This window comes from Dasypus novemcinctus, chromosome 16 (genome assembly GCF_030445035.2).
Source record: "Dasypus novemcinctus isolate mDasNov1 chromosome 16, mDasNov1.1.hap2, whole genome shotgun sequence".
Taxonomy (NCBI): Eukaryota; Metazoa; Chordata; class Mammalia; order Cingulata; family Dasypodidae; genus Dasypus; species Dasypus novemcinctus.
The window spans coordinates 13,832,981-13,905,069 of NC_080688.1; the positions used below are offsets into that span (position 1 = coordinate 13,832,981).

The window sequence follows — 72,089 nt, forward strand, 5'->3', positions numbered from 1 at the left end:
AAACAAAATGTGGTATGTACATATTATGGAATACTATCCTGCCATAAAAAGAAATGAAATTGTGATGCAATTCACATTGCATCTTGAAGATATTATTTTAAGTGAAATAAACCAGACACAAAAGAATAAATATTGCCTTGTCTCGCTAACAGGAAATAAATATGAAGAATTACACATAGAGTTAAAACCCATAATATAATATTAGGAGATAAGAGGACAGCTGTGAAGGAGTACTGGGTAAATGAGATTGTGGCTGAAAAGGGGAGTTTAGGGAAGTAAATGTCAATTGAAAGAAAGCTAGAGAATAATCTAGGGCTTGAATAACACAATGAACTCCATTCAGAAATTCAAGGAAACCAGCACATTTCTAGCCAAAGTCATAAGGATCAAGTATCAGGGCAACAATGGAAGGCAAAATTCAGTGCTCACATAAGACATTCAAACTGAGCACCTGAGATACTTGCTTTCTTGAAAATCTATCAGTCATGAGGAAAAATCATTCTCGGATTGTTTTTTAAGGGCTGTGATCAGGCTTATAAAGAAGATGCAATATTTTCCTAACAGTCTTGTAACTGGATTTTTCCTCAAACTTTGATAAAGAACTCTGCAATCCACTTAGGCATATTTGCGTGTGGAAACACCACAGATGAGCCGAAGTACTAACTCTTGAATACCATCTTCTATTGTTGACAGAGATCATGGACTGTTTCAGACCCAAGGATGAGAATTTTGGTTAATGGTACAAATACAAGAATGTCCTTCTGTGAACTAGAACAGATGTATGTCACTATTGCAATGTGGTAAGAATGTGGAGAAGCATGAGAAAAATAAAATTAATTTAACTTATGGACCATAGTTAACAGCAGTACTTTAATATTATTGTGTCAATTCTAAAGATAAACTGTGTCAATAGTACTGCTGTATGGAAAAATATGTACATTATAAACCATTGTCAATGGTAATGGTCTCATGATATTATCACATAATTTGTAACAAATATTCAACAATAATGTGGTGTATTGTTGACATGTCATTGTATGGGATTTCTATGCATCTGCATGATTGTTTTGTAAGTTCAAAATGTCTGTAATAAAAATATCTTTATAAAAATGCAGAAAAATGTGAATAGCAGGAAACTTCCTCAACTTAATAAGGAGAATATATGACAATATTGCAGCTAAAATCCTAATTAATTAATTGTGAAAAGTCTGAAAGCTTTCCCTCTCTGAGATCAGAAAGAAAACAAGTATGCCCACTGTCATCACTCTTATTCAACACTGTGCTGGTTGGTAGTTCCTGCCAAAGCAATTAAGCCAGAAAAAGAAATAAAAGCATTCAAATTAGAAAGAAAGTAAAACTTTCCCTATTAACAAATGATATAATCTTACATACAGAAAACAGAAAAATACATAACACTCCTTGAATTAATAAATGGATTCAGCAATGTGACAGAGTAAAAGATCAACACACAAAATTTGGTAGTATTTCTCTACAAAAGCATTAAACAAGCAGAAGAGGAAATCAAGAAAGATATTTCATTCACAATAGCAAATTAAGGACTTCCAGGAAGATGACATCAGAGTAAGCAGGCAGTGCTCAAGTCTCTCCCCTCTACCCCAAATAAAAAAAAAAAACTGAGGAAGCACAAAAAGCTGTCTGAGGGAGCTGCTTTAGGGATCTGCAGAGTATGAGCACACTATGTATCATAAAAGAGGAAAAGGGGTGGAGATAAAGAGGCCAAATGAACACTGTGAGTTACTCACCTCTGTGGCTGGAAATGGACTCTTATACCCCATCCTCAAGGTGAATAACCTCAGTAAAACCCTGAGGTCTCTCCAGCTAGCTAAGAAGGGTAAATAATCCTACTCCCTGGGAGGAAGAGAAGTCAGGCAGAGGACAGAGAGTGTTTTCTGTTGAGTGAGTTTAAATATTGGTGGTACCAACCCCAGCAAGTGGAGGCTTAAATACATGAAAACATGGTGAAGCTGAAGGGCAAATAGGTGTGAGACCAACACTTAGCAAAGTCCGAGAGAAAGAGATGAAAGCATGAAGAGAGTTAGGGTGGGTGGAAGAGAGAGAAAATAAGATCCCAACCAAAACTTAAGTGACCTCAGTGAGAGGGGATGTGGGATCTTATCATGCAGACTGCCACACTTATAAATGCTGGGAGAGAAAAGAACTAGGCCAGTGAGGGGGAAGGTGGACAGACACCTATCAGATCAGGAGAAAAGGAAGTCCAGAGTGAAGGTCTGAAAATTGTTAGAAGTCCAATTCATGTGAGGGGGTAAAGAGTGTGGAAAGCCAAATGTGCTCTCATAAGCCTACATAACCTGTAGAGTGGGTATAACTCAGTGGAGGAACACCTGCCATACATACGCCAAGTCCCTGTTTCAATCCCTGGTACCTCCTAAGAGAAGAGACAAGGAGGGTGATCATGTGGGTTATCAGGCACAAATCTGGCACCTTGCAGCAGGGAACTTACAGACTGAGATTTTTTGTTTTATGTTTTTGATCTGTTATTTTATATTAATTATTTTTACTTTTTATTTTATTTTACTTTTATTCTTTATATTAATCTCTAAAACTCAGTGCCTTACCTAGGGAAGGCAGGCTGCAGGGTAACAGATTTATGAGTACTGGCAGCCTGAGACTGTTCCTAATATCAAAGAGGGAAGTCTGTTTTTCCTGGGTATTTTTGTTTTTGTTGTTTTTGGAGTTTTCAGTGTGTTTCCTTTTTATCTTTTCCTTTTTTTCACTCTGGGTTTTTTTCCCCCCATTTCTTCTCTTTATTTCATTTTTCTCTAACCAATGCTTTTCTTTCAATCCAGCTTCTCTTTTTTGGTCTTCTTTTTTTCATCTTGACAGATTTTTAAATTTTATTTTATTTATTCTTGTTTTATATTTTATTACACCTATTGTAGTCTTATTCCTTTGTAATTTTTAAAATAATTTTTCACTTTTATTATTTATTTTATGGCTCTAAAATACAAAAAGAACTAACAATATGAGCAAGCCCATTAAGACAAGTAGATGCCTAGACACAAGTAAAAAATTACAAGTCATAATAAAAAAAGGAAGACATGGCATAGTCCAGAGAACAGACAGAATGTGGATCAACTAATCAAAAATGTTCAAAAATATCATGAATCAACTTAATGAAGTGAAGGAAGGGATTAAGGACATTTAGAAGATACTGAGGGAATAAACAAAATAAATCATAAACATATATAAAAGATAAGAGATCATATGGTGCTGAATGGCACAATGCAAGAAATTAAAGAAATATGCATGAAGCAAATAACATATTTGAATAGGCAGAGGAAAGAATTAGTGATGTCAAATATAGTACATATGAAATTTCACAGTAGAACAAATAGAGAAAAAGAAATTACTCAGCAGGGAATATAATGACAACAAGGAAAGCACAAACATAGACATTATAGTCATTTCAGAGGGAAGAGAAAAGGGAAAATGACAGGAATGTTGTAGGAAATAATGGCTGTAAATTTCACAACTCTTTACATGGACATGAATGTAGATGTCCAGAATGTGCAGCACACTCAAAATGCTATAAATCCTCATAGGCGTACATTGAGACACATATTTGGCAAATTGTCAAACACTCAAGAATGAGAATATGAAAGCAGAAAAGAGATCCCACATATACAAGGGAAACTTGATAAGATTAAGTGCTAATTTCTCAGATGGAACCATGGAGTGGAAAAGCAATGGCATGACATGCTAAAAAAAAAAAAAAGACAGTCATGAATTCAGCATCCAGCAAACTGGCATTCCAAAAAAAAAGGGAAAGTTCAAAATATTAACAGATAAACATTAATTTAAAATTTGTCAACAAGAAATCTGTTCCAGAAATATTAAAGACAGTTTTACAAGTTGAAAGAAAAAAAGTCTTTAAATGCAAAACTATTGTAAGAGACAAAGAAGAACATTATATATTAATAAAAAGGATAAACTTTCAAGAAGAAAAAACTATCATAAACATTTATACAGCTAACCAGGATGTCCCAAAATACACAAGGCAACAATTGAAAATCTAAGTGGAAAAATAGATTCCTCTACAATTATACTGGAGGACTTTAATACATTATCACTATTATTGAGAACACCTAAAAAGAGGGTTGAAAAAGAAAGAGTGTCATTGAATAATATACTGGATGATCTAGACCTAATAGATATATACAGAACATTACACTCAAATAAAGCAGTATATATTATTCTAAAGTGCACAAGAAACATTCTCCAGGATAGATCATATGCTAGTTCCCAGAATACCTGTCAATGAATTGAGAAAGAGTGAAATTATGAAAAGGAATTTCTTTAACCGCAATAGAATGAAGCTGAAAATTAATAAATGGTAGAGTACCAGAATCAGCACAAAAATATGGAAGTTCAACAGCATATTTTTAGGCCACCAGTATATCAAGGAACAAAATGCACAAGAAATCAATAACTATCTTGGAACAAATGGAAATGAGAACACAACATATGAAATTTAATGGTATGCATCAAAAGCAGTGATGAAAGGGAAATTTATAGCCATAATTTCTATAGTAAAAAAAAGAAAGATCTGAAACTGAATAATTAACTGCACTCCTGGAATAACTATTAAAAGAGAAAAAAAATCCTGAAACAAACAGTGAGAAATAACACAGATTAAGGTAAAACTAAATGAAACTGAGAAAAAAAAATACACTAGAAAAATTAATAAAACCAAATGCTTGTTCTATGAGAAAATTAATGAAATTGACAAGCTCTTACATAGATTGAAAAATAAAAGCAGAGATAAGATGCAAATCCATAAAATAAAAGAAGAAGGATGAGATATTACCACTGATCCAACAGAAATAACAACTCTCATAAGAAGATACTTTGAAAAATTATATGGTAACAAGATGGAAAACTATGTTGAAATGAAGGATTTTCTAAAAACAGACAAGCAACTTACAATGATGAAAGAAGAAATCGATGAACTCAACAAACCAATTTCAATGAACAAGATTGAATTATGATATGTGACTTTTCTGTAACATAAAACTGAGGACAATTTGATAAAAAGTAAGACATGGCTGAAGAAACATAAGAAAATGTCAGTGATGAAAGTCAAATGACAAAAAATTAATATTTTTTCATTATTTATTATTCCAAATTGTTTTTAATTTTTAAAATTATATTTCTTATTTTTAAATTTATCATTATTATTTCATTTTCTTATTAATTGCATTTGGCTAATTTTTTACTTTATTTTTAAGAAGTTTTGAACACAGAAGGATTATAACTGTGGCAGGGGAGGATCATTGGTGTAGGTGTCAATGATAGGTGATGCATGGAAGAAAGCTAACCTGGGCATACATATACGGCATTAAATGTGATCAATAGTTCATGGGGCATTATCACAGGGACTGGAGATTCACACGATCACTGAATAGTATCAGATTCTCAGCCTGGAAATCTCTACCACATTCTCTAATGGAACAAGAATCCCCTGAGTACAAGGGCAATGATTAGTGAATGAGGACAGTCCATCAATTGACCCTTGATATTGATGACTTTGCTTATGAAACTTTACTCTTGAAATGTAAACTTAGCTGAGTATATAAGGTGCCTAAGAGTTGCCAACTGGAAGCCTCCTTGTGGTCAAATATGGCCTCTCTGTAACTGTACTCAGCATATGAATACGTTACTTTCCCTCTAGTGTGGGACATGACTCTTAGGGATGAGCCTCACTGGCACCAAGAGATTACTACCAAGAACTAATGAGCAATGCAACTGGAAAAACCCCTTGATCAAAAGTGGGGAAAGTAAAGACAAATGAGTTTATAGGGCTGAGATTTCAAATGAGTCAGGAGGTCATTGCTGAGGTTATACTTATATACACAGCTCAGCAAGATCTCATTGACTTCCAAAGTAGATATTAACTAAAATAGTAGGGCTCCTAAGGGCTCTGGAGACATACAGAAACTATAGTCTGGGCAGATAGGTCAGGAGTTTGGTACCTTGCCAGTGGACACTAATTTGTAAATTATGCTTCCTAAGGTGACAGATTTGGACCCATTTGTGGTTTCTCTACACATGGGTCTTCTGTTCTTATACTTGCACATCTAATTAGTACTGTATTTGATTGGTGTACATCCAAGAGACTTAAATCTTTGGGCTGGCAATGTGCCAGCCAGGCTCTGAAAGTCAATGGAGTAGCATCATCTAGTCTCCAGTTCATTGGTCTCACCCAAGACAATTAACAAAGTGGTAATGACAGACAATTGCCATGCAAAGGAACTGAGAGTGTGGACAACTGCAAACAAATGAGTCCCATGCCCCATGATATCTAAGATCCCTCTCAATTAAGGGTGGAGTAGACATCACCATCCCAGAATCCTCATGATTGGGGAAAGAACTATGAACTAAAGGAGACTTGCTAGTATTCTACTATAGATTTATTCTGATTCTAACAATGGAAGGAATTATATAACTGATGTAGAGGCAGTGGCAACTGGAGGTTCTGAGGGGAGGGAGAAGGAAAACAGCTGTAATACTGGGGCATTTTCTGGAGTTGAGTATAGTCCCAAAAGACATTGCAATCACAGATACAGACCTTTAGATATATTGCCATAACCTACAGAATTCAGTGGCAGAAAGTGTAAACTACAATGGAAATTTTAGTCAATGCTTATTGGCTATTCTCCAAAATGTGTTCATCAATTGCAATGAATGTACCATACTAATGAAATATATTGTTATTGTGGGAAAATGTAAGAGATCTGGAAAGCAGGGCATATGGGAATCCCACATGTAATTTTTTCTCTCTTTATTTTTTTAAAATGTTACATTACAAAAATATAAGAGGTCCCCATATACCCCCACTCCCCTCACCACACTTCTCCCACATCAACATCTTTCATCCTTGTGGCCATTCATTTCATTTGGTGAATATATTTTGGAGCACTGCTGCACCACATGGATAATGATTTACATTGTAGTTTACACTCTCCTCCAGTCCACCCAGTGGGCCATGGCAGGACATACAATGTCCAGCATCTATCCCTGCAGTATCACCCAGGACAACTCCAAGTCCTGAAAATGTCCTCACATCATATCTCTTCTTCCTTCTCCCTACCCTCAGTAGCTACCATGACCACTTTCTTCACATCAATGCTACAGTTTCTTCCATTATTAATCACAATAGTTCCACAGCAGAATATCAACAAGTCCACTCTAATCCATACTGTATGTCTCCCTCCTGTGAACCCTGGGATGGTTATGTCTACTCCACCTCTATATTGAGAGGGGGCTTAGATTCCACAGGGATGATGGATGCAATTCTCCTGCATGCAGTTGTAGGCACTCTCAGCTCCCTGGTGTGGTGGTTGACCTTCTGCACTTCCCTGTTAGCTGGCTGGGGTAAGTCCAATGAACAAGAGGGCAGGAGTTGCAAGTCTCCTGAGGCTCAAGGCCCAGCTGTCACATGGACCATCTAGAGATTGATGTCTCCTGATTCTACACCAACTCCAGCACCAAGAACATGTCCAGTAAATGTGACAGAAGAGGCATGTATAGAAAGGTTACATCTGATCCCAACTCCATCATACTCAGGAACACAAACTCCAAGGTAGGGCCAACTGATTTATGTAACTTAAAAATCTTTTTTTAAAATTAAGTGTAATATAGTGGCATTTTCAGGGCAATGGAATTGTTCTGAATGATGCTGCTATGATAAATATAGGCTATTACATATCTTGACATAATTTATAAGAATGTGTGGAAGAGAGCTTAAACTGTAATGTAAACTATAATCCACACTTAGTGGCAATGCTTCAATAGTGTCATCAATTTTAACAAATTAACCACAGTAATGAAGGACATTGCTATTATGGGAAAGTGTGGGAGTGGTAGGGATTGAGGCATATGGAAATCCCCTACACTTTTACATAACATTTATGGAATCTAAGTATCTTATACAAAATAAAAAATAGAATAAAAAATAAAGATGGAATTAGTTTTCAAAAAACCTTCCATCTAAGAAAAGTTTGGAACCAGATGGCTTCAAGTTTGAATTCTACCATTCTTCCCATTAAGAACTAACATCAACCCTGCTTAACTCTTTAAAAAATAAAAGAGGAGGGAAAATTACCTAACATATTCTATAATTCCAAAAGACCTTAATAGCAAAGCAACATAAATTCACCATAAGAAAACTACAGACCAATCTCTCTAATGAACTTTGTCTCTAAAATCATCAAAAAATATTTGCTAATCATACTCAACAGCAAATCAAAAGAATTATGCACAATCATGAAGTGGGATATTCACCTGGTATTCAAGGATGGTTCTAAATAAGTAAACCAATCATTGTAATACTCCTCTTTACCAGATCAAAAGAAAATATCACATGATCATCTTCATTGACTCAGAAAAATAATTTAGTAAAATGCAGCCTACTTTCTTGATAAAAACACTTCAAAATATATGAATAGAGGGAAGCAGGTGTGGTTCAAGTGATAAGCCCTCTGACTACCATATCAGAGGACCTGGGTTTGATCTCTGGGGCCTCCTGGTGAAAAAGAAGAAGAGAAAGCATGCCTGCATGGTGAGCCAATGCTGACATCACAAGATGAGTGCCTGCATAATGAGTCAAGTGCCCACATGGTGAGCTGAGTGCCTACACAGTGAGCTAATTGCCCATGTGGAGAACCATGTGCCCATGTGTGTGCTGGCATGGCAAGCCAATTGCCCATGCAGTGAGCTGAATGCCCACATGAATGACCATGTGGTGAAGTAGAGCCTGCATGGTGAGCCAAGTGCCCACACAAGTGCCCACATGGCAAGCTGAGTGCCTGCATGGTGAGCTAAGTGTCCATGTGATTGCACACATGGTGAATCAGTGCCATGAAGTGAGACAGGGCATGCATAGTGAGCTGAGTTCCCATGCTGCAAGTTGAGTGCCTGTGCAAAGAGCCAGTGTTCATGCAAGTGATTCACACAGCAAGATGATGATGCAGCAAAAGAGAGATGAAGGGGATAGTCAAGGTGAAGCACAGCAGAGACCAGGAACTGAGGTGGTGCAATTGACACGGAGTCTCTCTCAACATCAGAGGTCCTCAGGATCAAATCCCAGTGAATCCTAGAGGAGATAGATGAGAAAAGAAGACAAAAAGAGAAATAGATACAGAAGATCACACAATGAATGGACACAAACAGCAAAAGCAGCAGGGTGGAAGAAGGGAAGAAAAAAATATATGAGTAGAAGGAAACTTCCTCAATATGGTAAAAGGTATATGTGAAAATATCCTGTGGCTAACAAATTCACTGTTGAAATGCTAAAGGCATTCTATCTAAGATCTGGAACAGGACAAGGATGTCCACTGTCAAAACTCTTTTTTAAGATTGTTTAAAAAGTACTGGCTTGAGTATTTAGTCAAGAAAAAGAAATAAAAACATCAAAATTAGAAAGGATGAAGTAAAAACTTCATAATTTGCAGATGAAATGATACTTTATGTAGAAAGCTTTGAAAAATCTACAACAAAAGTTTAAGAGCTGATAAATGAGCTCTAAATCAGTAGAATTAAAGTACACAAATAATGAGCAATCTGAGGAGTGACACAAGGAAAAAATTCTAATAATAGCAACTAAAATAATCAAATATGTAGGAATAAATTTAACTAAAGATGTAAAGATTTGAACAAAAAACCATGCAGCATTGTTAAAGGAAATCAAGGAAAACCAAATAAATGGGTAAATATTAGATATTAAAGGATTGGAAGACAGAATATCATCAAGTTGTCTGTCCTACCCAAACAGATTTACAGATATAACACAATCCAAATAAAAATTACAATAATTTTTTACTGAATTGGGATAGTTAATTATGAAATTAAATTGGAAGTGCATGGGGCCCTGAATAGACAAAAACATAATGAGAAAGAAAAAAAAATGAGAGAAATCACATTCCAAATTTTAATGCATACAAATCTACAGTGGTCAAACCTGCATGATATTGGCACAAAGATAGATGTACTGACCAATGGAACTGAATATAGTTCTGATATTAACCTTCAACTATATGGTAAAATGTTCTTTAAACTGACAAGGTAACAAACCCACTCAATTGAGAAAGAATGTCCTCATCTACAAACTGAGCTGAGAAAACTTGATATCCACATTCAAATGAATGAGAAAGCATCACCATCTTATGCCTTACACAATAATTAACTCAAAATGGACCAAAGATCTAAATACAATGTTCAAGACAATAAAGGCCCTAGAAGATAAAGAATTGAAGCATCTATGAGATGTTGTAATCGCAAATAATTTCATAAACTTTACTCCCAAAGCTCAAGCAATGAAAGAAAAGAAATAGGTAAATGGAATCTCCTCAAAATTAAAAACAGGAGTGTGTCAAGGAAGTGAAATGCTGGAGTCTTGGTCGGTGACCCGAGGTATCGGGAATGAAAGACAAAGAAAGTTTGGGTTCAGGGGATCTGAGAGCATTGATCTCTCAAGCTCATCAGACAACTTTATTGAGTCGAGGGGCTAGTATATATACCCCTAACCTACGTGACATTCAGCACAAAATCAAGTTACCTATTACCCTTACCTCATACTATATTAACTAGTGATTGATGAAAACCCAACAAACTTTACTGGAACTATTATTATAAGAATCAGTAACCATAAATCCTGTTACCCAGGTTGTTCTGTTCTAGGTATTGTTTTGCCTGCAGGTGTGATGATGCAGCCAAGATTGTGCTCCGCACTGATAATCATAAGGGACAGCTTGACTCAATGGTCAAAGAAGTAACTTGCTTCCATGGAAACAACATGCCTTTGTTTCCCACATTTCCCCCTTTTTGTTTTAGTCAGGGTGACTGTGCCTGTCTTAGGTTGCCCCCCAGGGGGTCTTACCCGTCATTGACTAGCAGCCAAGCGCACTGACTTCGGGGTACTATTGTAGAGTTTTAGCAAGTACTATGTTGTTTGCTTGTCCCATTGTGTCCACACGGTGCAATCTCTGGTAAACACCTTTTCCCAGGCAAGCGACAACCATGAGCAACAGGATTAATACACATATCCCTATTCCTAAGGCAGATAAGAAATGTTGAGATTTCCACCAATCAACAGGATTAAACTTATTTAAATGTGAAATCAAATCATTAAAGATGTCCTTATCATTATCTACGTATATCTGATTATGAGACATTTCTAAAATCTTTTTCTGCAATTCCTCAATTTCTAATGACATATTTCCTTTGTGTCCTAACAAATGATTTCTGATCTTATTCCATTGAAACATAGACATGTTATAGTCCAAAGGAGTAATACAAAAATTACTTTCATTCCAATCACATTTCAATCCTCTTAATAAATTCAAATTATAAACTTGGTCTCCTAAGTGTAAAACAGCAGATTCCAAATCACTAACTCTGTTATTAAGTCCTTCATCAATGTGCTCTTGACTATGCCATAAGTCACTTGCATTCTTGTGCCAATCATGCATGTATTGCTGTGTCTGCACCGTCTCATGCAATGCAACAGCAGCAGTGGCAGCAGCAGTGATGACGCCAATGAAGCCAAGAATGCCAGCTATGAGAAGTCCCAAAATCTCTTAGATCGTTTCAACAGTCCTTGAGCCAGGTGGAAAAGAAGATGACTTTCAGGTGATGACAGCCACATCCGATTCATTTTCACCGGGATCCACACTCTTCATCTTTGGCAAGCCATGGTGATAATATCTCCATTCTGTAAAATATTCTCAGACAAGCAAGTATACAAAGCACCATCCTTATAAAATAAAGCATTTTCAGTAATGGTAGCCTTCCCTACCACAAACACATATGGATCTCTGACACATGGTTGAAAATGATGAATTTGATCTAATTGTAAATATTGTCCATCCATACTTTTATTACCCTTCCATTCAGAAGTAGATGCCACTCCTAAGAAGACTTACCATATTTGTTTTTGATCATGGACTCCAGTGCTATTGCACCATGGAAAAGGAACCCATTTCCCTATATTTTTCCAATCACTATTATTTTTGGTAAAAATTATTTTTTCATCCAAATCAAGGGAATCATGAAAGGGATACTGCATATTACTAATTTGTTGTCCCAAGCTATTTATACCATACCAAATAAATCTGCCCTTATATTTGTTGGGATTCCCATAGGGGCACTTTCCCAAACTATTCCATAGGAATCATTAAAAACAACAGATCCTCTTTCCATATGGCATTCATACCATCTTTGCATATCACCAGCATTCCTCTTAGGACAACTATAACTTGGATACTTATATTCTTGGTATTGATAGGATGGGAATAAAGTTACCAAAGATTTAGTATTATTATAGCTAAAATTGATCATAGTTCTATTTTTCACAGCCATACATGGTGGGCGATTACCAATGCAAAGAGGTCGGAAATCAAATGGAAGAAGGAGATTATAAATCTTTTGTCCTTCTTCTCGTGGCTTAAGTGGTAACCTATCATCCATGGGTCCAGGAAATATAATAGTTTTATTCAAATAGACAGGAAAAGAAGGATCTTTCCAGGTTAACACTTGAAGTAATGGGGGATTAGGGATATAAGCCCAATATGTGTAATTACCATTACCATTGCCGGTTTCACTCACTATCAGTAGGATCCACATGTGTAGAAGACTCCACTTCTTCAGTCCTAGGTTTAATCCTTTTTGCCAGAAGCCAGATTTCTTCTCCATTTTCTGAAATGATAGAGCATAGCCTCGCCCCCATACTTTAACCCTGCCTTTCTTCCATTCATTATTTAAAACATCTTTCCAAAATACTGGTTGATTCTCAGATTCTGCAATTTCAGTGGATTTTTGAGAATGTCCAAAATGACATTCAGCTGGTGTCATAGAATCATAAACGTTAAGAAAATTTAAGGTAAATAAAGCTTTAGCCAATTGATCTTTAGGTGGTATCATACCATCATCTCCCCCTTTTTGTTTTAAAAGCATAGTCTTGAGAGTATGATGGCATCTTTCAACAATAGCTTGACCTGTAGGATTATGGGGAATGCCGGTAACATGTTCAATAGCATATTTCCTACAAAAGGAAGCAAAGGATTTACTAATGTAAGAGGGTCCATTATCAGTTTTAATCTTTAGAGGGCATCCCATCACAGCAAAAGCAGACCAGAGATGTGAGCGAACATGATGAAACCATTCCCCACTTTGAGCAGTAGCCCAAATGAAATGAGAATAAGTGTCAATACAAACATGAACATATTGTAATTTACCAAAGGATGGAATGTGAGTAACATCCATCTGCCATAATTGATTAGGAGTCAGGCCTCTGGGATTAGTTCCAGCCTGAAAAGGCACTGCTGTCAGTGGTCCACAGGTCGGACAAGTACGAATAATTTCCTGCGCTTGTAGTCTAGTAAGCTTTTGATATTTATTTCACAGGCCTTTAGCATTAATGTGACTTAAAGCATGGTAATCGTGAGCACTTTGTAAACAACCCACTAATAAATCAGCTCAAGCATTACTTGCTGTCATAGGACCAGGCAAAGATGTATGAGAACGTATATGTGTAATGTAAATAGGATGCTGTCTTAATCTAATGAGATGTTGCAAATCAGCAAAAAGTTGAGATAATTCATCAGTAAAAAAGATATGAGCTGTTTCAATATTCTTAACAGTAAGACATACATACTCAGAATCAGAAACAACATTCAAAGGTTCCTTAAATATTGTTAACACCTTAATGATGGCAGCAAGTTCAGTACGCTGAGCAGATGTGAATGGAGTCTGCCAAGCCTGTTCTTTTCCTTTGGTAACAAATGCTTCTTTCCCGTTACTACTGCCATCAGTAAACACTGTACATGCATTTTCTAAAGGTAGAGATTTTATAATCTTAGGTAATATCCAAGTAGTTTTTTGTAAGAAAGTAAGTAATTTTGAAGTAGGAAGATGATTATCAATAACACCTTGAAAGTCACTGATAGCTACCTGTCATTGAGGGTTGGTTACATATAGATGATGAATTTCTTCCTGTGATAATTCACAAATAACGCGATCAGGGTCAGACCCTTTAAGTTGCATTAAGTGCACACGTCCTTTTGCTAATATATTGATGATTTTTTGTAAATAAGTTTGTAATCTCTTTTGTTTACTATTAGGTAGGAAAATCCACTCCAAAACTCCCTCCTGCCACAGTAAAGCTGTGGGAGATTGCAGTGGAAAATATAATTAAATCTATAATTTTTCCAGGGTCAATTTGTGTCACTGTCCTTATGAAATTCTTTCCTCTATTAAATTTAATTCTTGTTCTGCTTCCACAGATAGAGAACGTGCACTAGTAAGGTCTGAGCCCCCCTGCAGAGTCTGGAATAAATGAGTTAACATATAATTAGGAATTCCTAACATAGGTCTAATCCAATTAATGTCTCCTAAAAGTTTTTGAAAATCATTAAGAGTGTTTAATTTATCTCTATGAATTTGCACCTTTTGAGGTGTAATACACCCTTCAGACAATTTCATGCCTAAGTAAGAGAATGTAGCTTCTTTTTGAATTTTTTCAGGGACTATTTGTAACCCATATTCTGGTAAAATTTTTCCTGCCATAACAAATAATTGTTGTAATTTTTCATCAGAAGCATGAGCGAATAATATATCATCCATATAATGAATAATTATTGCTTCAGGAAATTGATCACATAACTTTTGAAGAGGTTGGTGTACAAATAATTGACACATGGTTGGACTATTCATCATACCCTGAGGTAAAACACACCATTGATATTTTTGCATATGTGCCTGCTTATTAAATGAAGGCACAGAGAAAGCAAACTTTACCTTATCAGCAGGATGTAAAGGAATAGTGAAAAAACAATCTTTCAAATCAATTATAATAAGAGACCAATCTTATGGAATCATTGATGGTTGTGGAACTCCCAGTTGTAGTGCTCCCATAGGACTCATGGCCTTATTTATAGCTCTTAAATCCGTCAGGAGTCTCCATTTTCCATATTTCTTTTTAATAACAAATACCAGAGAGTTCCAAGGGCTATTAGAAGGTTCTATATGCTTTTGCTCCAACTGTTCTTTAACCAAACTATGTAGGGCATTTAATTTTTCTACTGTTAGTGGCCATTGATCTAGCCATACTGGTGTTTCAGTAAGCCAAATAATTGGTATGGGATTGCCCTTTCTTTCAATGGCCCCTAAGATAAATTTGCTTGTTCAGGATCCGATGAACTGGAAGGAAATCCAATTCCCCTCCTATCTCCTTTACTTCTAGTATTATATTGCATATCCATATATAATGTTTTAGCCTGCTCTGATAAGGTAGGAATATGAATGAAAGCACCCCATTGACTTAACAAATCACGGCCCCACAAATTAATTCCCACATCAGCCACATAAGGTTGTAAAGTAGATTTTTGTCCATCAGGGCCTAAAACATCAAAAATATTAGTGCTTTGATAGACATCAGTCATTGTACCAACTCCAGTAAAAACTGTAGGTACTTTCTGCAAAGTCCAGGATTGAGGCCAATAACATTTAGCTATAATAGATACATCTGCTTCTGTATCTATTAAGCCAAGGAACACTTTTCCATTAATTGTAATTGTAGTTTCAGGTCTATCATCATTTACAAAAGTTTGCCAATACATATTTTTTCCAGTTGATCCGAATTCCCCCTTCCTTTTAAAAGGAAGAGTAGCTGGTTTATTATAGGGAAGCAGTAATAATTGAGCAATTCATTGTCCTTTTTGTATTTGAATAGAATTAACAGCTTGAACCATTATTTTTATTTCCTCTGTAAAATCACTATCTATAATTCCTACTTGCACCAACAATCCCTTCATAGTTAAACTACTTCTTCCAACTACAATGCCTACTGTATTGTTAGGTAAAAGCCCTTTTACTCCTGTAGAAATTGTTTGAATGCCTGCCTCTGAAGTTATCAATTTAGTCTCAGTAGATGGAAGATCAACAGCAGCACTACCTTGAGTAGCCGCTCTTAATTCTGAGACTGGGATGAATGATACTGACCGCTGCTGACAGGCAATTGGTCGGCCAGGCTCATATTTTTTGTCTGAGGGCCCTGAGCTAGGCCCGCAAAGCGGTTCCCCAATTTTAAGGGTGTGCCTTTCCAGTCTATTTTTGATCTACATTCATTAGCCCAGTGATATCCTTTATGGCACATTGGACAAATTTTTGATGGAGTACGAGGTCCTTTACCTGCTTGATTAACATAGGACCGACAATTCTTTTGAAAATGTCCAAATTTTCCACACTTAAAACAATTCCCTTTCTTTTTTGGGTTATTTCCTCCTCTCATAGCTGAAGCTAACACTGCCGTCTGGTGGGTGGTTGAACCAATGTCCTGACGAGCTTTTATATAATCAAGGACAGACCCACCTGCAGCCTTAATAGGCCGGATAGCTTTCTTACACTCATTGTTAGCTTGATCAAAAGTGAGGGTTAGCAGGATTAACTCTCTAGCTTCAGGAATTTCAATAGTCTTAGTAAGCATATCAGTCAGTCTGGCAAAAAATTCCACATAAGGTTCATTAACTCCTTGAATCACTTTAGCAAAAGACTGTGTAGGCTTTCCTGGAGCTGTAATCCTTCTCCATGCAGCCAAGCATGACTGCCTCACTTGATTAACAGCTTGATCATCATAATGAAGCTGCCTCTCAATACCTGTCCAAGCTCCAGAGCCTAGCAATTGTTCAGCAGTAATATTAACAGGTGGATTTTGAGCCCTATTTTGTCATTCTCTCATAGCAGCTTCATCTGTCCACCAAGTCTTAAATTGTAAGAACTCAGCAGCACTCAATACTGTTTTAGTCAGCATGTCCCAATCCCAAGGTATTAACCTGTAGGTATTTGCAAGTCCTTCCACCAGTCCAATAGTATAATGACTCTGAGTGCCATATTGAGTGCATGCCTGTTTGATGTCCTTCAATACTTTAAAAGAAAGAGGCTCATGATGAGCATAAACTCCCCCTTGTGGGTTTTGAGCATCAGGAGGAATTTGTTGAATAGTTACAGGAAAAGCTGCTACAGCTTGCATAGCCAGAGGCACACCTTGACTAGATCCCAATAAAAGACATCTCATTAATGGAGTAACAGGCACAGGATTTGGCTTAAAGCTGCTATGAACATAAGGCAGGTCCATAGAGAAAAGTCCACTAGGTACTTTTCCAGGTTCCAGAGGTGCAGAAGGAACCTCATGAGTCAAATTAGGATATATGTTTACTTTAGAAATATTTAGCTCCGACATGGATTTAGTTAAGAATGGATTTGTGTTTCTAATTTCAAATAACTCCTCTTCTTCCTGTTCCTCCTCTGAATTCCTATCTTTACCTGTATCATTCATAGCCATTTCCTCCCTTGAGAAAAGAACAATCTCTTCCTCTTCGTCAGATTGCAAAGGATCTAATGTAGCAGCAATATGCTGTCCTAAGGCCCAAACTGATACAGGTATATTCTTTCCTTTCTGATACGCTCTCCTCAATTCTTTCATTACTTGCCTCCACTGCTTAACATTCATCAAATTATTTCCTTGTGGTTGAAACCAATAACAATGCTTTTGAACCAAAGCAAACAATTCTAACAAATCTGCAATCTTATCTGTGATGCCTACACTGTGCAACAGTGTTTTCAAAACCTGTGAATATTCTTCCAAGCGTCCTGGTTGATTATCCATACCCTGATGCTAGTGGAAAGCAAAACTTAATAATATGAAGCAGCAATTTATCAGGGTTAATTAATTTCGACGCTCCTTACCTTAAAAAAGGCTTTTCAGCTTTCCGCGTTCCTGATCCAGAGGTGGAAGATCTTACGCTGCCGTGTCTTGATGAATCCTCTGCCTCGAGCCCCACGTCTGGGCACCACCTGCCGGAGTCTTGGTCCGTGACCCAAGGTATCAGGAATGAAAGACAAAGAAAGATTGGGTTCAGGGGATCTGAGAACATTGATCTCTCAAGCTCATCAGACAACTTTATTGAGTCGAGGGGCTAGTATATATACCCCTAACCTACGTGACATTCAGCACAAAATCAAGTTACCTATTACCCTTACCTCATACTATATTAACTAGTGATTGATGAAAACCCAACAAACTTTACTGGAACTATTATTATAAGAATCAGTAACCATAAATCCTGTTACCCAGGTTGTTCTGTTCTAGGTATTGTTTTGCCTGCAGGTGTGATGATGCAGCCAAGATTGTGCTCCGCACTGATAATCATAAGGGACAGCTTGACTCAATGGTCAAAGAAGTAACTTGCTTCCATGGAAACAACATGCCTTTGTTTCCCACATGAAAAAGCAGCCTACTTAATTTGGTAAAAAATTATCTTATAGGAACCTAATGTCACATATATAAATAAATCATATTTCTTGAAAATAAAAGACAAACAGCCCATTTTAAAAATGAATAAGAGATTTGAACAGACACTTTTCCAAAGAGGGAATATAAACAGCTATTGCTTAACATCACTAGTTTTATGGAAATGCAAATCCAAACTACAATGAGATATAAATCTTGCACCTATTATATTGGCAGTTGTTAAAACAGCAACAACAGAGAACTACAAAGTGTTGCAGAGGATGTGGAGGAAAGAGAACACTCATTCCCTGCTGATGGGAATGTAGAAGTGTCCTTCTATTGTGGAGGATGTTTTGGCAGTTCCTCAGGAAGCAAACTAAAGAACGGCCCTAAGGTCTAGGAATTCCACTGCTGTGTATATACCAAGCAGAATTGAAAGCTAGGGTACAAATGTATATATGCACACCAATATTCATAGAGAAATTATTCACTACTGACAAAAGCTGGAAGAACCCATGTGTCCATCAATAGATGAATGGATACACAAATTATCTTATCTACATGCAATGTAATATTACTCAACTGCAAGAAGGAATGAAGTATTGACACAAAGGACAACATGGATGAATCTTGAAGACCTTATGTTGAGTGAAGTAAGCCAGTTACTAAAGGATAAGTATTACATGACCTCACAGTTATGACCTAATGAATTAAGAAGACTCACATAGCTAGAGTCTGGAAGATAGGCTATCAGGAGATAGAAAGAGAGTAGTGTGCTGTGAGCCAATCTTCAGTATAGGCAAAACCTCTTATAAGGTGGATGGGAGAGGTTTGGCAGTGGATGGGTTCATAGTGAGGCAGGAATATGACTTGGGTTGATGGTGCTGCAATGTTAGAGTAAGCAGGCTCGGGATATGGGTTGGACTATTAATGGAACTGAGGGGGAGGCTGGGGGAAGGAAAGATGATTTGTAGGTCAGTGTTTTAAACTACAATTAAATGAGAATGTAAATGCCTTGAAAGAAAAGACATTGATTTTGACTGATAAATCCCTGATTCCTAAACTAGTTCCCGGGAGAGTTGGCTTCTAATGCTCAATAGATGGGTTCTTAATGAGGGGTCCATGACTTTGAATTGGACTTGAAAAAAAACTTATTCTTGTGGGGACATGTTGGGGCATGTATGATGTATTTATTAAGTGATACACAGTATAGTGTGGACTTAGTAAGGGGTCTTTGGTTTTCATCTGACTGGCAAAGGGGTCTGTGGAACAAAAAAATGTTAAGAACCCCTGGCTTAATGAATGGAAATTCAAGTTCTGCTGAGAAAGAAGTAGGGCTTCATATCTTTTGCTCTAATTAGTCAAATGGAGAGAATGTATCTCGCTAATCTGAACTATCCTTCCATATTTTCAATAAGAATGGTTAAAAACGTGATCAGTGGAATTGTTGCAATTTGAAATAGTCTGCAGTTGGAGGTTCACTATGTGTAAAATCTATAAATAAAGTTGGAATTATTTTTGGTTGATTGATTTAAATAACATCTCTTGCCAATCCAGAAAATCCTTTACATGAATGTAGAAAATAACAAACTAATGATATTACAAAGTCTGAGAGAAATCTCACTTTTTATTCTAACCAAATATGTTCTCATGACAAACAATAAGTTAACTTCTACTAAGAGGATGTGAAAACATGACTTGCTACAAATCTCTCATATTAAATTCATCTGCAAATTGTTGTGGCCATCTGCATTAGTTTATTGGTATTACTCAAAGGAAAATTAAAACTTTTCCAACATTTAGGACAAGTTAGTTACAACTTGGAGCCAGGTGATCTGTTAAAGTCCCACAGTGAGAAAAGATAAGGGGTGTTATTTCACTGATGTTTACATTTCAAAGTCTGCCTTTAAAGCACTTAAGAAAGAAATTCCTGGGTTTGAAAACTGGAAAGATGCTTATTTAGCCTAAAAATAAAAACTTACATAGATCTCAGTGATGCAGAAATGATTAACAAAACACTTTTTTTTCCTAAAGGAATTTATCTAATTAAAGAAATATATTAATCTTTTAGGACCAGGGAAAATTCAAAATTTAAAAAAGATTTGTGTTCACCCTTATATTACTCATAATGGGTATACTCACAGATGGTATTCAGTAATGTTGTAGAATATTTTTAAAATATGCTCTTACATTTGCTTTCTTAAGCAGAGAAATATAGCAGTAAGCCCCATTTTTTCTTTTTTAATTTTTCTTTCTTTTTTATAGGATACTTAGTTTAGATAAATGTTACATAAAAATGCAGGGAATTTCTATAAGCCCCACTCCCTACCCCTCACACATTTATCAACACGAACAATATCCTTGATTAGTATGGTATATTTGTTTCAATTGATGAACACATATTGGAACATTGCCACTATCTGTGGATTATAGTTTACATTATAGTTTAAACACTCTCCACACTTTTTTTTTTTTATCTCCCCTTGTGGCTTTTTGCATGCTGTCTGCTCTCTGTGTCCATTCACTGTGCATTTTTCTGTGTCTGCATTTATTTATTTTATTTCCCCTCCCCCTTGTGGCTTGCTTGCTGTCTGCTCTCTGTGTCCATTTTCTGCACGTTCTTCTGTGCTTTTGCTAGTCTCGCTTTTTATGTTGTGTCACCTTGCTGATTTGGCTCTCCAAGGTGCTTGCAGGCCAGGTGATGCTCCATGGTGCTTGCAGACAGGGCGGCACTCCACAGCATCTGCAGGGTGGGTGGCACCCTGGTGTGTCTACAGGCCGTGCACTGCTCCATGGTGCTTGTGGGCCAAGCAGCTCTTTGCAGTGTGTGGATGGGCCTGCCTTCACAAGGAGGCCCCAGGAAGTGAACCCAGGTAAACGGGAGCCCAACTGACTGAGCCACAGCCACTTCCCTCCCACACATTTTTGTAAGTTATAGCAAGATATAGAATGACCTGTATCCATCACTGCATTCATTATTCAAGACAACTCCAATGTGCCAAAAATACCATTGTATTACACTTTTTTATTATAGGTACTTAGGTTACATAAGTGTTACACAGGGAATTACCATATGCCCTGCTCCCCACACCTCCTACATTTTCCAACAATAACAATATCCTTCAATAGTAAGGTGCATTCATTGCAACTGATGAACACATTTTGGATCATTGCCTTAAGCATGAATTAAAGCTTACAGTGTATTGTATAATCTTTCCCACCTAATTCTGTAGATTATGGTAAGATATCAAAAGACCTGTGACTGTCATTTCAAAGTCATTCAGGACAATTTCAAATTCCTGAAAATGCTCCAGTATTTCACCTGTTTTTCCCTCTCCCTGCCCTCAGAAACCCCAATGGCCACTACATCCACATCAATGATATAATTTCATTGCTTCCACTGTTAGAATCACAGTAAGACTTTAGTAGAATACCAGTAAGTCTACTTTAGTCCATAGCTCATTCCCCAATCCTGAGGATTCTGGGGTGGTGATGTCCACTCTGCCTGTAATTGAGAGGGATACAATCCATTAAGTCCAATGGATGGGACTTTCTTGCTTGCAGTTGTACATGCTCTTTGTTCCTTGGCATGGTAGTTGTCCATCATCACCTCCTTATTATTTGTCCTGGGTGAGACTACCAAACTGGAGAATAGGTATTGCAACTCAGTTCAGATTTGTGACCCAGCCAGAGCACTCAGGAGCCAGGCTATTTGTGGTAGTATCTACCTTGGCAACCAGAGAGATTCTGCTGAGATATGCATAAGTATAAGCTCTGGAATGATCTCTGACTCATTTTGAAATCTCTTAGATATATGAAAGTCATGTGCCTTTACCTTTTCCTCCTTTTGATCAAGGTCTATTTCCATTGGTATTGCCAGTTGGTGCTTGGTAGCAGGCCCTCAGTGCCAGTGAGTCTCATCCCATGGGGTAATGTGCCTCTTGGGAAGAAGGTAACATATTTATATGCTGAGTTTAGCTTAGAGAGAGGCAACTTTTGAACAACAAGGAGGTTCCCAGGAAGCAACTCTTAGGCACCCTATATTACTTGGTTAAGTTTTCCTTTCAAGAGTAAAGTTTCAAAAGCCCAATCATCAATATTGAGGTCCCATCAATGGGCCATCCTCCTTCACTAGTCATTGTCCCTATACTTAGTGGATTCTTACTGTTCCATTAGAGAATGTGGCAGAAATCCTAAAGATGGAAATTTTATATTTCTTTTGTTATTGTGTGAATCACCACCCACCCTGACAATGTCCCATGAAAACTTGAACATATTTACACACCTTATATGTATGCCTATTGAGCTTACTCCCATGTATCCACTATCACTGACTCCCCTCATCAATGATCCTCCAATGAAAGAATTGTAACCCTTCTGTAATCCAAAACTTCTTCAAAAATGAAACCAAAGAGCAAAATACAATTAATAAGAAAATGAAATAATAATGTTAGCTTTAAAAATAAGAAATAAAACATTTTTATTTCCTTTAAATTTGGGATAATGCACACTAATGAAAAATTATTAATTTTTTTGACATTTTGCCTTTCATCACTGTAAGATCTGTTGTCCTATACATACATGACATTTTCTTATGTTTATTTTGCCAGTGTTCTGTTTTTCAATTTTGTTTTCTTTTTTTTTAAGATTTATTTTATTTATTTATTTCTCTCCCCTTTCTCCCCCACCCCGGTTGTCTGTTCTTGTGTCTATTTGCTGCGTCTTCTTTGTCCGCTTCTGTTGTTGTCAGTGGCACGGGAATCTGTGTTTCTTTTTGTTGCATCATCTTGTTGAGTCAGCTCTCCATGTGGGCGGCACCGTTCTTAGGCAGGCTGCACTTTCTTTCATGCTGGGTGGCTCTCCTTATGGGGTGCACTCCTTCGTGCGTGGGGCTCCCCTACGTGGGGGACACCCCTGCATGGCACAGCACTCCTTGCACTTCAGCAAGTGCATGACCCAGCTCCACACTGGTCAAGGAGGCCCAGGGTTTGAACCATGGACTTCCCATGTGGTAGACGGATGCCCTAACCACTGGGCCAAGTCTGCCACCTCAATTTTGTTTTCAAAGAAGTTTTTGGTTACAGAAAATTCACATACCAAATAGAGGGAACACCCTTATACCCAAATACCTCCCCCTTTCCCACACTCCCTATTAATAACATTTTACATGTTGATGATACAACAGATATATAAATATTGAAACATATCTGCTAACCATGATCAATGGTTTTCATTATAGTTTAGATTTTGGACCATACACTTTTGTAAATTTTTATGTAATTTAACATGGCCTCTATGCATCATAGTAAGATCATATAGAACATTCCCATTGCCCCAAAAATGCCCACTATATCGTCTATTCTATTACTCCCTCTCCTTGCTTTCTGGACCCACAGTAACCACCAGTCTTCACTCCTTGAAGGAACAGAATCATAGTTGCATGCAACAGTCTTTTCGGCTTGCCACACTGGTATGTTCTACCCTGTTAGGAACTGCCCATGTTCTTGAGAGACTCTCATCCCTCTGTTTGCAAACATAGACATCCACAGGATGGGAGTCCACCAACTTGCCACTCATTATGTTGTTCCCCACTCACTGAAATAACACACTATGGCAAAGTAAACATGCATATACTCCTTAGGAGCCTGCCCCAGGTGGGCCCTGACCTGAAAGCCATCTGTATACAACACCCCAAACCAGCAACACTCACTTACAGTATTGCCAAAAGAACATACACAACATTGTAGCTTCAAAGATATACCCACCAATCCCCAGTGTTCATCTGCTCCCTCAACAAACCTATTCCCAGTACTGCACATGGTATATCCCACAATCCCTACCCAACCTTATGAACAAGCACCACCCAACCCAACAGTATCATTTCTCCACTGTCATGCCCCTCCACTACATGCACTACATGCATCCACCTTATCATAGACTTTTCCTTTATGGACATTGGCTCACAATCTTTTTCTCCCTCTCTATTTTCTCTAAACCTATCTTCCACATTCCAGCACTGTGAGGCAGTTCAATATCTTGAATTCATAGAATTCATATCAATGAGGTCATGTAATATTTGTCCTTCAGTGCCTGTCTTGCTTCATTCAACATAAGTTCTTCAAGATTCACCCATGATACACTGTGGTATATTTATTTTTAGAAAATATTTTTTTCATCTATTTTATTAAAGATACATAGATCACACAAAATCTTACATTAAAAATATAAGAGGTTCCCATATTCCCCACTCCCCAACCTCCACTCCTCCCTCATCAACAACCTCGCTCATCTGCATGGCACATTCATTGCATTTGGCGAATACATTTTGGAGAACTGATACACCATATGGAGCACAGTTCACATTGTAGTCCACACTCTTCCCCAGTCCATCCAGTGTATCATGGCAGAATATGCATTATCTGGAATCTGTCCCTGCAGTATCACCCAGGACAACTCAAAGTCCCAAAAATGTGCCCACATCATGCCTCCTCTTCCCTTCTCCTGCCCCAACAACTCCCATGGCCACTGTCTCCACACAAAAGCCACAGTTTCTTCCATTGCTAGAGCCACAACAGTCCTATAGTAGAGTACAAGTAAGTCCACTCTAATTCATATTTTAACCCTCCATCCTGTGGACCCTGAGATTACAAAGTCCACTCCATGTCTAAATCGAGAGGGGGCTTAGACCCCAAAGGCTGATGTATGTAATTCTCCTGCCTGCAGTTGTAGACTCATTCAGTTCCCGGAGTGGCAGTTGACCATCTTCACATCCCTGTTAGCTGTTCTGGGTAAGTCCAATGAACTGAGGAGGTGTTGCTGCTCTGTTGGGGCTCAGTATCTAGCTGGTATGTAAACAGTTCAGAGATTCAAGTCTCCTGAGCATACACCAACCTCAGTACCAACCACAGTTTCAGCAAAAGTGACAGAAGAGGCATGGAAGAGAGGTCACATATGAATAAAACTCCATCATACTCAGGAGCACAAATACCATAGAAGGGCCCACTGGCAAGGCACTGAACTCCAGGGTCATCTGCCATAACTGTAGAACTTACGTGTCTCCATTTCCCTAAGGAGCACCAGTAACTGGGGTTGGATCTACTTGGGCTGTCTCTGGGATTCTACTGAGACATGCATAACTGTGACACCTCTGATTATGTCCCAATGCATTTTGAAATCTCTTAGCCAAATAAACTCATTTGTCTTTACCATTTCCCCCTTTTATTGAAGGTCTTTATCTAGATGCATCACAAGAAAGTGATTGTTAGTAATCCTTTATCACCAGCGAGACCCATCCATGGGAGTCATTTCCCATGCTGGGGAGAGGATACTTTCACATGCTGAGTTTGGCTTAGAGAGTGGCCACATTTGAGAAACATGGAGGCTCTCAGGAGGTAACTTAGGCACCCTACAACTTGAGGTCTAGTTGAAATTTCAAGCACACAGGCTCATAAGCATAGCCACCATTATCAAGGGCCCCATCATTAGACCATCATTCTTCACTGGTCATTGCCCTTGCACTTGAGGGATTGTTGCTGTTTCATTGGGAAATGCAACAGAGCTCCCATTGCTAGGAATTCAGCACTCCTTCAGTTGTGTGTTAATTTTCCTACTATTACAATACCTAAAGAATATCTGAACATATTCATTTACCCTATATACATGCCCTGGTGAACTCCCTCCATTACAAGTACCCCCCATCAATGACACCCCATAACAGCGCTCATCCTGTGCCTCTGTGATGAAAAGCATCTTCAAAAATGAAGCCTATTATATTATCAAATTCAATGTATCTAATTTGTAGGAAAATGAAATAGTAATGAAAGTTTTAAAGATAATGAATAGAATTTATAATAATTTACAAAAATAAAATAAAATAAAAAATTAATTAGGGTATTAAAAGTGAAAAAATCATAAAACTTTTTTTTGACATTTTGTCTTTCATCACTGTAATAGGTGTTGTTGCCATGTATGTACAGTGGCAAGTCAATCACTTCCATTCATTCCTCAGTGTCTATATCCTATTTTTTATTTTTAAATTTTATTTTTGAAAATGTTTTAGATCACTGTAAAGTCACATAAACAATATAAGGGACTCCCATATACACAACATCAAACCCTTTTCCCTCTTCTCCATCAATGATCTTTTTACATGTGCATGTTATATTTGCTACAGCTGCAGTGGGGGTGGGTGGGAAGTAGGGTATATGGGAACCTCTTACGATTTTTTTGTTTTTTTTATGTTTTTTAGTGTAACGTTCTTTATGATCTATTAACTTTAATAAAAAAGTGTAAAATAATTTTAAAAATGTATTCACCAAATGCAAAAAAATGTTATAGAAACATACATTTTGATTTATATTATAGTTTATATTTTGACTGTACAATTTTATAATTTTTTGTTATATTATGTTTTACATTATGGTTTACATTTTAGACAATACACTTTTATAAATTTTGGTGAAAAAATTTTTTGGCTGGAAATTATTTTTCTCTTAGTACTTTGACTATGTCATACCACTGCCTTCTTGCTTCCATGGTTTTAAATGAGAAATCAACACTCAATCTTATTGAGCTTACCTTGTATGTGATGGTTCTCTTTCCTCTTGCTGTGTTAGTATTTTCTCTTTGTCTTTAGTATTGAAGAATTTGACAAACATATGCACTGGGATTGGCCTGTTGGGATTTATGCTGTTTGGAGTGCATGATGCTTCCGGGACATGTATATCTGCATCATACACTATGTTTGGGAAATTTTCAGCCATTATTTCTCCAGTACCCCTTTTGTGCTCTTTCCCGTCTCTTCTCTGCCTGAGATGCCTAAAATGCCAATATGTCCATGTTGTGTTTTCATTCATATCACTAAGTCTCTGCTGGATTTTTTGTAACTTTTTATCTAACAATTGTAATATCTGTTTGATTTCAGATATACTGTCTTGCATTTCACTATTTCTTTAATCTGCCACTTCAAATCTGCTGATATTAGTTGAGGGTATATTTTTTATTTCTTGGATTTTGCCATTCATCACCATCATATTCATTACCTTTTTGTGTATGTTTACAATTTCTTTGGTATGCTCTCCAAGTTTTTTCTTAATTTCTTTAAACAATTCCTTCACTTCATTAAGTTGGTCCATTATATTTGTTTGGAAAGCTTTGATTAGTTGTTTGATGTTTGGCTCCTCTTCCTGGTTTTTAATTAGTTTATTGGATTGGGCCATGTCTTGTCTTCCTGATTATTGATATGGTTTATAATTTTTTTGTTTCTCTCTGGTCATCATTGTATCTTTATGTTTGTTCAGTTGATTAGCTTCTCTGAGTATTCTTGGATTTTATTTAGGTGCCGCTTTTTGTGTGTGTTAAATCTTCTCTTTGGCACTTTGTTCTTATTCTATTTATTTGCTGTTGTCTAAGTTCCCTTTAAGGAAAATTATTAGGGCTAGGGAAAGCAGAAGAGGTAAGAAAAGAAAGAGTCTAATAATACTGATAGTAAATGCTAGCAGAAGAACCATGTAAGAGCTAAGATAATGAATATCAAACTCGTGTAAGTGTTTAGTGTTATAAGAATAAAAAAGTGCAGTACCTAAAATGAGATGGAAAACTAAATATGGAGAAGAATATGGTATTATTTAAAAGGCCAGTGTGATCAGGAGAGAGGGAAAGAGAAAAGAAAGGACAGTAACATAAAGAATGAATAAAAGATTGAAAACTGAATAGAGGTATTGGAAATAAAAGGAAAGATTATCCCTTTCACTAATATGTAGTGTCTGTCTTTGTCTCTCACAATAATTTTGCCTTTAAAATCTATTTTGTCTGATATTAATATAGCTACTCCTGCCCTTTTTTGGTTAATGTTTGCCTGTAAGATTGTTTTCCAGCTGTTCACTTTCAACCTCCTTGAATCCCTGGGTCTAAGATGTGTTTCTTGTTGACAGCATATAGATGGGTCGTATTTCCTTACCCATTCTTCCAATCTGTGTCTCTTGACAGGAGTTTAATGCATTGATGTTGAGTGTTATAATTCTCAAGGAATTCCTTATATTAGCCATATTTTCTTTGAATTTGTGTTTACTGTATTTTTTTCTCTTTTTGTCTTTTAAGTTGTTCTAACACTCTCTTCCACCGCTGTCTTTCCTGTTTTTTTTCCTTTCCTCCTGCAGGAAAAAAATGGGGATAAACAAAGAGAGGTGAAATGTAAGAGCAACAGAAGGTAGAAGATAGAAAGATGTAAAAGAAAGGAGTTAGGGTAGGTAGACAGAACCAGTAAACACAGAAAATTGGAATTCCAATATGAGGAAGAAAGCACAGCAAACAAGAAACACCACCAGCAGCACCAAATAGTAAAAAAGAAAAAAGGAAAAAGAAAAAGAAAGTGGGTATGGGGATACAAAGGAAGGAAAGACCAGAAAATGAACAAACAAACAAAAAACAGACTAGCCCTCAAGCAAGGAGTCCTCTTTACAGTTGAATAAACTGATAAGGAATCTGTCCTCCCTTTTTCCCTTCCTTACTTCTCTCTCTCCCAAGGTAGCATAAAGCCCATTTGAGAGCTCCCCTCCATGTTTCAAATGGGTCCCTGGGTGAACCAACTCACCACAGAAAATAATGACTATCAGTCTCTTTGAGAGAGTGCAGCCATTCATTGCCAGGAACCCTAAATGTGCTATTACAAACCTACCAAGCACTTCCTACTGTCTGTCCCCTCCCTTAGATGTGTTGCAGAGGAATAGTTAATTGCTTGACACCACCTTCTCCCAGTCCAATTTTCCCTATCCCAGGGCATTTAGGTAAATCAGGCTGCCTCAGCAGATTCACCTCTCCTCTCTTTCTAGTCTCTCCCCAAGCCAGCTAGCATGCTCCTTCAAGCTCAAAAAGTGGGAACTAGACCACTGAACCTATGCTCCATGGGCCCCTCAGCACACCTCTCTAGAACCCTCCCTCTCCCAGACTTTCTTCAAGTCTTGCAGGCTCAGGGAATGCCAGGGTTTGGGAGGCACTGGGTTCAAGGAATTCAAGCTCAAGAATGTGGGCTTGGGGAACGTGGGTTCAGGGGATGCAGGGTTCGAGCAATGTGGTTTTCATGCAACACAGGTTCAGGGATGATGCGTTTAGGGAACAAAGGGCTTGATAAGATCTGGTTTAGTTTAGAGTTTCTTCAACCTGTTAGTAATGCTAAACATAATCAGGGCAGTTAATAATGAAAGGAAGGTTTACAGTGAAAATTCAAAATTTTCTCTCAGTTCTGGCTCAAATTTTAAATTATTTTCTTGTAGAAACAATACTCAGTGATGGCTAGAGTCACTTTGGATTTCCTGTTTCCTTTCCTTTTGTACTTTTATTAACCCTTCTTTCCTTCAGTCTGTTGATCAAATATCTACCCCCTGTAAAAAATAGCACAACATACTTCATATGATTTCTAATGTTTTTCTGACATCTACGCTACTTCATAGGATACATTTATAGAAATGTGCAAAATTGAAATGTGATTTTGTTGGTATTAACCATTTCTTCATCTTTTTCAGAAAAAAATTATGTCAGGAAAAACAAAACAAAATGAAAAAAAAAAACACTATGATGACATGCCAAGATGCTTAAAGAGGTGAAATTCATCTAATCAGCCCATTTCAACTTTTTCACCTTGTAATAGAAATATTTCTTCTCTTTGTCAAGATAATTTTTAAGAGAGAAAGAAAGGAGTCTAGTATTCCCTGTTTCAGAATAGTCCTAGACAATCATCTAGGAGTTAAGCATTAGCAAAAAGTATCTGAGCATCCATTCATCAGTGCCAGGCTTTCTGCATCTGGCATTCTTGTCCATACTGGACATGCTCATGCCTAATTAAATATGGTATGGCCACTCTTGGTATGACTTCTTTACTTATTCAGATCCCTGCATAATTGTGTGCTCTTGCATTCCACTCCTGCTCAGTCATTGTATACAGAAAAAGTACATATTCTACTAGGGTGAGTGAGTAAGGATGGTTTCTAACTTTGACTATAAACAGTTTGTATTTGACCTTCCCCTAAAACCTTATAGAGACTACTAGAATTTTCAATTGATGAAAATTACATAAGCTTAAGTCAAAGATATGCTATGGGTCTATCTAGATCTTTAAAAATTGATACCAACTACTTCCTTCATTTCCTTTTGGCTTTCAGAGATTGTCACTGAATGGGAGGTAGGCATATTTGCACAACAATCTGGGCATCCTGGAACAAACATTTTTCTAGCCTTTGAAAGATAATATGGGACTCCCTCTGATGAATAGTGTTGGTTTCTCTTGAGGGTCATTGAAAGGGCTGTGTTACAGGCAGGCTTCTTGGGTTTGATATATTTTGCTGATTTCAATGGGCACAGGCACACAAGCATAGTCATCAGTATCAAGGGCTAATCATTGAATCATCTTTCTTCATTGGTCTTTGCCCTTTCACTTGGGGGATTGTTGTTGTTCCATTGGGGAATGTGACAGAGCTCCCCAGGCTAGGAACTCAGCACTCTCTTAGTTGTTATTTGTAACTGTAACTACTATGAAAGCACCCAATGAATATTTGAACATTTTTATATGCCTTATATACATGTCCTGGAGAGCTCTCTCCTAACCATATGTCCCCTATCAATAACATCCCACACCAGCATTCCTCCCCTGACTTATTTGAGCCCTCTTTTGTCCAAAACTTCTCCAAAAATGTAGCCTAATAAATTGTCAAACTCAATTAGTAGGAAAATGAAATATGTAATGATAAGCTTAAAGATTAGAAATAAATTCTAATTTAGAAAAACTAAAATGAAGTAAAAAATAAATTGGGACATTAAAAAATAAAAAATATCATAAATTTTTTATGACATTTTCCTTTTCATCACTGTAATAAGTGTTGCCCTGTATGTATAGTTGCAAGGCTATTTATTTCATTCCTTCCTCAGTGTCTACATCTTTTTATTTTACTTTTTAATTTTGTCTTCAAAAAAGTTTTAGATCACAGTAAAGTCACATATACAATATAGGGGACTCCCATATATCCAACATCACACCAGCAATGGTCTTTTTACATGTTTATTTTATATTTACTGCAGCTGAAGTACAGATATTGAAACATAGCTAATGAGCATGGCTCCATTTTGGTTTACATTATGGTTTATATTTTAGACTGCACAGTTTTCTAAATTTTTTGTTACATTTTCTTTTACATTATGGTTTATATTTTAGCTTACAGACTTTGATATATTTTTGGTGAAATTTTACATGTCTTATATTTGTCATGGCATGATCTTGTGGAACACTTCCATTGCCCTCCACTTAACCCTGCTTCCATGTATTCTATTCCTTTCTCCCTCTCCCCTCAGGGCCCACAATGACAACCAAGCTTCACTGCTTGAAGGACCAGATTCACAGATACAATTGCATCCATTATCTTTATATATGTTTATGATTTCTTCAGTGTCTACTTAATATCCTTTATCTCTTCCTTACTTCATTAAGTTGATTCTTGTTATTTCTTTGAACATTATTGATTAGTTATTACACATTCTGCATCTCCTGCTGTTTTTTAGTTCATTCATTAGACTGGACCATGTCTCCTTGTTTCTTATTATGGCTCATTTTTTATTGTTGTTTTCTCAGTATCTTTTTACATTGTAGGGCTTATTCAGATGGTTAGCTTCTCTTTATACTGTGATTTATGGTTTTATTTTGTTTTGTGCTGAGGTTTATCTTTGACACTAGGTTCCACATATCCTATATCCTTGCAAGTAGAAGGAAAGAAACAATAAAAAGAGCAGAGCTAAATGCAATTATGAGTAAACAAACACTAGAAAAAAGAACAAAAACAAAATCTGGTTCTTTGAGAAGATTTTAAAATATTGGTAAATCTTAGTTATAATAATAAAGAAAAAATAAGAGGGAAGATGAAAATACAAAAACTAAAACATGACAGAGGGATATCATCACTGATCCCTCTGAAATAAAGAGTATCATAAGAGGATAATTTGAAAAATTGTCTGCTAACAAGATGGATAACTTAGATAAAATGGACAAATTCCTAGAAACACACAAGTAGCCTACAATGGTCAAAGATGAAATTGAGCTCAATAGAGTAATCACAAGTAACACGGTTGAATTAGTTATCAAAAATCTCCCAACTATGTAGACTCCAAGACCAGATGACTTCACAGATGATTTCTACCAATCATTATTTAAGGACTGACATCTATCCTGCTAAAACTCTTCCAAAAATTAGAAGTCAGAGAAACATTGCCTAACTCATTCTATGAGAGCAACATCTCTCTAATACAAAAACCAAATAAAGATGCCAAAAGCAACTACAGAGCAATCACTCTAATGAAACTGGATGCTAAAATCCTCAACAAAATACTTGCTAATCTTATTTAACATCACATCAAATGAATTTTATGCCATGATCAGTGCATTAAAAAACATTTTAAAAAGACCAAAAAAATTGCATATATTCATATAATAGGATCATAGAGAAAACCCTGAGAAATCTACAACAAAGTTTATAGAGCTGAAAATTTAGTTCAATAAAGTGGCAGGTTATAAGATCAACATGCAAAATTCAGAAGCATTTCTGTACAATAGTAAGGAATAATCTGAAGAAGAAAACAAGACATAAGTTCCCTTTACAATAGCAATGAAAATATTTAAAAACCTAGGAACAAACTTAACTAAAAGTGTAAAGACTAGTACATAAAAAACTACACAAAATCGTTAAAGGAAAACAAAAACCTAAGCAAATGGGATAATATTCCATGTTCATCGATTGGAAGACTAAGCATCATTAAGAAATTCGTCCTACCCAAATTTATTTACAGATTTAATGTAATACCAATAAAAAATTACAAGTACATTTTTTACAGAACTGGAAAATCTAGTTATGAAATTTATTTGAATGGGCAAAGATCACTGAACAGTCAAAAATATAGTGAAAATGTAAAACGAAATTGGAGGAATCATGCCATCTGACTTCAATGCACACTAGAAAGCTATAGTGGTCAAAATTTCAAGGTATTGGCAGAATGAGATTCATACTGACCAATGAAACACAATAAAGTGTCCAGATATAGATCCTCACATATGAGGTCATCTGATATTGGACAAGGCCATCAAGCTCACTCAACTGGGACAGAATGGCCTCTTCAACAAATAGTGCTTGAAGAACTGGATATCCATATCCAAAAGAATGAGAGATGATCACCTCTCATGCACTATATAAAAATTAGCTTGATCATTCAGACATAAATATAAGAGCCAAGACTATAAATTCCTGGAAGATAATGTAGCAAAGCATTATAACAAAAGAAATTGGTTAAGAAAATGAAAGAGCAGCCTACACAATGAGAGAATATATTTGGTAACCATTTATCTTATATGAGCTTATTTTCCAGCATATAAAAGAAATCCTACATATTGAAAATAAAAATACAAACAACCCATTTAAATAATGGGCAAGATATTTGAATAGACACTTTCTCAAAGAAGAAATACAAATAGCAATAAAGCACATGAAAAAAAAACGTGGAACATCATTAATTATTAGGGAAATACAAATCAAAACTACAATGAAATATCATCTAACCCCTATGAGATTGGTGGTTATTAAAAAACAGAGAATTTCAAGTGCTGGAGAGGGTGTGGAGGAAATACAACCCTCATCCACTGCTGGTAGGAATGTAGATTGGTGCAGTCATTGCATAGGACAGTACGACTGTTGTTTAGGAAGCTGACTATAGAACTTCCATATGATCCCAGAATCCCACCTCTGGGGATATGACCAGAAGAATTGAAAGCAGGAACATAAACAGATATATATATATATATATATATACACCACTGTTCACAGTGGCATTATTCATTATTGCCATTATGTACCTGCTCTAACACATGGATTCATCTGTGCAGTTTCAACTCCCTACGGTTCAAATGAAATAATTTCCTCATGATTCTGATATTGTATGTTTTAGACTAATTGAAATTACTGAAATGGAGGATTTTTCATAGTTTTTCTTTTCATTCACTATAATTAAAGGCTAATTCCCTTTGACTTAGTTTGGTATATTAAGAAAGAAATTTATTGAGAACCATCCTCCAAACTGGTCCACAGAAAGGCTTTACTTTGTACATTTTGTGGAATATATTTAGCAGGTTTAATTGAATTTTGGTGGAATATTCCAGAATAAATAAACTGTGATCTAAATAGAAAGAATTAAAATGAAGACAATGCCTATATCTTGTATTTTCAAATAGGTGTTCAGAGAAGAAAAATAAAATGGAAGTAATGAAAAGGAGATACAGGTCCTACAAAATGTATTTATTATTTATTTTAAGAAGAGAGAAATACAAGCACACAAGAGTAAAATTAATAGGGAGAGAAAAATTGAAGAAAGAGAAGAAAGAGTCTAGGAGAGCACAAAAAGCAGGAATGATGTGAACGAAGTGAAAAAGAAAAAACAGAGAAGTTGGAGTTTGGGGTCAGACAGAATGACAAAGAATGAGTGTTTTGGGCAGGAGGCTTGTGGACCATATGGAATAGAGCAGAAAGTCCCTGAAGACGAAAAAGCAAAATAAATTTAGGCTGGGGTTTCTGGATGAATTCTACACCTCTTCAGTGAATTTCCTTGGCATTGGGTCAGGACATATAAAAGATGGAAGTGAGTGAGTGGGTGCAGGATCTGCTCTGAATAAGGAGAAAGTATGGGAGTTCTTTAAAGGATATGATTTGTGTAAAGCAAAATATTGTCCATTCATCAAAATGGACATGATAATATCCCATCTCTTGAGTAATTCTCCTTTTTGGCATTCTACTAATTATACCTGCTCACCTCATGATAAAGAAAATAATTATGCAGTTATTTCCATAATTACTGTTCTACTGTTTGTTCTTACAAACTAGAATGTTTATACATGATAGCAGAGACAAGGTATATTTTGATGTTAGTGTAAGCAGAAAATGCCTGCTTATAATAAAAATAAATATTCACTTTGGGGTAAGTTATTGATTATAATAAGACCATAGTAAATAGCATAGTACTCTGAGTACTATGATGTGAACATTTAGTTCACTTATATGTGCTCAAATACGTATGCAATGATGGTGGTAATCAATTATATTCCTTGATTACAATTCCTTCACTGGTACCAAATAAAGGTACCATTATTAAATGGAAAAGTATGCAATGTTAATCTCAAATGTTCTATATGCAAAATTAGTGTCCAGAAAAATAGATGTGCTGAAATGAGTGTGTTTGGGAAAATTTATGAAAAAAAATAGTTATATGAGGGTCAAATTACAGGGATCGGATTTGGAAATGAATCCTAAATGCCAGAACATATTCAAAAATTATAAATTTGATGAACATTTAATCAATAAACCTCTCTGGAAAGAACAAAAAGCATTTTAAGCAATTGTTGGAGAGTGGAAATTCTAAGTGACTTCACAGTTTCAATTAGAAGTCCTTGAAAAAGTCTGCTCTTGAATGTTATCAAATAAAATCAACAGATATTCCTTAAACTTATGTGAAAAATATTAAAGTGGAAATACTTTAATCCAAAGTTCTTTAAATGAAAATAACTTGCTAATTAACACATTTGTCACATTTTCCCTTAGAGCTTAGATTGGCCTAGATACTGCTTAGTTACATAGAACAGAAGTGGGGAGACCTGTGCTTTAGTCACTCATTCAGGAAATTTGAAAGTGTACTCTGAAGCTTCAATTCTACTTTTCTCAGTTTACTGTAATAAAGAACACACATTCTCACTTTATCTAACCAGGAGTGTAAAGATGTTTCCCTCTTTTAAGTGCAGAATGAATAGCTGCTTCCTTAACACTTGAAAAAGTGAGGGTCTCCTAATTCCAACATGATTATGGGGAAAAGTTAAGTCTTAAGACACTATGCCCACAATAAGTGGGTCTTCCAGAGGATGGATCCTGGCATCATGAAAGAGAACACTAGACAGAATATTTAAGGCATTGACAATCTTACTCCATCTACAGTCACAGTATAATTATTAGAAGATGCAGGTGATGCATGGGAGGAAAGGAAAATTTTTCTCAAAACAACTAATAATTATTCATTCATAATTGTTCTTGGGGAAGTTAAACCTGGCAATATAAGGTCTATAATTAAAGGCTACAAATAGAAGTCACTGAGGGCATTCCTCTGGGAGTGCCCATTGCAAATGGCTGAGATTCTTCTTTCATCCATTTAACAGCAAAGCTCATTTAGTCCCTCCTCCATTACTGAACTCAGGATTTAATGATGGAAGCATTGTGAGAGGGTAGATTTCATGTATTTAAAGACACAATTTGTAGCCTTTTTTCATGATGAACTGCAAACACCCCTTGGTATATGGAATGTGGAATCAGCTTAGGGCATGACAGTTATTTCTGCTGTATTTTGTATGTAAGGTAAGTCAAAAAGAGACAAAGCAAAGAAGCTGAAATGGACAGGTTTCTCTGTTTACAGATCTGGTTTAATAACAATATAAAGGGGATATGATGCATTTAACTTTGTAATCCAACATCATAACATAATTCTGGATACCTTTAACAAGATTTCCAATTAATTCATTTATCTGACCCCACCCAAGAAATCCTACTTTCTCACCCTAATTAATAGAAATTTCAAACTCTGAGCATGTCATTCATGATGCAGATAACCTCCTAGTTAATTTTATATTTCCTACTTCATGAAACCTTTCAAACTGCATTGCAGCCTGGTGTGCTGGAATTGCAGGTGTTCATTAAGGTCTTAAAATACTTGAATCTAGCAGTGGTTTGGGCATTTTGGATCTCATCCACATTCTTTAAAAACACTTGAACTTTCTTTTTCTAATCTTTATTATTAGTACAATATTCTGAATAGTGGGAAGCTGAGTGTTCATGTAAACAGAGCTAGGATTGTTTTACTATTATTATCATCATCATTAAAAAAGCCCTTTTCAAACTGGAAGAAAGCCTTAGGTTTGGGAAAATAAAGGTTTTGTTTTTTTTTTCAAAAAGGACCAAATAAAAAGCAAATCCAAACTCTCCCTGAGATTTCACAGTAAATCTACCAATTTCTCAATTATCTTTCTATAAGATATAGCAAATATACAAAGGGTGGAATGGAACTTTTCAAGTGACTATAATAAAAATAAAATTTGGGTGTGTTAACTACCACATCACTTTGTCTTATCATGACAGTGACCCCAATGGATATCTCAGGTCAAACAATAATCTGGAGTTGACCTTAGTTCACCCATGGTAAAAATTCAGTAAAAGATCATCCTTCGATTAAATATTGAAAGTTAACTGATATGATATTGTATTTTCCTAGTTAGCAGCCCAGAATATAGAAGAGAGAAATGAAGTAACAATTATATTTTGTAGACACACTCCTAAGAATAGGGAATGGTGAGAGGGTGAATCATTATAATTTATACAAAACAATAACTGTGTGGTTAATGCAAAGTCTGATTCAAATAATTGTGGAGATTTGTGTGAGGAGTAACTCTTCAACTTCAGTGGGAATTATCGTGACAAAATTACCCAATTTTTTTCCTAAGCTGAAAAACAGAACATGTTCACATAGAAGGACAACATGAGAAGATTAAGAAGTTTAGGACCATTTCCATATTGATGGACTGTTTTGGCTATTTATGCAAAGTAATTAAGAGTGCACAACAAAATTCAAATTCATCCAAACAACCACATATTTACTTGCCAATTTCTAGATGATTTGACATTTTAAATGTAAGCCTTGATTCATGAGAAAAGGAAGGAACATTTTAGCATCACTCCTTAATGTTTATCTTATTAGACATCATTATGTTTAATGATTAAGTCAAAGTTTAATTAAAATTTACTTCCTCCAAGATCCTGGACAGATTTCAGATAGATATATGGCAGTAGGTTTTATACCGGAATCAATTAATAGAACAACATATTCCTAAATATTGTGTCCTCTCATACATTAATATATTTCTAATATTGCTTGTCTAGATGTACCCAGAACATGGGGAGAGAAAATGACACTTTCATAGTGGGTTTTACCCTTCTTGGACTCTCTCTGGAAATGAGGCATGCTGGTTTCCTCATCCACACCATCCTCCTTGTCTATGTTGCTGCCATCACAGGAAACACCATCTTGGTCCTCCTCATCTCTCTGGATCCCCGGCTCCACAGCCCCATGTACTTCTTGCTCAGCCAGCTCTCACTCATGGACATCTCCCTCATCTCCACAACTGTCCCGAAGATGCTAAATAACTTTTTCTCAGGAACAACAGATATATCATACCTAGGCTGTGTGACTCAGGTCTATTTGTATTCCTCCCTTACAGGTTGTGAATGCATTCTTCTCACACTGATGGCCTATGATCGATATGTGGCTATTTGTAATCCTTTAAGATATATGGTTATTATAAACCCTGAAACTTGCCTTCAGATGATCATTGTGTCATGGGTGGGGGGAGGAATTAATGGACTAGTCCAAACCATATATCCAATGCACTTTCCCAGATGTGGTTCAAGAGAAGTCCAACATTTCTTCTGTGAGGTAGAGGCTGTCCTCAAACTGTCATGTGTGGACACTTCAATATATGAGAAAGTATTGTTTGTCTCTGGAAGCATATTGATCCTTACCCCTTTTGGACTCATTCTGACCTCCTACATTTTTATCTTCCTCAGTGTTCTACACTTAAATTCTACCAAGGCAAAGCATAAAGCTCTTGCCACCTGCTCTTCCCATCTGATCGTTGTGTTTTTTTACTTTGGTCCAACTATGTTCATTTACATGACACCCAGATCCTTGCACACTCCAGAGCAAGACGAGCTTCTCTCTGTATTCTATTGTGTCCTTACCCCCATGTTGAACCCTCTCATATACAGCCTAAGAAACAAGGATGTAGGAGAGGCACTGAGGAAAATTTTGAGAAAAGTCTGGCTCTAAACCATGATTGTAGTATTGGGTTCCTCTGACTACTTAGTAATTTTAGTAACAATCCTTAGCTAACAATTACATTACTTATTTATGCACCAGTATATATTTATTAATTTATCAATGTTTAAATCTATGTAAGGGATATTAAAATAGTCAAATATTTTTACTATAAAATTGAATGGGTATATAATTTGGTCATGCTTAATAAATGTAGCCAATCTTTATTATATTTTATCCTTTCAGTTACTAAGTATTGGATTTACAGCCAACTAGCTACAATAAAATTAATTTACCTAATTTACTTAGCAACAAGTAGATATAAATTAATTATAAATGGGCTAGTCCATGATTTTCTTCTGCACCTACTTTTTCTGTTAATGATATTGACCTTAAATAGTTGTAATAGATTATAAAGTGGCCCATTTATTTGAGATTTTAGAACAATATCTGAACAATAGATATCTGAACAATAGATTGGAATGGAATTTGGATTTAATTTAAAATAGAGACAATTTTAATATTTAATTGCAAAATTACAATGGATAATTCAATTATATGTGCTTCCTTCTAGTCTAGTGATACATTGGAAAGACAACCCAGGCAACAGAGATTTCATTCCACACTTTCTATGTTTGTTTGTTTACTATTTATTTTTCAAACATTCTATTGAAGTTCATCATTCATACATAAACATTCAAAAACAACAAGTGTAGAGTAAAACTTGTAAACTTACAAAATAAACAGGTGTGTCATCATACAGAGCTCCCATACATTACTCCAACAACAATACCTTGCATTGTTGTGAAACAATTGTTATAAAACTATGAGAGAACTATAGTCAATATCTTACATTTGGTGTATTTTCCCCCAACCTACCCATTTATTGACACCCTGTATAATAAGATGCGACTGGATGAACTGGTTTAGGGACAGCTCTGTTTTGTTTTGTTTTAAATATTTATTTATTTATTTGTTTTTACCTCTTCCCCTCTACCTGCCGTGCTGTTTTTGCTGTTTGTGTTGTCTTCTCTTCTCATTTTTTCTCCTAGGATTCACCTGGGTTCTATCCTGGAGATCTCTGATGGGGAGAGAGGTTCCCTGTCAATTTTGCCACCTCAGTTCCTGGTGTCTGCTGTGCTTCACCTTGACTCTGCCCTTGTCTCTCTTTTGATGTGTCATCTTCTTGCTGTGTGACTCACTTGTACAAGGCACTGGCTCACCATGCAGGCACTCATACGGCACTCATGCAAGCACTGGCTTGCTGTGTGGGCATGCTTTCTCATCTTCTTTTTCACCAAGAGGCCCCAGGGATCAAACCCAGGTCCTCCCATATGGTAAGTGGAAGCTCTATCAGATGAGCCACATCCACTTCCCTGCTCTGTTTTTTAGGATAAACATAGTTATCTTTAGAAGCTAGAGGCTTAATATCTTTCCAAAGTTGAACAAGATCTTAGATGAAATTCCATGGTTTTATTTTAATTTCCCATGTATCCTCACATCATCATACATGGTTTTTCTTTTAGAAATGAAGAATGTTCATCAGTATTACTAGTTTATCTTTTGGTTCAGATATAAAGACATATATATAAATATTCCTTATTTTATGATATCCCTACCAATTCTCCCTTGAAATCATTTTGTAACAAAAACATCACAAATGATAACTGAATTATACCAAGAAGAAATAAAAATATTGGGATTACTTCTTTGATGGAAATTTGATGTGAGTCCATATATGTGGTCAAAAACATGCCACTTCTCAAAGTAGACCGATTTGATTTAATGACTGGAATGTTGACTATTTTGAATGTGTAAGAATTTCTGATCAAATATTGGTGTCCATTACATTATTAGTTAGCTTTGGGTGTGTTATCCCCCCAAGAATGACCTGATTCAAGCACAACTATGTAGGAAGTTTAGTTGAAGTTAAATCCAAGGAGTAGGAGATAGGGATTGGGCAGAGTAATATAAGGATTGATTTCACATAAGATTATTTCTAAGGAGCAAACAAAATGCTTCTAAGTATTCTCCCATAATGCATATGGAGAGTATTTATCTATAGGGTTCCATCTCACTCTAAGAAAAGGTTCTTGCAAGGAGTTTGACACCCTATCCCTCTTATTACAATTGAATATGTGTGCATGCTGGGTATGATTCCAGAACTGAGTCAGCCCTGTGTAAAACTGAGGTAGAAAGGAAAGATGAACAGTATACACCAAGATGAGATACCTTTATGGTGAATTGAAAGAAGCTTGCAGTGACTGGTCTACCGAACCATGTCTGGATTAAGAGCAGAGCCTTATAAGGTGTGAATTTCATCAGATGGGGCACTTAACAAGGTCATCTCTGCACTGTTCAGATCAGTACTTGTTCTCCATGGACCCCAACCTGAATCCCTATCTCTCAATAGATTCCAAGCTACAATCTCTACCAAAGACTTAACATGGGAGGGAAAGAAATTAAATTACACCTGTGATGTTGTAGCTGATTCCATGGCACTCCTTGGATCATCATCTTCCCCATCAAATCCCAAAATGGATTTCCTCACCAGAGGCCATGGTTTCAGATCATGCAAGATTATCTTTGTGTTCTTTCTCTGCTTGTCCATAAACATGGAGTGATTATCCAAAGGGACCAGGGAGGAGTCACGGATTCAGATTTAATGAAACCCATACCAGACACCCTAAAAACAGGAAACATGATTGTAAGTCATAGAGCTTAATCTTACAGAGATAGGGAGCAAAGTTAACACAAGTGAAACATTGACAATAAAAGTGTCTTACTTCTCCTTCATGATCACCAGACTCCCTAATTTTTTAAATTCTATTTGCTATTAGGAACATATATTAATTAGGAACTAACTCAACACATATATTACAATATAGAGGACACTATGCTACATGATATTTTCTCTGACATGGCAACTTACCTGAACCATTAGCAGATGAGCCTATCATTCCATTTAACTAATTGCTTCCATGTGATGTCGCATATGGTAGGAGATGGATTCCATGGTCATGAGGAGGCCACTATTGTCCTTTTGTCACCATTGCATGTCCCTTATTCAATGCTCTTTTACACTGGATCTAATTTTGGAAAACATACAGGTAATGGTGCTGATAGAGAAATTTCAATAAGGGAATGAAAAGCCCCATCTTGAGGATTTGCCAATGCTTGTACAAATGAGCTGTATTTTGCCCTTCCATGAGCCTGCAGACAAGCCTTTTCACCAGCTATCCTTGCTTTGGTGCTTCCAATCTTTCTCATTTCAGGGCTCTGATCAAGTATATACCCATCATGGCCTAGGCCTCTAGTTATTTCTCTCTCCATAAAAAACAAGTAACTATGGACACTGAAAACATTGAAGCTGAGCTGAGAATATGTCAGGGTTGGGTAAAACATTTCTGTACAGTTAAGCATGATTTTCTCCCAACATATTGACTTTGAGTTGTCCCATGACAGAGAGCACCAGAGATAAGCATTTAAGAGCTTTGAGGTGCTCTTTTGAGAATATATCTTTAAGTTACTGAATAATAAGTTCCATTGTTGGAACACTTAGGTTTCTTTATAGTAATTCTCAGAGGTTGAGATTCCAGATTACCTGACTGAGCCCTGTAGAATTTGCCTGGGAGTTTCATTTGAATATCAAGGTTGGCTGCCAAATTTCTGGCATCCTTAAACCAAAATTCATGATAAACTTCACTATTTTCTAACACTTCATTGAATGAATGCAGTGCTTCCTTCAAGCTGATGGCTGCAAAGAAGATATCAGAGGTTTGGCCCTGCAGATTTTTCCAAAGCATTTTGTAAAAGATAGGTCATTCTTAAGAACAACAATGGTAACAATAATATAAAAATCTGTTATTTCACAGCAGAGCACAAATGCTGGGCCATCTAAACAGTTATTCCCTCTAACATTTGTGTCATTATTTATACCATCTTAACATTAAATAAGTGCTTGCAGGAGATCAAGTAATATCTCATGCCTGCCAGACAATGAGAGTGGCAAATTTTCTTCAGTTCATTTCCCCTTTCTTCATTGCTCTGAAAAAGGACAGAAATTACATTGTCAAGTTCTAAAAGAAGTTTCAGTGATTAAAAAAAAAAGATGGCACTTCCCCAATCATTGTCAATGCAACAGATCCTCCCATAACAGGCACTAATTTTGCTAACAACATATTTAAGGTGCAGAAAGAGCAGAATGTGTTGACAGCTTGGGGATATTTCTCTAGAAGTCTAGAAACAACAGCTTTCATTTTGGAAGAAAATCCAGTGGACACAAAGTAAGCCTGTCCACACAGTACTCCATGTTTAATCCCCACTTCTCAGTTATTGTAGTGTGAAATTTCATAGCCAAAATTTCTACATCAGCTTATACGGCAGGATGCCTACACCTTCCTCTCTCAGATTATGAGATTCATCAACAAACCTCACCAACATGGGCAGGTGCTCTTCCTCTGCTATGCCCAGCCCCATATTATCAGTGATTATGGAAAAGAAGTGTGGGTCTCTCACTCCCCTGAGGGTTTCTTCCAAATGAAATTCCTGCATCTCTCTAGCATCTGTTTCTGCTGTGTTTTCAAAATGAACATGTTAACAGCTGTTGTCTCAACGACTCTTCTTAGAACTTCCACACCAGAAGTTATTCAGTACTTCATCTGTCAGGAGTAAAGAGACCTTCAGAGAGTTTATCAGCCTCAAGTTCATCCAGAGATATGTTTGGTTTTCCCATAAGAATCAAAATTTCAAATGAAGATTTTAGGTATTCTTTGTTTTCTTTCTCCTCACTGGTTAAAGATAAAATGTCTTCATCCTGTTCTTCACCCCCTTCTGCACTGGAGTTCTGAGTATAGCTGTTGTTCGATCCTTTGTTTTTGTTCCTGTTCATAAGTTTCATCAATTTTTCTTTGTTTCAGTGTCTTAATTTCATCTTCACTCCATTCTTTTATTCACTGTCTGTGTCTACTATGTGGACTGTTTAAATGACTGATAAGATCACATATTGTGGGTATAGCATTATCTTGAAGAACTGTCCCATTAGGACTAGTTCTACACATCATAGATATCTCAAAGTGTTTGGTACATTCTGATGATGTTTATTTAGCTGATACTGTGTTTTATCTTCTACATCTGCTGTCCTTCAATTCTCTACCCACTTCAGGCATCTCCCTGGGTCTCTAGGGAACCTGAATAAGGCCAGATCAGAATGCATGCTCTAAGCATGCAGTTGGAGGCAGCAGAGAAGTTGGGCATCAATGCCTGCTGGCTGGCCCAGTCTTCCAGTCCCAGCCTCCTCAGGGCAGCTTTCCAACCCACTGGGGCTATGGAGGGCAGTCAAAGCAGGCTCACCAAGGCCAACACACATGGCTGTAGTGGTTATTTTTCACATGTTATGTTACCAGGGCCTTCAGAGAGCTTGATTTAATTTGTTGATCAGGACTAATTAAGGTGGCATTATTGTAGGGTGCCTCATTGTGAGATTCTGTGGAAAGGTCAGTAAATTGATGTCCCTACATACACTATTGTGGCAGAAAACAGAAGAGGAAACATGACCTTGGCACACATAAAAGATAACTCTTTTCATATTATTTAGTAATGAGTTTTAAAAAGAAGATTCTCATCATAGTGATGTGGACTATGGGTGGGAGGCTCTTTCTCTCTTAAGAGATAACCTAAACTATCTGTGACTTTTGGGTGTGAAATGATAAAAGGCTTCAGTCCTGCCCTTGGTGACCATGGCAAGGTCTCCAGTCCCAGGAAACAGTTTAACAAGGCAAGGTCTATAAACTTTAAGTATTCAGGGGAAATGCAAACAAAATATACTAAAAGCTTATCTAGAATGCCTGAGGTCCATGCTAAAAGCTTACCTAAGATGTGGAAGATATATATGCTAATTCAAGCCTATTGAGAACTGAAACAAAAGGACCATTTGGCCTTTCCTCTCTGTATAAAAGGGACTCAAAAGTCCTGTTCAGGGCTTGGGATTGAAACAGAAAGCTCCTGAGTCTGGCCCACTGTCAATAAACCAGTTTTCTTTCTCAAAATCATTCCTGAGTCCTGGCCTCTCTATATGCAAGTAATTGAACCTCTCTCAAATTCTACAACAATAGTAACTGGCATATCCAAAGGATAAAATGCACATTCCTGTAAAGTGAGCTCATGCAGCAAAGCACTTGGACTAGGGCTATATCTTGGTTCCATCCATGTTAGCTCACTCTCATACCTCACAATTCATCTTCTTCATTAGATGCCGCACAGGTGCAGAAAATTAGGAGGTGGTGAAAAGTAAATATTTTCATCCTTAATTTTCCAATGTTGATGTTAGTCCTTACAACTCATCCCAAAGTACAGGACGGCTTTTCTTGCTATCAATACTGATTAATCTCAATGGAATCCAATTGGCTCTTCTTACCTAAGTGAGATTTATGGCCTATTCAAGGAATAAATTGTAAGTCTGTTGCAGTGACTAAGTAGATCTATCTCAATTTTGGTGCCTTTTAAATTGTTGGTCTTACTGTGCAAAGGCCTTGGGTCAGGATTCCACTTCTGCTCTCTATTATTCCTACCTTTATGGGGAAGTGATGAATGTTTTACAGACACATTGCCAGTGTCAACATAAATTATAAATAGCGTCACTCACATCTCTATAGTTCTCTAACTAGGCTCATCTCCCCCCACCTCCCCCCATCCCCCCACCCAGGAAATGACTGTGGAATGTATAATGTATGCTATTAATTTGACTCTCCTTCAAACAATGTACTGGTGGGGAAGTTTGTTTTGAACTGAGGTAAGTCTAGAAAGTGGATGAAGGATCCTTCTTTACACTATGATGCTTATCTTAGCCTTCTGCTTTAAAGAAATCTGTCATTGTCTCAGGAATATTTTCTGTATAATTACTCCACCCATTTTCCCCTGTGGCTGTCCCAGACAGCGTTCATTTACTGCACACAATATCTACCATGACTAGATGTTAGGTGATGGATTCTGAGCATGAATAATTCAGTTTGAATCACCCTACCTCATTTGAATAACTGAGTTATTCCTGTGCCTTAAAGGGAACTAACATTTCTTTATATGTCATCCAAGTACCAGCAACTGTGTGGGTTGCTGTCTTTGCAAATACAGGTCATCAAATATCAAGACTAAAAAGAGAATGCTACCAGCAAGTGTATGATTTCAAGAGTGCAGCATGACATTCAAGTATGTTTATGCTTAACACAGCATTATTGATAATAGATATTTTTTACAATTACAGAAATACCTAAAATGGGAGACAGTGTTGCTAACATATGTGACAACTCAGTGGTAATTTAAGAAATAATGGCTGGGTAACTACCAAGTTTATGATATATGAAAATCACTCTAAGCATTTCCTAGTGTTTCTCAGTAGATTGCCAACAGGGATTTAGTTATAATGTATAAAAATTCAAATCAGAAAAACATTTCTCTATTATTATTCTACCTATACTCATTTTCAAAAATCCCAATCTCTCCAAGTATCTTACCTATTACTGTTCAGTGTAGACACTATGCTTAAAGTTAAAAATTTAGTCCCCCATTTTTTCTCAAATATCTCTTTATTCTGGATTCTAACTTCTTTAATAACATTTTCTTAATTTTTAATTTTTCTATATGCATTAGATAATGTACAGTATTTGAAATTTTCAAATCAATAATATATTCTGATTTAATCTATTAACTGATAATTATTCAGAATTTTGCATGAAGAAAAATGTTGAAAATTTCTTCATATTTATGTTAACCCATGATTTGAAAATATTCAAAAGTATTAACTGTAAATATTTAGAAAATTGAATAGATTTCTAGGTAACTTTTAACTTTCTGCAAAGTTTCATAAATATATCTTTGAATCAAAAGAGAATCATTTTCACTGAAGACCAAATGTCCACTCAGTGCTTTAAATGATTTCCCATTTCCCAAATGGCATTGTAGTTTGTATTAAACTACTCCAACCATTATGGAAATTAGACAGCTACAAAAACTGAAAAATATGTAACATGACTATAAGGGAATGATCTTCAATCAATGGCCTTCATATGTTTCTATTTATCAAGATTATTCTCCATATATCTGCAGAGGAGAGATTCATCTACTTTCAAAATAATTATGGGGATTTGTTTAACCGGTCATAACTTATTTCTTCTAAATAAGCACTTCCTGGAACAATAAAAGAAAGCACTAATTAGAAGACTAATGATGCATTAAGGATCATACACCCTCTACAGTGGCAGCTTATTAGAAAATGCTGGTGATGAGCAAGATGGGGAAACTATTCTCAAAATAATGGTAATTGTCCATTAGAAATTATTCTTTGGAAACTCAACCTGGTTAAATAAATTCAATAATGAGAGCCAAGTATAAAAGTTCCTGAAAATTCTCCTCTTTGAGCACAAAGTCCCTTTATTATGCATGTCTTTGCTTTTTATTCACCTCTCCTCCTAAATAACCAAGCTCAGTTACCACTCCTAGGTTCTAGAACTCAAGGTGCAGTGAAGCAGGTAAGGTTAAAAAGTGAAAATTGTTTATCTGAAGAAACATATTAAGATCACTTTCAATGAAGTCATACAACATACTTGAGGGTTCTAGAATGTGGAATGAAAACAAGAAATTAATATCATTTCTATAACTATGCTTATAAGATGTTTATGAAGAGGCAAAACATGGCAGCAGTAAATTAGAAGGTATTCAGGCATGTTTTCAAGTCTTGTTTAATAGCAATATGAGGATCATATTATAATACAATATGCTCACTTATTTCTAGATGATCTTCTATAATGACAGTTTAGACTTACCATTGCTGCAGTAAATAGCTTCCTCTCTCTTGCCTCCTTTAGTGGCATTCAAGATGTGGATCACTTTTTAAGTATAGTCACCATATCTACCTTTATGAAACTTACAAACCTTTTGAATGGCAAAGCAACACAGAATGTTGGGAAGTTCATGGATTTTAAAGTCTGACAGCCTTGAACATTGCCTACAACTAGCAGGTACTTAGGGGATGTCACACTTCATATCCTTTTCTTCTAAGCAGATTTAACTTTATTCTTTTCTTACCTTCATTATTAGTTCAGTATGCTAAACATAATATTGAAGTAGCTGAGCTCATTGAAGGAAATGTAGTCAAATTTAATATAGAAATCAATGCACCATTCCAAGTAGGAGGCAGGAAGGTGTTTTGGAATATTCATAGGATTTACCAGAAATGATCAACTGATAAGCATATGCAAACTGACCTTGAGACTTCACAACAAATGTAACAGTCATTTTCTTCTCATTATACAATGTTGAAAAAGTATATTAAACAATTGTATTGAGATATTCTGGTGATCATAAAATAAGGATATTCGTGTAAGCTGCCAGTTCTCTCAACATTGTGCCCTACCATGACCCCTACATCGGAGAGTCTCCCAATTTAAACAATTACCTACAGCTACCCTTCTGTATAAAGAGTGGCTTTATACAGTCCAAAGTCAGTGAAAGAGCCATTTTCAATGAAATATGGGGACTTCCCTCTCATAGCATTGGACATACCCTTTCAGTAGTCTCAAAATTAGAAGAAGGAAATGATGAAATCATTATATTTCCTAAATTCATTCCTGTGCAGAAGGTAAATGTATTTTTATTAGTAAGTAAGGAGTTAGCATTTCTACTTCATACAAAATATTGCTGTAGTTTTTTATAAGGAAAAACTGTACAATTGATACAAACATAGATTCAGATGTGAATACGTGTCTGGAAAAAGTCTTGAAATTCACAGGGAATTAGAGAACCATGAAAATCTTTTTTTTTTTTTTTCTAAATAGGAGTGCAGAATATGTTCACATAAAAGACTCAATGAGACATTTAGTTTTGGTGTACCTTAATATAAATGGAATATTTTGACTGTTTAAGCACTGTTATTAAAAGCACTCAGAAATTCAGATTCATCCAAAATGATTTCTTATATGTAATGGCTCAATTCCGAACAATTCAAATTTCATTTTTGTTCCCCAATACATGAGTATAGAAAGCAATCCTTTAAATGTTTATTTTATTACATAAAATATCTATCAAAATAGAAAGCAACCATGTGTGTTGTGATATACATGCTTTTAAAAGTCTAACAAATCTGAAAATTTTCTGGACTCAAAAGTTGCTAAGGACTTTTAAACCTCATTCCAATTCCTTTCGAGAAAACTTGAACTTTCCTTTCTTAACATTCAAAGCTAGTACATTTTCCTAAACAACGTACTATAGCTGTAGTCATTTAAACAAAGTTGATGTAAGTATGATATTGAGAAAGGTAACAATGTGCATTTCTAAATGGAAGGCAGCAAGGAGCCTTCCAAAAACCACAATTTCAACACATTTCCAAACTTACCTTGAGATTCAAAATAAGGGTTCCAATGATCTTTCTTCAATTTCTATAAAGTAGAGAAAAATACAGGGATCTTCTGGAGAACATAAGATAAGAGCTGGTAGTGTCATTTTCCAGGTGATCTCAATATTTTGTCTAAATATAAACTTACTCTTTTGAGCCTCCTAGTTAAAGCAATAACCTAGAGCTGACACTCTTTTCAACCCGTGGTAAAAAGTTAAAGAAAAAGCCTCTTCAACATAGCATTACAATTGTCATGGTAGGTGAAGATCCACACAATAACTGAAAGAATAACCAATTCCCAACCTGAGGGGTTCTGCCACATTCCACAATAGAACAGGAAGATTCCCCTGAGTATACGGGCAATACTAGTGAAAAAGGATGGACCATTGATGGGCCCTTGGTATTGATGAGTGTGCTTATGAACTTTTACTTTTGAAATTGAAACCACCTAATATTAAGGGTGCCTGACAGCCACCTCCTGAGAGCCTCCTTGTTGCTCTAATGTGGCCCCTATCTAAGCCCAACAGCATATAAATGTATTATCTTCTCCCAGCATGGAACATGACTACCAGTGCTGGGCTTCCCTGGCACCAAGGGATTATTACCAAGCACCAACTTGTAATGCAATTGGAAAAAGACCTTGACCAAGAGGGGTAAGGTAAAGATAACTAATTTTATTTGCCTAAGAGACTTCAAAGTGATTTGGGAGTTTATTCCAGAGGATACGCTTATGCACATTTCAGCAGAATCTCACTGAATGCAAAAGTAAATATTTCTCGAACAGGAGGGTTCTTGGATATTTTGGAGATATACAGACATTATAGTCAGTGCAGAGAGCTCAGGAGTTTGGCACACTGCCACGAAACCTATTTTGATTTTTATGCTCCCCAGTGTGACAATTGGACTCTGTTGTGATTTCCTACATATGGCTCTTCTGCCTCTTCTATTTGAACCAAGAGTTACTACAAATATTGAAAGGTGTTTGTGCAAGAGACTTCAATCTTTAGGCTGTTCATGTGCCAGTTGGGCCCTGAATCCCAACAGAGTTGCAACACCTACTCTCCAGTTCATTGGACTTACCCAAGACAACTAAAAATGAGATGATGATGGACAGCAACAATCCCAAGAAACAGAAAGAGTTTGCAACTCAAGCAAGGTATTCCCATCCATCTTCCCCATGGAATCTAAGCTCTTTCTCAATTAAAGGCAGAGTGCACATCATCATCACAGAATCCTCAGGATTGGGGAATGAACAATGGCTTAGGTAGACTTACTGTTACACTATTATAGACTTATTGTACTTCTAGGGATGGAAGAGCGTTTACCATTAACATGAATGTAGGGTCCATTGGAGGTTCTGAGTGGAAGGAGAGAGGAGAATGGTTGTAATATGGCAGCATTTTTAGGACTTATGCATTGTCCTGAATGACATTGCAATAATGGATGCAGGCCATTGTATATCTTGTTATAAAGTACAAAGTTGTGCATGAAAGAGTTTAAACTACAATAAAAACTATATTCCATGTTCAGCGGCAATGTTCCAATTGTAACATAGCAATTGTAACTAATTTAATATATACATGAAGGATGTTGTTTGTATGGGAAATTGTGGGAAGATTGGGTTTGGGCATATGTTAATCTCTAATAATTTTATGTAGCATTTATGCTATCTAAGTAACTTTTTAAAAATTAAAATTTTGTATATGTTAAAAAAAACATTTCTTATAAATATTCCAAAAAGTAGAGAAGAGAAATTCTGTAATCAATACGTATCTTAGATGCTTTTCTGCATGAGCTGAAATGGATTGTTTTGTTAAAATTTTGTGAGAGTGCATATTTATACAAATCAATGATTTGGTTTTTATACACATTACCCTGGGCCTAATGGAAACACCATTTATGTTTGGGAAATATTTGTGAGGTGGCACGTCAAATTAATAGGAAATTGGAATAATTTTAAAAATCCTAACTTTTTCTTTTTATTAAGGATTTTTTTAATACTATTTCTTTGAAGATACATAGATCACAACAAAGTTACATTAAAAAATATAAAAGGTTCTAAGCTGTAAAACAGAACATATTCATGCAGGAGGACATATTGAAGTTTATCGATGTGCGCCTATCCTCATATGAATGGGATATTTTGGCTGTTTACAAATTCATCCAATACAATCATACATATAAAACTGACAAATTCCAAACAATTCAGTATTTCAAATATTATGTCTCAATTCAGGAAATCTGAAACAACCCCTTTAAGGTTTCCCTATGTGCAATTTTTCAAAGTATTCTCTTATGAAACTCTTTATTTCTGTGAGGTCAGTGATGATATCCCTTTTTCATTACTTATTTTATGTATTTGTATTTTTTTATTAGTCTAGCTAAGGTTTGCCAATTTTATTAATTTTCTTAAAGAACCAGATTTTGGTTTTGTTTGTTTTTTCTAGTACTTTTGATAGATGTGGAATTATTAAATGCCTGAAAGCAACTAGTTTCTCTTCCTGTTCTAGGATACAAAGGAAAGTATTATATGTAATTTAGAAGTTAATGAGATGCAACCCATTCTTGGTGCCAAATTCCATTTCTTGTGGCCAAGAATATAATTTTGAAGCAATGAAGTGTGAAAACCAGCTTCAACCAGTTGACTGGACTTGCACAGAAGAAGCCCCTGGCTCTCCTCACTTCAACTTGATTAATTAATGTATTAAAATTCCCACCCAGAGGTGGAGTTATCCAAACCTTTTAAATCGTGCACTCTATGTGTAGTGTGATTTCGTACAATTATATAACTAGCTATGTATGTCCATCCATATGCATAAAAACTAATGCATAATCCAAGCATAATGGTAAGTAGTAACTTAGGTATTTATGTATGAGTAAAACCACAGCATGGAGATTCAGGTATGAGTTGCTTTAAATTGACTTTGATTCCTGTCTGCAGACATAATAAAAGTAAGTTCTGCCACAATGATGAAAGAGGTTGTTGATGTGGCAGGAGTGGGGGGTGTGGAGGGAGGTGTATATGGGAACCTCCTATTTTTTTTTTAGGTTTTTTAAAGTTTTTTAATTGTATTTTTTGATTATACATAGATCACAAAAAATGTTACATAAAAAATAAGAGGTTCCCATATACACCATACCCACCCCATCCCACTCCTCCCATATCAACACTTTTTTGTGATCTATGTATCTTTATAAAACATATAATTAAAATAAAATTTAAAATAATATGAAAAAAATACAAAGTTACAAAAGACAATAAAAATGATAGGCACAATATCACAAGATTTTTTAAAAAGTAAGTTCTGCCTAACTCTCATGTTGAAGGTGGTGTTGTTTGTTTTTTTGTTGTTTTTTTTTCCCACTCTATATCTCTTGTTGTCCCCATAGGCTCAGCTTTGGGACCTAACAAATTGTCAACTCTGCTGGGACTAAGATAAATAAATAAAAATGGCAACCAGATAATGTTTTCCAGGTGGACTGTGGAGGGGTTTATCCATATTGGGGTATTCTTGGCTCCAGCAGCCACTCAAGATTTATCTGAGGACTCGGGGTTACCTAGGGGGGAGTCCCTTTCTAGCAACTGATGGAATTGACTCATGAGGTTAGGAGAGAGAACCACTTTGTCTCCTTCCATTGTCAGGTGAATTCATTCATTTGTTTATTACACCTGTTTTTTTCTTCTGGCTGACTTCAAGTTAGCATTTGGTTTAGTTTTGCTATTTCTCTTTAGCTTTGGCTAAATGCAAATTAGCATTAGATTTACTTTTGCTAAAGCAGTGAAGGTTTGGTTACAGTGGGAGACACTGCACGGATTTAAGTCCCACTCCTTCACTCCCTTAAAGTGGAAGCCTAATATTTGCCTTGGGCTAACTGTGAGTTAGCATTTGGTTTACCTTCTGGAATGCTGAGAATGTTCCGTAGTAGTGCGAGAGATTGAATGGGTTTGAGTCTCTCTTCCTCCTCACTCCGTTAAAGGGAAGCCCACTGCTTTTTGTGCCTTTTTAGCTATCTCTCTCTCTCTCTCTCTCTCTCTCTCTCTCTCTCTCTCTCTCTCTCTCTCTCTCTCTCTCTCTTTCTCTCTCCCTCCCCCCCACACACTTTTTTTCTGTCACCGCGGTGACACATTGTTCAGTACACTGGGGTGTGCTGGGGTGCTATTTCCTTTAATGTTACATGTTCAGCGGGAAGCCACCCCCACCCTTATAGATAGCATAACCCACTGGGGGGTGGGTATTGTCCATATCTCTGTGGAGTAATGCCTCTCCTTGTCTTTGTATCGTTTCCCATTTTGGTGTGGAGCAGTATGTTGTCTGAAGCTATGTCCAATTAGCCTCAGTTACTGGGGCGATGGTTCATGGAGGGCCTTCTGCTCTCTCTGCTGGCAGGTCAGTGCATACCCAGCACTTCGTTATGTGAGCACAGGCATAGGTATGAGACCATGACAGTAAAGTTTTGGTTGCTGTAAAGCTAGAAAGAAAGACAGTAGGACCAAAGATACCATAAGAAGTAAATCACATCCTTCAGGCAGTATACATGTGATCTTTTAATCTTGGGACAGAATGGTGGCAGGCACTGGTGGCTCCCCTGGTCTGGAATACCATACATTTTCTCCCTGCATTAAAGTCAACCATAAAGGAGATAGCTCCACTGGAAGCAATTGAATGGGTCATATTTGTAAGACAAAAGATCCCCCAGAAGGATCCTCCCTGAGTTTTTAGGCAGTGCAACAGATACCTAAATCAGCCATTTACAAATCCGTGGTGTTATGGTCAATTCCCTCTTCACACAGTCTCCACATGGTAATAGGATGACTCTCCAAGTGGGGACTTCAGTTACAACACTCCATGGCCATGTCCACACTGCTGTTTTTCCTGACCTCAAGGAACTGGGAGCAGGCAATACCAAAGTTCCTTCTAAAACTTTAGAAATGCAAGAAAGTCTGAGGTATTCATTATTACATGTAACAGTAAAGCATGTCCCCGTACAACCATGTCTACAGGCAACTACCCCATTTGAGGCAGTTACTCATTTTGAAGGCATATTACCTTTGGCATAAGGTAGCCCACCCCTGCAAGCTTGGCTGCTTTGGAGACATCATGTGTAATTTGTCCTTTAATAAACCATTATAACGTTCAATCATGCCTATAGTTGATATGGAATACATAAATGCCAATCAATGTCTTCATTTTTTGCCTCACTTTGCACTTTAGAACCAGTGAAAATGTGTGCCACAGTCACTCCACACTTCAAGGGGATGCCCATATTGGGCACTTAAAATATTCAGTGCCACAATGGTACTCTTTTGGGTGGCTGTTCGGAATGATAGGGCAAAACCTAAATCTGTATTAATATCCAAAGCTTGAATAGAAATGCATATAATTTATTGGAGGGTAGTGGTCCACAATAATCTACCTGCCATACCTGTAAGGATCTATCTCCTTGGTTTACAACCCCTTTTCTCAAGGACACCAATCATCTACATGGGTATTGTTTCACATATAGCTCACAGACTGTTATCTTGTTCATTGCATCTGCAGTTCTTAATGGGGTGTCATATCACCTGACTATCTGCAGAAGGGTTTGAGCCACCACATGTCCCATGTGGCTATGTAATCAGGCAGCCCATCCATCCATTGGATGGTGTAAAGCTCTTACTTATGTTAGACTTTCTGCAGCATCATTTCTTGGGCTTATGAGAGGTTTATGCCCTGCAACATGATAAAGAGTTATGCTGCATTCTTGTCCTTTGGGTCACAATTCTTTTTACAAATTTTGTCAACATAGAGGTCTTTTCCCAAACACCCATTCTTGCTGCTGCCACTGGGATAGTCATAAAGTTATTCCTTTGTACATGACCCAACTGTATGTACACATGATAAGTGGGCTGGGTTCATGCATTATAACTAGACAAATGATTCTCAGTTCAGCCCACTGTCTGCTTTGACCAAATCCAGTTTCAAATCAGATATCTTCTTTATTCACTTGGATACCTATAGTGGTCCAAGACATCACCATGCTTTTGCTGGACCCATCTGTATACCAGACATCAGCTGGTATAGTGCCCATTCCATCCTTGTGTGGGCTTGGCTCTAAAGCCTGGGGACCAGGAAGCCTTCTCACTGAGGGACCAACTTGAAACTCTACTGGACCTAACGCTTCCTTAAAATGTGCAGATGAGCTAGAACTTAACTTTCTCACTGTTTCAGATATGTGCCCCATTTGGCCAATGTGGGCCTCTAAGCCTCCCCAGTCCTGGGGGCATTCAACAATGAATGAACCCATCCCACCACAGAGAGGAAGATTGTACTAGTACTTGTTGATATATTGTAAGCACTTCACATGCCCAAAGGGAGGGATGCATGGCCACTAGCATATAATAAGAGAATAGCAGGGTTCTGCCCCTTCTTATATTTGAGACCAGAATCCTATGGGTACCCTTTTTTCCCATGGATTTGCCAAAGTCCCCAGCCATACCTGGCATCATGGCAAGTGACAAAAAGTAAGAAAGGCAAGGAATGATCAGTGACTTGCAAGACCTGAGCCTGACCAAGTGCCCACTTGGCCGCTTGAAAAGCATGTTCACAGGTATCAGTCCAATCCCAAACACTTCCCTTCCTCTGGAGGCCAAACAAGGGGCAAAATGTCTGTACAAAATGAGGTATAAACACCCTCTAATATTCTAATAGACCATTAAATGCCTGTAACTATTTTACAGTAGTAGGTCAGGGGTATGTTTGTACCTTGTCTCTTACTGCCTCAGGGATAACTTTTGTCTTACCCAACCAAATAATTATCAAGAACTTGACAGATACTCCAGGCCCTTGAACCTTTGCTTTGTTTACTGCCCAACCCATGTAGCCAACCCATCTTGTAGGTCCTTGACTGCTTCTTCTAAATCTGAAAGGGAATCAGAAGTTAGCTTAATATCATCAATGTAATGAAATAGATGAATAGAGAATTTATGCATCCAAGTGGGGAGATCCTGCACAATTAAACCATGACAGATGTTTGGGCTATGAATATACCCTTGTGGAAGTACCAAAGAGGCCCACTGGTGTCTTTCCCATGTAAAGGCAAATTGTTATTGACTCTCTGATGCAATATCTACAGAGAAAAAAGCATTAGTCAAATCCACCACATAATGATATTGCCATAACACATGTGATAGCTGATCCATATTCTCAGTCACTGGTGGGCTGCTGCATGTAAATGTAGAGTCACCTTATTCAGTTCTTGGTAATGTACAATCATGCACCATGTTCTATTGGGCTTCTGGACAGACCTCATGGGGAGTTGAAAGTACTATGTGCAGCCTCTAGTCCTGACTTCCCTAATCAGGTTCCTCAGTCCATTTGTCAAATTGCACACATATTGTCCTCTGGTTCTGCCAATAAAACACATGGTAAATGGAGAAAACATTTAATTAGAGGGTTTTCCCCCCGCAACTTTGTGAACTACTGCTCCAGCATCAGCTCCTTCCAGAGAGCTAGCAGTACTTCATTAGATGGATGATTTATGTTATCTGTATTCACACCGGAAGCAATGAGGTTTATCCACATTTGCAGTTGAGACACTTTCAGCAGCCTCAGGGACTTGCTTCCCCAGGCCCAAGTATGTCACTCGTTTGATGCCCCATATGGCCTCTTCCTTGTGCTACTCTGGAAGGGAGAGGGGCCTTTTGACATATTGGTCTTATTCTATGGTCTCCCTTTCAGATCTCCACATTCTCTAATTGGGCTCAGGCCATGGATGTTATGATTCACATATGGGGCTAACAGGCCAATAAGGAACCAAAAGTACCTGGTGGAGCTGTATCCAGAATCAAGTCCTTCATACGAGTTGAAAAGATTTCACTGTCCAGGCCCATATAAGTTGCCTGGAATATCATTTGAAGCATTCCCATCTCATGTGCAATCTGAACCAGGTCTATATAAGTGGCCCATTTACTAGCAGTCTCAGGGATCTCCTCAGCATCATGCCATATCATCCAACACAGAGTCTTGGGAGTGGTGTGGGGACCACACCCAGGGCTCATCGTGAGGACTCACAGTACCATCGGCTTCCCCAATAGCCATTTCCTCCAATGCATCCAGGCAAACCTCCATTTCCTCCTTCCACCTTAAGTTTCTGAACACAGACTTGTGCAGCCAAAATGCCTTTGTGCTGCTCCTGCAACATAGGAACAACCAGGGCACTTTTCCAGCCCATTCCTTCTGGGAAAGTGGTAGCACAGCTCCCTAAGATTCCAGCACCTTTTCAATAGACTCTGGGGTGGGAGGAACCATATCCCAGCACTCTGGAGGGTCTCATTGCAGGAAAATTGCCACCACTGGAAACCAAAGACCCAGAGGGGGTCACATCTCACCCCCATCATACACTATCAGGTCCAGCAGGGTTGGAGATCCACTCACTGTGCTCAGAGGATACTCCCAAGTATGCCAAACACCAGGTCTGAGATCTTCAGCAAGAGTAGGGAAGTCAGAGCCATTTGCAAAAAAAAAAAAGAAGGCGTGTGGAGCTGCAGGGAGTTGATGCATATTGAGTTTATTTCATGCTCTTTCCCTTTCCTTTGTTCTCTCTCTGCTTTCTCCTGCTCCTGGTCCCCTCCTCTGTTACATGGGAGGTGCTTTTATGTCACATCTATGAGAATATAAGATTGGTTCTTAAAGTGGCATATCTATCATGTTACATATACTGATTAGCTGGTGTATGTGCTGGGCAGGACCAAGAATATCCAACAGAAGCTGCATGCAGTTATGCAGTGTCATTGTTTCCCAGGTATGGCCAAAGCATATCCAGGATGCTTGAGCAATTTAACTATTGGTCTCCAGCTCCTGCTACATTTGTAAACAGCAAGAAAAATGAGCCAAGAGTGCCTACAGCTGCAAGCAGAATCACATCCATCAGCCATGTGAGATCTAAGCCCCCTCTTGATTTAGAGGAGTAGTGGACATCACCATCCCAGGGTCCTCAAGATGGAGGAATAAAATATGGGTTAGAGTGGTCTTACTGGTACTCTACTATAGAACCTTTGTGACTTTAGCAATGAAAGAAATGGTATCATTGATGTGGAGACAGTGGCCAAGGTAGTTGCTGAGGGAAGGAAGAGGGAAGAAGAGATGTGATGTGGGGAAGTTTTGGAACTTGGTATTGTCCTAAATGATATTGCAGGGACAGATCCTGGACATTATATATCCTGCCATATCCCACTGAATGAACTGGGGGAGAGTGTAAACCACAATGTAAACTATAATCCATGTGGTACAGCAGTGTTCCAAAATATATTCACCAAGTGTAATGAAGGTACCACAGTAATGAAACAGTTTTTTGATGTGGGAGTAGTGGGGGGGGGGCGGGGGGGGGTGAAGTATGGGGTATATGGGAACTTCTTATATTATTTAATGTAGCAATTTTTGTGATCTATGTATCTTTTTAAAAAGACAATTAAAAATAAATTTAAAAAAGAAACAATTTTCATGAAAAAAAATGCCAAAGTTTCTTTGAGTTGCATAAAGATAAAGAAACAACAATTAAAAAATGTGAGTTAATGTGGTGTAAATCCCCTCGGGCCCAGTCAAAGATCTTGAAAGCAGTAACAATCAAGATATGAAATGCTGGGAAGCTTGGAACCAACCATACCAAGGAGTAAGAATTATAAGTCAAATTGTTGAATTTTATGTTTCTCTTGTTATATCTTTTTTTTTTAATTATTTATTTATTATTATTTTTTTAAAATTACATTAAAAAAAACTGAGGTCCCATTCAACCCCACTGCCCCCACCCCCCACTCCCCCCACTCCCCCCACAGCAACACTCTCTCCCATCATCATGACACATCCATTGCACCTGGTAAGTTCATCTCTGAGCATCACTGCACCCCATAGTCAATGGTCCACATCATAGCCCAGACTCTCTCACGTTTCATCCAGTGGGCCCTGGGGGGATCTACAGTGTCCCATAATTGTCCATGAAGCACTATCCAGGACAACTCCATGTCCCGAAAACACCTCCACATCTCATCTCTTCCTCCCATTCCCCAAACCCAGCAGCCCCCATGGCTACCGTTCCCACACACATTCCACATTTTCTCTGTGGACATTGGATTGGTTGTGTCCATTGCACACCTATGTCAAGTGAGGGCTTAGATTCCACATGGGTACTGGATGCACTCCTCCCACTTCTAGTTGTAGACACTCTAGGCTCCATATTGTGGTGGTTGACCTTCTTCAACTCCATGTTAGCTGAGTGGAGTAAGTCCAATAAATCAGAGTGTAGGAGCTGAAGTCTGTTGAGGCTCTGGGCCTGGGTGTCATATTATCAGTCCAGAGATTCAAATCCCCTACATATATCTTAAACCCAGCACCAACTACAATTCCAATAAAGTAGCATGCAAGTCTTGTGAAAAGAGATCCCCTCTGAGTCCAATTCCATCACGCAGAAACACCAGCTCCAAAGAAGGGCCATCTGTCATGGCAGTGAACCCCTTCTGTCATGACCATAGAACCCGTGGGTCTCTTTATCCCTCGAAAGAACCAATACCTGGGGTTGTATCTACCTTATCTGTCTCTTAGACTCTGTTCAGTTGTACATAGGGGTATTCCTTCTGACAACCTCCAGACTCTTTTTTAGAGACTCACAGCCTTATAATCTCATTTCTCCTTTCCATTTCCCCCTTACATTAGGTCAAACCACTTCCCGAAGTCATGTTATTATATGTAGACAGGTATATTCTGCTGTTCCGCATTGAATCTTTAATTCAAGGTCATTTTCTAGTTGCTTCTTCAGCTGGTATGTGGTAGTGATCCCTCGGTGCCAGGGAGGCTCATCCCCGGGTGTCGTGTCCCACGCTGGGGGTCTTGTTATATCTTAACTCTTTTGTGTTATCTCTTTGTTCAGTGTATATTTTCATACTTCCAGATGGTAACATGAAATTAACAAATAAAAATTCTTAAAAGAGCTCTATTACCAAAATGTTAAATACGTTCTTACTTTTTGTACTTGAACTTTATTATGTCCTGAAACTTCAAAACAATTAATGGCCTTTTTGGGTTTTTGTGGCTACTGGAAAATGTTCATCCCTGATTTAGCTCAAATATATATACATTAATCAGAAAAGTCTGTACATAAGAACTGAGGATGCCCAAAAACCTGCTTTTTAAAAATTAAGAAAGTAATAGCACAGACTCAAGTAATAAAGAGGGGTTGTAACCTAACTTCCCCTGTGAAATGGATGGAGCCAACGCCAACGTTACCTTTGGGTGGGATTTGTGACAACAGCAACATTCTAAGTAAATACTTCTTAAGTTTTGGTCCCAATTGTAAAAGGGGGCCAACTTATGATGAAGTCCTTTGAAAAAGCAATTGTGTTCAACATACCATGGCCCATTACAATTAGAGGGCTTAACCCAGTTGTCTCTGTTCAATCTGAAAATTACCATCCCTATCCAGGGGTGAATTGCAAATACTAAAAATAAGACAGGAACAATGAATTGTTGTGGTGTGCCCTCTGTGATGGAGAAATATGTGAAAGGACATCTGAGACACCTACAGCAATGACAAGGAACACTCTATCATATCCCTGCTCACTCCTCTAACAACCCTGTCAGGAATGTTGAGGCAAATACCCTCAAGAAGATATGAAATTGTGCTGTTGGAACCCAAGAAGTATTGTAGCTCCACAGGAAAAGTAGACACTATGGCAACCAGGCCCTGTGGCAGTGATTCTAGCTGTTACTCACCAGCAGATTGTGGATATCACCCATGCATGTCCAATGTGCTCACTCCAACATATGCTACAATTATCTCAATGAATAGAGCATATTGACTAAGCACAGACTCCAGTAGCATGATTGCAAGAGGATTACATCAGGCCCCTCCCCCTCTTAGAATAGGCAAGGTATGCTTTCACTACCACAGACGCTGCCGTGGAACCCTTGCAAACAGCAAGCTACTCTTAAAGAAACTCCATTTACTGGTTACCTGGCATTTATAGGCTGTGATCTTTCCATCTGCCTATTAACCCCACTGTTGCCAGTCTTCTAGAAAGAAGGAATAGCCTTTGAAAGAAGCAAATAATAAGCAGCAATGGATCTTTACAACAACAAATGAAGAAAGTATCTCCAACCTTAACCTGTTTAAATTCAGCACCTCTACAGCAGAACCAATTGTTGGTATTTTGTAAATTTGCACAATCAGTATCAAGTAATGCCTGGACCAGTTGTACTGTGGGAAATTTCAGTTAATCTGTACCTTGAAAGTAGTGGTCAGAATAGCCTACTTAAACAAAATTCAAAAAACATTTGTTTAAAATAAACTTCAAGTCACATAAAAACACAAATCATCAAATAAAGCATTCCAATTAATCACTTTGTTTATCTTCAATGAATCTGCAGCGGCATCCTTATACTTAGCCACAAATGTCCCCAGAAAAGTCAGAGCATTGAGGAACTGAAAAAACAATGCCAATAACCTCATAGCATGGGGAAATAATTTCTCCTTTTGGAACTTGTTCAGCTTCACCAAGTAGCTTATTAATTTTTATTATGATTCCTTTGTTAATTACCTTAATTCTTTTGGTGGTATATATTTCCTGCTGACACCAATAGTGTTGGTATCATAAGAACCTATAGTAAGAATGTTGTCTGAGGAGCAAATGTCAGTCTGTTAGTGTTTGCAGTTGCTTTTGAATAAAGAGTTGCAGTCACAATATGAGTATAGGTGCAACCACCAAAAATGGCTTAATGCCAAATTCCATTTTCTGTGGTTGAGAATATCTTTTTTTAAAAGATTTATTTATTTATTTTTATTTCTCTCTCCTCCCCCCCCCACCCCAGTTGTCTATTCTCTGTGTCTATTTGCTCCGTTTTCTTCTGTGTCTGCTTCTGTTGTTGTCAGCGGCACAGGAATCTGTGTTTCTTTTTGTTGCGTCATCTTGTTGTGTCAGCTCTCCGTGTGTGCGGCACCATTTCTCAGCAGGCTGCATTTTCTTTTGCACTGGGTGGCTCTCCTTACAGGGTGCACTCCTTGAGCATTGGGCTCCCCTGCGGGGAACACCCTGCATGGCAGGGCACTCTTTGCGCACATCAGCACCGTGCATGGGTCAGCTCGACACGGGTCAAGGAGGCCCAGGGTTTGAACCGCGAACCTCCAATGTGGTAGAAGGATGCCCTAAGCACTGGGCCAAGTCCACCACCCAAGAATATCTTATTAAAGCAATGAGATATGAAAACTAGCTTCAACCAGTTTGACAGACCTGCGCAGAGGAAGCCCCTGGCTGTCCTCGCTTATCAACATAGCAAAATTCCCACCCAGGGGTGGAATTGTCTGCCCCTTTTTTGATCATACAATAATGTGGAAACTTGATTACCCGAACATTCTAATCATAGAATTATGTAACTAGCTATGTATGTCCTTTCTTATGCATAAAAGCTAATGCATGATCAAAGCAAATGCTTAGTAGCAAATTAGGTATTTAAAAGTAAAACTGCAGCACAGGGAGCTGGATCTGAGTCAATTTAGACAGACCTTGTCTTGTGTCTACAGACATAATAAATGCAAGTTGTGCCTAACTCTCATGTCTAAGTTTTTTGTTTTGTTTTGTTTCTTTTTCCTCTATATCTCTGGTTATGTCCAAAGACCCAACTTTGGGGCCTAACACTTTCATATTTTCAATTTCATTTAGCTCTGCTATACCCTTGGTTATTTCCTTCTTTCTCCTTCCTCTGGGTTTAATTCTTTGTTCTCTTTCTAATTCCTTCAGGTGTGCAGTTATATATTTGATATTAACTCTTTCTTCCTTTATTTAACTTGGCCTTTATGGTTATGACTTATCCTATCAGTAAAACTTTTGCTTCATATCATAGGTTTTGACACTTTGTGCTTTTATTTTCATTCATTCCAAGGTAGTTACTGATTTCTTTTATTTCCTACCAGACCCACTGTTTGTCTAAGAATGTGTTCTTTAACTCCTATATCTTTGTACCTTATCTGTTACTCTGCTTCTTAGTGATTTTCAGCTTCAGTCCATTGTGATCAGAGGAATTGTTATATATAATTTCAATCTTTCTGAATTCATTGACATTTGTTCTGTGACCTAGCATGTGATCCTCCCTGGAGAATGATGCATATGCCATTGAGAGGACTGTTTAACTCACTGTATCTGCATGTAATATTTTGTATGTCTTAGCTCTAGATTCTCTAATGTATTAGCCAAGATCTTTGTTTCTTTATTGATTCTCTGTCAGGATGTTCTGTCTAATAGTGATAATGTTGTACTAAAGTCCCCGACAATAATTATAGTTCCATCTATTTCTCCACTTAGTTTTACTAATATTTGTTTCATATATTTTGAGGCACGCTGGTTAGGTGCATTTATATTTATGATTGTTCTTTCTCCTTGATAGATTATCCCTTTTATTAATATATAGTGAATTTTTTTGTGTCTTACAATAGTTTTATATTTAAAGTCTATTTTGTTCAATATTAGTACTGGTACTCCTTCACATTTTTTCATTATTGTTTGCAAGTAAAATTGTTTTCCAACCATTTACTTTCAGCCTCCTTGCATCCCTGGGTCTAAGGTGAGTTTCTAGTAGACAGCATATAGATGGGTCATATACTTAACCCTTTCTGTCACACTGATAAAGAATATTGTTAAGATAGAAAAATGTGGGAGGGCCAGGGAGTGGGTATATGGGAGTCTGCTATATTTTTTCTTAACATTTATATAATCTAAGTATCTTTTTGTAAATTATAATTACATTAAAAATGAAAAATAAAACATTTCCTTACAATGTTTACATAATTTTGTTTAATGATAAAATCATATGTTACTTAATATGTTTCCTTCCCAATTTTTGCCAAATTTTGGTCACAATAATGACAAATGATTACATCCCAGTTTCATTTAATGAGAATCTTTTATTATAATTAATATTTATTGAGTGGTGCACTGATGCATTTTGTTCTTCTGGATGGCCTCAAAATAAGGGAAGAGAAAATGAGACCTATGTGATGGCCCTTACATTCCTTGAACTTTTTCCAGAAAGAAGACCTATTGGCTTTCTTATCTCCACCATTCTCTGTACCTATGTTGCATTCACCACAAGAAACACTGCAGGACATCTGAGTGAGTGCACCTCATAATCTCTCCTGCACAGAAGTGGCTGAGTAGGGTTGGAGTCCTGCTGGACCAGGCTGTTTTGGGTGCTTGTAGGGTAGGAGGTGTCTGGACATCGATTTGGTGAGACAGTGACAGAAGAGGTTCTTGCAAGAGGTGGAATTTTGGGTTTCTGACATGGAGGTCAGAAGTTGTAGGCAGAACCACTCCCCCTAGGGCTGGCGGCCTGGCCAAGGAGATCCATGAAATCGTTGTTGTGCTGCAGTGTTCCCAAACCCTGAGTGGGCTGTTTCAGGGGCTTGCAGGGCAGGAGGTGTCTGGAGGTTGATCTGGTGAGACAGTGACAGAAGAGATTCTTGAGAGGTGGAAACTTGGATTTCTGATATGGAGGTCAGAAATTGTGGGCCAGACTCTTCCCCCTAGGGCTGGCGGCCCAGCCATGGAGATCCCTGAAAACTTTGTTGTGCTGTGGTGTTCCCAAGCCCTGTGTTAACTGGATACATGGTTCCCAGGTCTGTATAACCTAAACCCTGGTAACCCATGCTCCAGAGACTCACACATCTTGAGCCTGCAATCTCACAGACTTCCCATTCCTGAATCCACCACGCCCTGAAATCCATGTGAGGTCCTTGATTACCCTAGCTCTCTGCATTTTGTTTTGTTTTGTTTGGTTTTTTTTGAGCTTGGAGGAGTATACCAGCTGACCTAAGGAGAGCCTGGAAGAAAGGGGAGGCAAATCTGCTGAGGATGCCCAATTTACCTAAACATACTGGAATAGGAAACTTGGTCTTGGAGAAAGTGGATTCAAGTCAAAAATACAATTAGACCTTCCCTAGCACATCTAAGGGGGAGGGACTATAGGAGGTGCTATCCAATCTTCCAATAGCATATTTGGGGTTTCTGGTGAAGTATAGGTGCTATCACACTGGAAATAAAGAGTCATAGTCTTCTGTGTTGAGTTGGTTCAACAAGGACCCACTTGAATCTCCTACCGGACTTCTCAGGCAGCTTTCCTGAGAGAGAAGTGAGGAAGGGAGAAAGGGGGAAGGTTAGATCTCTAAGCGTTTTACTTAATTACAAAGAGTATTCCTAGTTTGAAACATTGGTTCTTTTCAGTTTTTTTGTTTTTCTGTTTTTGTTGTTGTGGTTGCTAATATTGCACTGTCTCATGGTCTTTTCTCCCATTTTATTCCCCAAAGTCCTTTTTCATTTATTTGTTTTTTTCTTTTTCTTTCTCTAGCTTGTTTTCCCCCTTTTCAATGCCCCCCTTTTTCTTTTCTCTTTTTTTCCTTTTCTCTCTTTTCCTTCTTTTTTATTTTATTTTCTTTATATAATAGGTGCTGCAGGGAGTGCTTCATGTTTGCTGTGTTTCCTCATCCTCCATGCCTCTTTTCTGTGTGTATTGATTTTGGCCACTGACACAATCCACTTTCCCATACATCTTTCTATCCTCCATCATCTACTGTTTCTCTTACATTCCACCTCCCTTTCACTGGCCCCCAAATTGTCTGACATTTTATTTCTAATATCTGTATTCTGTTTTTTGTCTTTCATCCACTCTTGATATTATTGTCTTTCTTCTTTCTTTCCCTCTCTCATGAAAACACTGGCCTTTTAATTCATACCATATTCCTTCCAATAATCAATGGACTGTCTCATTATAGGTACTCTACTCACTGCTATAACTCTACACAACTTACATGAGTCTAATATCCATTCTCCTAGATCTCACATTGTTGCTCTGTGAACATTTATTACCAATACTACTTTATACATTTCCTTTTCTTACTCATTTTGCTTTCCATGGCCCTAAAATTTTCCTTCAAAGTGAACTTAGAGAGCAAAAAGAAAATAGAGTGAGAAGAACAAAATGACAAAGAAAAGACATAATACTTACACATGAGCAACTAATTAATCCCCAAGACTAGACAAAGAAGCTAAGGAACTAATTAAACCTGTCAAGATAAAATGATGACTAGACAGCAACAAAAAACTGCAAACCAAACCAATAATCAGGAAAACATGACTGAATCCAATGAACAAACTAAAAACCAGGAAGGGGAGGAGAACATCAGACAAGTAATTAAAGATCTCAAAACATATATTAGAGACAACTTAATGAACAAAAGGAAGAGATTAACAATATGAAGAAAACACTTGGAGCGAATATAGAAGAAATTGCAGATATATGCAAAAAGATAACAGATGTGATGGTTATGAACAACACAGTACAAGAAATCAAAAATGCACACTCAGCAAATAGCAGCAGATTAGAAGAGGCAAAGGAGAGAATTAGTGTCATGGAAGACAGTACATCTGAAATCAGATAGTAGAACTGATCGATAAAAAGATAGAAAAAATCCAGCTGGGACTTAGGAACATGAATGACCATGCAAAATGCACAATCATACATATTTAAGGCATCCCAGAAGGAGAAGAGAAGGGAAAGGGGACAGAAGGGGTGCTGGAGGAAATAATGGCTAAAAACTTCCCAAATCTACTGAAGGAGATGGATGTACATGTCCAAGTCCAACACATCCCAAACACCATAAATCCCAACAGACTGACCCCAAGACCTATACTTGACAAATTATCCAATGCTCAAGACAGAGACAAAATTCTAAAAGCTGCAAGAGAAAAGAAAAACCATCACCTACAAGGAGGCTCCATAAGATTAAGTGCTGATTTCTCATCTGAAACCATGGAGGAAAGAAGGCAGTGGTATGACATAATCAAGATACCAAAAGAAAAAAATTCCAACCAAGAATACTCTACCCAGCTAAGCTAATATTCAAAAATGATGGAGAGTTCAAAATATTCACAGATAAACAGAAATTAAAAGTGTATGCCAATAAGAACCCAACCCTTCAAGAAATACTAAAGGGAGTTCTGCAGCAAGAAAGGAAAAAACAGGAGAGGCAGAGTTGAAGAAGAGTGTAAGAGCAACAAAAAAAGAAAAAAAAGAGAAGGAACAGAAACAAACAAAATATGACAAAGACAAGTTCAATCAAAATATGGCTAACATAAATAATTCCTTGAAAGTAAAACACTGAATGTCAATGTATTAAACTCACCAGTCAAAAGATTCAGACTGGAAGATTGGATAAGGAAATATGACCCATCTATATGCTGTCTACAAGAAACACATCTTAGACCCAGGGATTCAAGGAGGCTGAAAGTGAATGGCTGGAAACAATCTTACAAGCAAACAATAACCAAAAAAGGCAGGTGTAGCTATATTAATATCAGAAAAAATAAACTTTAAATGTGAAACAATTGTGAAGACAAAGAAGGACACTACATATTATTGAAAGGGATAATCTTTCAAGAAGAACGAACAATCATAAACATTTATGCTCCTAACAAGGGAACCTCCAAATAAGTGAGGCAAAAACTGGAAAAAATAAGTGAAAGAATAGATGACTCTACAACTATAGTGGGGAAATTTAATACACCACTATTGACATTGGACAGAACATCTCAAAAGAGAATCAACAAAGAAACAAAAAACTTTGAACAGTATATTAGAGGAGCTGGACCTAATAGCCATACACAGATCATTAAACCCAAATACACCAGGATATACATTTTTCTCAAGTGCACATGGATCATTCTCCAAGATAGACCATATGCTAGGCCACAAAGAAAGGCTCAATGAATTCAGAAAGATCGAAATCATACAAAATACTATCAATGACCACAGTGAAGTGAAACTGGAAATCTGCAAGGCCCAGATTTCACACCAAGATATGGAAATTAAACAGCACACTCTTAAAAAAAAAAAGTGGGTCAAAGAGGAAATCTCAAAAGAAATTACCTTGATACTAATGAAAATGATAACAAATTTTACTAAAACTTAGGGGATGCAGCAAAAGCACTACTGAGATTGAAATTTATAGCCATAAATTGTTACATGAAAAAAAAAGAAAAAGCAAAAATTGAACAAGTGCACGTTTGGAGGAATTAGTGAAAAAAACAAAAAGGAAATGCCCAAGGAAGAAGAAAGAAAGAAATAACAAAGATAAGAGCAGAACTAAATGAAATAGAAAATAAGAAAGCACTTGAAAAGATAAACAAAACCAAGAGCAGGTTCTTTGAGAAGATCAATAAAATTGACAAACCCTTAGCTAGACTAACAAAGAAGAAAAGAGAAAAGATGCAAATACACAAAATAAGAAAAGAGAAAGGAGATATCACCACTGAACTCACAGAAATAAAGACTATCATGAGAGGATACTTTGAAAAACATTTTTCCAACAAAAATGACAATTCAGAGGAAATGGGTAAATTCCTAGAAACACATAAGCAGCCTATATTGATGAAAGAAGAAATTGATGATCTCAACAAAACAATCACAAGTAAATGCGGCAGCTTGCTCGGTCGATAGAGGTGGGGTCTGGCTGCGGACGAGGGGTCGGTCCAGCTGGACAAGGGGTCGGTCCCGCTTGGGACGAGGGGTCGGTCCAGCAGCAGATGAGGGATCACTCTCACAAGGGGTTGCGTGGTTCGGCTGACGGGGTCGCCCAGCGAAGCAGGCGACGAAGGAGTCGCCCGGAGAAGCCGGCGACGAAGAGGTCACCCGGAGAAGCAGGCAATGAAGGGGTCACCTGGAGAAGCAGGCGATGAACTGGGGACAAGGGAGGCCAGGCCCTTGTCGGGGGCTCTCAGGACTGGAGGGCGCACGGCAGAAGAACTACCACGGAGACAAGGTAAACATGCAGGTCCACTTTATTGAGGGAGAGGCAACAGTTTTATAGGGGCTGGGGAAGGCTGATTGGTCAAAGCCACGCCCTGTTCTGATTGGTTGCTGGCGAAAGGTCAGTGGGTGGTACTGGGTGGGGGAGGGGTGGTGATTAGGGATTGGCTGTCGCTGTTACTGGGGGAAGGGGCAGGGTTTAGGGATTGGTGGCTGCTGTTGCTGGGGTGGAGGGCAGACTTGAGTTTCCCGCCCACGCCTGGCTGTTGCTGCTGTCTGGGGAAGGGAAAAGGGCAGACTGGAGTTTTCCACCCATGCCTGGCTGTTGCTGCTGTCGGGGGAGGGGAAAAGGGTAGACTGGATTTCTCCGCCCACGCCTGGCTGTTGCTGCTGTCGGGGGAGGGGAAAAGGGCAGACTGGAATTTTCTGCCCTGCGCCTGCGCAGGGAGAAGGAAGAAGAAGGGTGCTGCCCCACAAGGCATCAGGTGGCGCCATCCGGGAGGAGGGGCGGCCACGGAAGCATGGCTGCCGAGAAGGGGAGACCTGAGGGCACTCTGCGCCCATGCCGAGCTTCCTTCAGGGGTGGCGGTGGGCCCGACCAACCACCCTATTATGGGGGCAGCGGAATTAGGCCTACCGCGGCCGCTCCCCTGCCAGGCCAGCAAACCACACTTCAGCCCGAGGGGTGACCGCATTTCCCCCTTCTTTTCAAATAAGGGCCAGGATGGCAGCAGCAACAAGTAGCCGAGGCCCAAGAGGCAGTAAGCAATGAGGGAAGTGAGGCTGAAGAGGGAGGTGAGTATGCCGGGGATATAAATGTACAATTTGGGGGGCGGTATCTTACCGTTGCAAGCAAGGGTGGCCAATGTCCAATTCTCGTTGATCTCGGTGGCTATAAGGTCCATCTGTTGTTAAAAGTCCCGAGTGACAGCGCGTTGCAGGTAGTTGATCTCTCCTTGGCAGCGAAGACATTGTAGGAAAGGATTACTTTTTCCTGCCAGAGGCTTACTGTCCAATTAAAAGGCTGATGGCTGGGGTTGGTGAGTGTAATGGGGAGTGTGAGGAAAAGAAGGGTGATGGTTTTGGACAAGAGGAGGCTTGGTGAAGTCATTATGGGAGGAAGATAAGGAGTAAAACATAAAAGAGGATAATAAACAGAAAGGCGATGGAGAGTAGAATTCGTTGGCCGAGGTTCCAGTCTTCTGGTGCGGTAGCGGCTAGACAGATGGCGGAAAATATTATCAAGAAAGCAAAGGTTATGAGGAAGAAATAAAGTATTAAAGGCTGTGGGGGAAGTGAGAAGATCATTTAGAGGATAGGGTTGAGAATGGTATGTTTAAGACAGAAGCTTTGTGGTTTGTAGGAGACTGCTTTATAAACGAAGGAGAATGAGGGCAGTAAATATAATAACGATAGATAGGAAGATGACAGTGAGGAGGAGTCTTTGTTTAAGGTTCCAATCATCCGGTGCAACAGTGGCTAGGCCGATAGCGAGGGGTGTTGCTAAATAGACAATGGCTGCAAAGACAAAATCATCTTCTGTTTCCTTAAGAATAACTTTTCTTTAAATACTTAGTAGCATGCAATATTAGAAACCATTTCCTAAAAGCAAGTTGGCAGGGGAGCTTGGTTGCTGTTAATCTTTCCTGTTATAAAATTACCTTTTATTATTATTATCACCAATTCAGTTTTATATATATATATTTAAGAATGACCTTTTGGAATTAGCCATTTAATACCTTAATGTAAACTATTGAAGATACATTTTATCTTTACAGAACACATTCCCCCACATAAAGTTATCACAATACCTTTTACACTTGCCGCATGCAAATTAAGTTTCAAGAGTTTATGAAAAATTAGCCATCTTACTTTAGGACAAAATACGTCTTTTTGCAAAACTTATTACATTTCCGTTAGCATTTTTACAAACTTTTATCCTTTTTAATATTCATATAAGTTTTACATTCTTCATATTATCCTGTGAAGAAAAATAAGTTATTCATTTTACTCTAGGCAAGAACAACTTTTTATGAAGACGTACAGTTAATTTTGTTAATTAAGACTTACAATTTTTTTAAATTTTAGATATCTTATTAACATTTAAACTTATGTATTAATATAATAAACTTAAGTATTAATATAAGCGCTTATTTAATTTTTGGCCATTTGAATAGAGCTCTTTTAAAGATTTCTAGTAATTTATATTTACCATCCAGAGGTATCACAATATATGTTGACATTGAACGAACAGACAGACAAACACAGACAATTACAACACGTTAACAGAAATATATAATTTATTTACAGTTGACTCATAATTCTTACTTTCTGGTATAGCTGCTTTTAAATCCTTTTTTATATAGCATATCATAGATTATACCCTTCAAGATTTCTTCTGGACTTCATGTTGCCTGTAATAAGCCAGGAGGGAATCTTTTACCTTCCTGCTCCACAGCAAAAGTGACCCTATCTATAAGGCAAGTATAGGTGTCCGGATCCCAAAGCTGACACGTGGTAAGCCACAGATTAAAGGAGAGAAGAAGGTCCCAATATACTTGAAGCTGTTTGAAAGAGATCTTACACCGGTGAGTGTCTAGGAGACCGGCGAGGGCCCGAACTTGTGGGGCTTGCTTAG

General features: G+C 37.6%; 1 protein-coding gene, 1 long non-coding RNA gene and 1 pseudogene across 2 annotated transcripts; 1 reads left to right on the top strand and 2 right to left on the bottom strand.

Annotated features, from left to right (window-relative positions):
- Window positions 1-10,478: 10,478 nt before the first annotated feature.
- LOC131273642 (uncharacterized) lies at window positions 10,479-18,312 on the bottom strand. The gene is made up of 2 exons (XR_009180895.1): window positions 17,782-18,312; window positions 10,479-12,735 (listed from the first exon to the last, which is right to left on the bottom strand). It is a non-coding gene; the product is annotated as an uncharacterized lncRNA (long non-coding RNA).
- A 20,017-nt stretch (window positions 18,313-38,329) lies between these two features.
- Window positions 38,330-39,262, top strand: LOC105745027 (olfactory receptor 2M2-like). The gene has a single exon (XM_012520968.2). The coding sequence runs from the start codon at window positions 38,330-38,332 to the stop codon at window positions 39,260-39,262; it is 933 nt and encodes a 310-aa protein (XP_012376422.2).
- A 4,353-nt stretch (window positions 39,263-43,615) lies between these two features.
- On the bottom strand, window positions 43,616-44,506 carry LOC139436634 (52 kDa repressor of the inhibitor of the protein kinase pseudogene; annotated as a pseudogene).
- Window positions 44,507-72,089: the final 27,583 nt, after the last annotated feature.

Bases quoted from the DNA above. Each gene is read 5' to 3' on its own strand.
- LOC105745027 (XM_012520968.2), top strand. From the start codon at position 38,330: ATGGGGAGAGAAAATGACACTTTCATAGTGGGTTTTACCCTTCTTGGA.